General features: G+C 47.8%; 1 protein-coding gene across 1 annotated transcript; it reads left to right on the forward strand.

Moving 5' to 3' along the window:
• The first annotated feature begins 28380 nt into the window (after positions 1-28380).
• On the forward strand, positions 28381-30573 carry LOC123058066 (cytochrome P450 94C1). The gene has a single exon (XM_044480899.1). It carries the CDS (start codon positions 28449-28451, stop codon positions 30033-30035), a length of 1587 nt encoding a protein of 528 aa, XP_044336834.1. The 5' UTR covers positions 28381-28448; the 3' UTR covers positions 30036-30573.
• The last annotated feature ends 41516 nt before the right edge of the window (positions 30574-72089 follow it).

The raw sequence follows: 72089 nt of genomic DNA on the forward strand, positions 1-72089 counted from the left end.
TTGCCATCGTCATCATCAACCATCCTCCATCATTAATTTCATGATGCTCACCGCCGTGCGTGAGTAATCCCAACGTAGGCTTGCTGGACCATAATGGGTTGGATGAGATTTACCATGTAATCGAGTTAGTTTTGTTAGGATTTGATCCCTAGTATCCACTATGTTCTAAGATTGATATTGATATGACTTTTCTATGCTTAATATTTGTCAGTAGGGCTCGATTGCCATGATTTCAGATCTGAACCTATTATGTTTTTATGAATATATATTTGTGTTGTTGATCTTATCTTGTAAGTCAATAGTCACCTAGTACGTGTTGTGATCCGGCAACCCCGAAGTGACAATAGTCGGGACCACTCCCGGTGATGATCGTAGTTTGAGGAGTTCATGTATTCACTAAGTGCTAATGCTTTGTTCTGGTACTCTATTAAAAGGAGGCCCTAATATCTCTTAGTTTCCATTAGGACCCCGCTGCCACGGGAAGATAGGACAAAAGATGACATGCAAGTTTTTTTTCCATAAGCACGTATGATTATATTCGGAATACATGCCTACATTATATTGATGAATTGGAGCTAGTTCTGTGTCACCGTTATAACCGTTGCATGATGAATGCCATCCAACATAACTATACATCATTGATTCATTGCCTATGAGCTCGTTTCATATTGATCTTTGCTCCGTTACTTTTCCGTTACCAATGTTACGATTGCTACAAAACTGCTATTGTTACTTTTGCCACTGTTACCGTTACTTCCATACTACTTTGCTACTAAATATTTTGCTGCAGATATTAAGTCTTTCTGGTGTGGTTGAATTGACAGCTCAGCTGCTAATACTTGAGAATATTCTTTGCCTCCCCTTGTGTCGAATCAGTAAATTTGGGTTGAATACTCTATCCTCGAAAACTGTTGCGACTCCCTATACTTGTGGGTTATCAGGTCACTCATCGATCATGAGTTTTCGACCCATGCGGATGCCTCAAACGGGCCTCAAACACCCGTGCTGACTGACACCCCTCATATCCAGCCCGAATATGGGCCGGATATGGGGGCGCCCGAGCACGCCTGCCATGGTGTCCCAGCCAAAAACGCCTGGAAAGCCGTCGATCCGAAGCTCGTCTCCTCCGTCGGACCGGTGACGCCGCGTGGCGCGGCTCCGGCGGGCCGCGTAGTGCCTAGCACGGACCAGCGACACCAAAAACCTACCATGCATCCACATTTTCCCCCGCTTGTCCGTCGTCGCCGCCACTTTTCACTCCACCCATCCGTCTAGTATCCATGCCCCCACGCCGTCGGGTGAGGAGCGAGCCATTTCTGACGCCAGAGCGCAGGCTTGAGCTCCTTGATCAGATATGGGCTAGGCATGAAGCCCGGATCGCCACGGGGCTGCTTCCAGATGCAGTGAATTCGGAGGAGGAGTTGGAGGAGGAGCAGGTTGAGGAGGATGAGCCGGAGGAGTAGGATGTGGGCGACGCTGGCGACGCGGATCTGCAAGCGGACCAGCAGGCCGTCCTCGATTCCCTCTGGTGGGAGTCGCCTGCGGAGTCGCCAGCTGGAGATGGAGGCGCAGCGGGCCGAGGAGGAGGCAGAGATGTTAGCCTACATGGATGAGGTCAAGTAGGAGGAGAATGAGTCGGAGCCCTCCTACCCGCCTGTTCAGCCGGCGCCCGGCATCGTCGTCGTGGACATCCCCGACAACGAAGAGTAGTTAGGGTAATGCGTAGAATTATTATTTTTCATGCTTTGTATGAATTTAGGCGTTGAAACATAAGGAAGGCAAATGCAGAGTGACTAATTTGATGCATAACCAATCACTATCCGCAGGGGCAGAATTGGGCCTGAGGCAACTGGGGCTATAGCCCCAGGCGTAGGCCAACTAGTACCTATACATCCAGTTAATTTTTTTCGATTTTTGTACGCCTAAAAGACCCAGTCCCAGGCATGTGAACGCAGCCAAGGCCTCAGCCCATATAATAGCCCAACTAGCTATACGTAGCTTTCCATAGCCAGCTCACAATTAGCCTTGCCTCAAAAAAAAGTTCACAATTAGCCCCCAATGACATGATCGCTCCAATTTGTCCAGATAAATCGCCCATCGCCCAACCACATCGTTTCTTCTTCTGGCTCGTCTGATCCAGGAAAAAGATCTCGCTCACATGTGCCACCAATTCCCTTCGAGGCCTCGATTGCTCTATTAGACAAAAAAACGTCCGTGTTAACGTATAATGTGCTGCCTAGTCTCTTCCATCAGATCGGTTTTTTAATTGCATTGGCTAGAGCATGCACTTCTACATGGTATCGAAGCCAAGAGGTCTTGAGTTCAAAACCCGACTGACGCAATTAAATTGCAGTCCATTTTCGGTCCACGTCTAGGCCTGAGGAAGCCACACGTGAGGGGGAGTGTTGACGTATAATTTGCTGCCTAGTCTCTTCCATCAGATCGGTTTTTTGGTTGCATTGGCTGGAGCATGCACCTTGTACAGTTCTCTTCCATCAGGTCGGTCTTTTGGTTGCATTGGCTGGAGCATGCACCTTGTACAATCCATACTTACGCCCAGTCGGCTCGCGCTCGGAGCCTCGGAACCGACTGCATGTCTGATCGATTAGGCTTGTGATCTCTTGTGCCCTCTACTCTTTTTCCATATTTTGTTTTTGATCAACCGAAATTCAAGGAATTGGTGATGCTAAATCTTAATATTTTAGTAAATTTTATATCATTGTTATTTGTTAACAGGAAAAAACATACAAATCCAAGATGAAGAAGACCCAGACAATTAATATTGTTTTTTCAAGCCTTTTGCAAAAAAAAATTCAAGCAACATCGAAACAGCCTGCATCAAACAATACACATGAATGAATCGCCTAAAGAAAGAGTAGGATTCGAAAAAAATACGAGGAAATGAAATGGTCTACTACCTTGTACACTTGGTGATAATTTTTTTTTTTGCAATTCATATGAACAATTGATTTAGTACATGTCCAGTGTCTTGATTTTAAATACCCGATTTAATGTTTACAGTTCCTGGTTCTTCTATTATTGCTGGTGAAGAAATGATGGTCTCAAATAAAGCAAGTCTTCACTAATATGGTACCGGGGTTTGAAATAATGCACTCTGTTACCTATTTCTTATATCGGATTTCCTCCCACGGTAAAACTGAACTTATATTTCAATGTAATGTGAATTTGTAGTGTACCTCTAACATGCGTTTGTGTGTGGTATTTAACATTATTTGTAGTCCTCACAAAAAGTTTTTGCAGTAATTCAGTTTTAGTTCTAGGCTTTAAGAAATCCTGGTTCCGCCTCTGACTGTTTGTAGACGCATCCGATCGCATTCGCGGACGTTTGAAAGGGTCAAATTTGCAAAGTCCGATTGTAAATACTCTTATATATAGCTAAAACGTGTGCACGCCCGGGGCATCAAGGAATGAGCCACGCGCAGCACGCCCGGCCACCGTCGACTGCACATCCTCAACGGATCGAGCTAACTTTCTCGAACCGTACGTATCCGCGGCCCGCACGCACGAGGTCTGTCCGTCTGTCCGCTCTTGAAGGCCGGCCGGCGGTGTCGCATGTGTTCCGTAGGTTGAGAAAACTCTGTGCGAAATCATGTGATGTTTCTTTCCCTGTGAAACTACAGTAGTTCATGGCCACGTACGTTCGGGGCTTTGGCCGACCGCGTCTCGTCGTCGTTGCGGCTCATGTCAGATCCCCATTATGTCTTGTCTGGCATCCGGTCTACGGCACAAGGTTGGTTGCTGCGACTTTACCGGTTTCGTTATCTCGGCTCTCAGGAGCCATATCGCGTGATTCGCGACCCGATGTTGGACCCAGAGCCTCGCTCGTTTGCTTGTGAACAGCGAGCTGCACCGAGGAAAGCGCTTGTAAGTTTCAGAGCAGCCCATGGTTTCGATGCAGTGGGTTGGACGACGTGTCTGAATGTCTGATTTTGTTATCTACGGACTGCAGCTCCGGCCTGTCTTTTACCAACTCTCTTGTAATGATACGTACAGTACTACTACAAGTTGTCTCCGCAGATTTGATGTACTCCTTCCGTTCCATATTACTCGTGGCTGATTTAGTATTAATTACTACTCCCTTCGTCACATAATGAAGAACTTTTTGTGAGAGCACTGCGATAAGTACGTAGCCTCCAGACCGTTGATACTACAAGAGAAGTGGGATATGACATGGGCAACCGGAGTACAAGGACGTACTACTAAGCATAATTTACCGCTACCCGACCCGTGACAGTTGAGTGTCCGTAGGTACTACGGCAACGTGACATTTTACATGCTCTTCCGTTTAAGGTTGTCTCTTTGCCTGACACGAATCACGGGCCAAACAGCTATGTTTAATTAGGACAACACCCTCCCCGAATGCTCAAATCAGCCCGTGGATCTCGACCATCTTTCATGTCTCACGACTGACTCACGAGTCTCGGAAAGAATGGCAGATAGCACGGCAATTTGTTTTGTTGCTCCCTCAAAAAATTTATTTGACTGCCCAAACTGCAATCAGAATGCTGAAGAGATAGCTCTTCACCTGCTTTGGGACTGTAATTTTGCACAGGATTGTCGGAAACACTCTAATTCTTCATAAGGCAAGAGGCACTTCAGTATACGAGGAAACACTACTAGCGACAGAACAACTTCCACAATAATTTGCTAGAGAAATAGTTATTCTTGGAGGTCGGAATATTTGGAATCAGAGAAATGGAAGGTCTTCATAGGGCTGCCACGTTCAATCCATTCTTGGCGTTTTCACCTCAAGCAAGATCCCAAGCTCCTACAACACAAGCTAAAGGTGAAGCACTTCCAAAGCTTCAAACAGTGGCTAGATAACATGTTTTAAATCAGTCTTAATGTTTCCAAGAGCAGGAATTCGCCAAGTTTCCCTTGTATATAGGGATCTTTCGATCCCCTTGTAACTTACTTTTATTTTCTTTTAATGAAAATTTACCGTAGAACAATTATATAGTTTTTGGTTTAAAAAAATTGTTGTTGCCCACCCTACGCATTTCAGCTTGTGATCGAAAAGGGTAGAGCCATCCATGAAACCTTTTGATTGGCCAGGCTTGTCATCGTTCCTCGGTTGACATGCTGATTTCTGGTTCATCTGCATGTGGAGGTCCTCTGTCGAGTTTGGAGATAGAGCATGAGGCTCGGCTATAGATTCAGGATCGTCAACCTTCAGTTGTTAGGTCTAGGAACAACGGTATCGAGAAACGAAGGGAAACGATGTTTACCCTGTTGAAGAGGTAAAACCCTACACCCTGCTTTGATTTTATTGATGTGATGGAGTACAGAGTACGAGATGATCTAGCTCAAGATCGTATGATTGTGTTCTAAACCCTGAGTCTGATAATCGTGACTCTAAAGACTAAACCCCTTGGCTTATATATGCACCGGGGTACCTAGGTTACACACTTGGTCGGTTGTCTATGCCGGCTACAGAGCAATCCTAGAAGTACATGCCAAACCTCCTGAGGATTCCATCTTGAGTACGCTTTGGTTCATAGCGTCGATATTCCTCCTTTAGTGATTGGCGGGCCATAAGCCCGACCCATGGACAACGGGCCTTATAGGCTAGTACCTCTTAGTCCCGGACACCGTCAATCATAGCGTTGATCCACAAAAATAGATTTATCTCCAAGTAATAGAACGTCTCCTTTTCTCTTAGAGACAATAATCAAATCGGTATTTTTTTTTTGTTCGAAAGATATACAGTAACACAGATCCTCTGTTCCTCTCAGAGAAGAAACGACGTCATTTTTAGTTTTTGGTGGCAGTATACTTTTGTACTAACATTTTTAACGAAAAAAACTTCTGTATTAACAGTGTCCCGGACCCCGGTGTCCAGTGTCCTCCCTGGCGACAAATCTCTATGCGCGACGTCCTGAAAACTCCAGCAAGGGCCGGCCCGAAACAACTGACGTCTCAGCTGCTCGCAGCCTCTTCTCACGGGCAGCTCGTTCTCGCCGGCTACGGCGAACCGGGATTACGACGGACGCGATAGCCTTGTGGTCGGACCACCGGTCATCGCGGCGCCGTACCATATATGCCCGGACCCCGGAGTCCACTGTTCCGCGGTCAACCGCATCGATCGAAGATGGTCCAGCTCCACCGGTCCGTGCATGCAATTGCAGTGCAATGGACCGAGGCAAGCAACAGCGAGGCGCCACCTTGTTCGTGGTACGTTCGGGGCGCCGATGAATCGGCCACGCGCTGCACACGCCGCGGCGATAGATAGATACTCCCTCCGTTCCAAATTTGAATTAAAACCACGACAAGTAATTTAGAACGGAGGGAGTAGATAGATAGATTCTCCACGGTTCGAGCTAACGCGAACCGTACGTATCTGCGGTCCGCTCGAACGAGGTATGTCTGTCCGATCTTGAAGGCCGGCGGTGTCGCATGTGTTCCGTAGGTTGAGAATTCTGTGCAAAATCATATGCTTTCCCTGTGAAACTACAGTGGTGCATGTCCGCGGCCGGGGGCCACACCACACGTAGCACCCGGCGTCGTTGTCGTTGAGGGCTTGCGGCTCATGTCAGATCCCATCATGTCTGGCGTCCGGTTTAGGGCACAAGGTTGCTGAGGCATTACCGGTTTCGACAATCTCAGGAAACATATCGCGTGATTCGCGACGCGATATTGGATCTAGAGCTTCGTCCACGAGCAGAACAGCGAGATGCACCGAAGGAAAGCGCTTGCCCGTACCTGAACGTGGTGCGAACTGTGTGTTTACGTTCTGGGGGAAGCGTTGCTTGTACGTAGTAATTTTCAGAGCAGCCCATGGTTTTGATGCACTGGGTTGGACGACATGTCTGAATGTCTGGTTTTATCATCTACTCGTTGCAGCTCCGGCCTGTCTTTTGCCAACTCTCTTGTACGAGACGTACAAGTTGTATCCATAGATTCGATGTAGGAGTAGTTCCCAATTAATTACTAGTTTCTGGACAGCACTGAGATAAGTACGTACTGATAGCTCCATGGGATCAAGTAGGGTAGGATTTCCGGTAAACCTATTTTCTCCAGCGGTTGATGAACTCGAGCCGGTGGCCATCGTGGAGAGGGTGATGGTGGCGATGGCAGAGAGAGGTCAGGTGGATACGGCGGCGATTTATGGGCAGTTGCGGCGATGGAGCTTCCCATCGCTTCAGTGCCTCCCTCTGGATCGGATAGGGTTAGGAGTGGGGAACAGTGGCGGTGACGAACCTCGTACCCCGTGCCCCTGGTACCCACCTCCTCTTTATAGTACTGCGCGATAGGGGGCCACCAGCCTTGCTTGGGCTGGACGCCCCCGATCAGGGCGTGGGTCAAGGGCCCAATGAGCCGTTGGGCCCATTGGTGGAGAGATCAACCTAACATTCTCCCCCTTGATCTCATCATATACTTTTAACTTTTATACTTTGAAATGACTCTTTTCAAAGTACTCGTTCCATCACAGATTTGCATGTAGAGCATGTCTCATCATCACGGTTCATTCCCGATAGAATCAACACCTACAACACACTCCTCTGTTTTGAAACAGATTCTTTAACCTTGGGCCCTTTTATTGTCCGGAAATGTTAGACTATACCATAAAACCCATATCAACTGTGTGTTCTCCGAACACACTGGGCGGTAAGCCTTTAATAAGCAGATCTGCAAATACTTGTCTGTTGCTTTCATGCTCCAAGCATTTCAACATAATTCCAGACTTTCTCCTTAACAACGTATAACTTTGTGTCAATGTGTTTGGCATCAACACTTGACTCGTTGTCATAGGAGTGAAAGACTTAAAATAGTTATCGCTGTTGTCAACCATTATCAACTCCGGGTACAGGTCTCCTTAACCATTTTGCCTGTCCCTCAGCCTCATATCAAGCTATAAAATATCTTTGCATCACATTGATGATAATTGTTTCATTCTTTGGAGCTTTTCCACACAAAAACCTCCAAGTATGAAAGTTAGCGACAATTGTGGATTTCGCTATACATTTCACAAGTCATGTCTTTGTACTAACAATCTTTTGAGAGCACTTATTTCTTTCAGCATGAGGCTGATATCTTTGACTCCATTTCAGTGATCTATATATGGACTAGACATTGCCAAAACAACCCGGATACGTGGACTGTCTCAGGGTAATGTATTGAGCTTCCAACAGCTAAAGCATACGACACCATATCCATTTTCAATCTTTCCTCATCAACTTTTGGAACACCATAGTTTCCAGTTCTATTACCCTTGACTATAAGAACAGGCGTAGGTTTTCTCGTATGCATACTTTAGAGACCTTTCTAAGCATGTCCATGCGACATTACTAATACCCCTTTTATTCTTTTTTTGGTGAATCTCGATAATTATAACGAGAGACACTCTACTGAGAATATTCTTTTGAACTTTGAGAACAAAAACTTCTTTTCTTCTCCTGCATTAGATTGACATGACCACTAGCAAGTAGGACGTCATCCACATGCACAGGATTATGAAATGAATTTCCCATTCTATAACTTTATACAAACACAATTGTCCTCACATTTCTTTAACCCAAAACAACATTTGATTGCTTTAGTCCATAAAAGTCTTCTTCAGGCAGTATCCCCTGTGTTCTTTATTTTCATCTGATGTAACTCAGATCATAATATCTTTCATCTGATGTAACTCAGATCATGATGTGCTACCAACACTCATTGTAATTATTTAGTGCAAAATGCGCAAAAACCTTTCGATTTAAGTCGTGTTTTACACCTTTACGTATTTCCTTTAGAGTCAGATTGTGCTTGTAGACTCTTTACACCCTACTGTTTTGGCTCCATTGGAAATTACTCATCAGTCCCAAACATCGTCGGGATTCACTAATTTCATTTCATCTCACATAGTCTCTTATCATTTAGATAAGCAGACACTTCTCAAAACTCGATTGAGCACTTTAAATGAGGTGGGATCAACCTCCATTTGAATTTCACTAACATAAACTTTATACTAATCAGAAGTATCTGATTTTCTCATTCCTTGAGACCATCTGTGTCTCAGGTACTGGCACTTCTTTCATATGGGGTTGTTGTTGTTCTGTCATTGCCAAGAGGCACATTAATTGTATAGTCTTTCATTTCCAAGAGGCAATGGATTTTACGGGGACCTTTGTCACAAGATCCATGTTTACTCATTCCTCCTTTATAGGGCTAATAACAGGTGTTGTATAGGTCATACAACATGCTTCCCCAGATTACTCCATCTTCACTAAAAATGGCGTATCTTTAAACTTTATTATTTGGGTTTATTCTGTTAAAACTTTCTTCTTTATGGCACTTTAAGCACTGTCTTAGTATTCCTTAGTCTGTTTTCGGAACTGTAAAAGATCCAAGAATACAACTATTTCTTTTCTTTTGGAGTATTAATATGACCGTCGTACTCCCCCAGACGATCACATTCTTCATTAATGGATATCTCATATTTCTTTCTCCCCCTCGAAATGTGGCAAGAACTTTTCTGCCACAATTTCGAAAAACCATTCACAACTCTTGTGAATCGAGGAAACTTTGAGTATCTACTTCATTTACCTTATTACTTCGTATGTAATGAAGTTGTCTGTTAACTGGTATGGGAGTACTTTTTCCTTATTCCTCATTCCATTTCAGAAACTAAAAAAAGTTCTTTATCATTAGTACTTTTGCAAGTCACACTTGCATATCGTTCTTATCTTTAGGTTTGTCTGTAATTTTTATTCTCTTTGGATTTATTGAGTGCTTAATGACCGTTACACATAAGGTGTACGGTCGATATTAGGAAAGCATAATAGCTACTCCATACTTTTCTCCCAGAGTGGGACACATTAAACGCACATGAGTCATCGTATCTTTCTCCTGTCATACAGGATAAGTCCTTTGCCTAAATTCTCCTGCCATACAGGATTTTTGACATAATATTATGTCAACTTTACCCAGTTACGCGGGTATTTTCCCAGACTTTCCCCGCCATGCGGGTTTTATCATAATCCTCTTTTTCCCGCTATGCGGGCAATTCCCTGTAAGGAACATAAATGCTAGAATTGGCTCTTTTGACTGCATACGCAATCATCAAATTCAGAAATAAATCCGAACGCTCTTTGACACACATGTTTAATCTGACGTTGGTTAAACATGCATGTTGCTTGTCTCATCTCAAATCATGTTGATTGAAAAAACTTCTTCATATAGAATACATGAAAGCCATTCGTCAACCAAGACTCTCAATGATCTATCTGTTTTCTTTTCTTGGATTAATATCCAAGAATTCTTTTCTTTTGAAGCCATTCTTTAGAGAGAACATACTCCCTCACGTTATGACCTTTCTTGGTCATCTTTCGGGTCACAAGTACCCAGCCATTCGCTTTCACGAATGAAAGCATGGTAAACTTTTAGTCTGAGAAAACTTAGCCTAAATTCAACAATAATGAGCATAAAAATAACCCTATGTTGGTCTGGTTAAAAAACACATTAAACTTTGAAAAACTCTCTTTTATATTCTAAATCACCGTTGGGCAGAATTAGAATAAAACATCATCCTTCTACATTAATTCCATATCACCGTTGGGCAGAAATGGAAATAATGCATATAACTCGTAAATAATGTGATGATAAAATTTCTATTAAGCGACTTTGCTAAGAAAATAATCATCATTATCAACTTTATTGCAGCGGTAAACTTTTAATATACATTTCTCAATCTTTATCAAATGCTCTGAAAATTGGTCACTTTGATACAAAAATTACCAGAGATTTGAACTTTTAACTATAAGACTCATTGAATTATAATATTGTCATCATCAACGTTGGTCAGAAAATAACAATAGCATAATTAAACTTTAATCAAATATCTTTCTACTGTCATAGCAGAATCTATCTGAATATGATTTCACTCACAAGTGAAAAAACTTCTCTCAAAAAATTGTTCATCCAATTAAATTTTCTCCTAGGTTCCAATTTAATTGGAGGATAATACTTTTTCTTTCTTTGTAAAAGAGTACTATTAATTATTTACGCAGCGGAAAAACATGAAAAAAAACTTGAGCTTTTACTTTATATAATACATGAACTTTTCTTTTTCTGAAAATTTTCTATTTTCATTTTCAGAACTTTTTCTGTTTACTTTTCTATATTATAAAACAAAATTTTCGTCGGAAAAAATTTGTATAGAAACACTATTGTAAATATGCCCAAAAAACTGGACAAAAAATAAACAAGGAAAAAACAGCAGCGCAGTCCAGCGTGCAGCTGCGGCCTCGGTCCGGCCCAGCGCGCGGCTGTGGCTGCGGCCTCCCTCTCCTTCGGCCCAGTGGCCCAGTGCGGGGCTAGGGTTTCGATCTCCGCCGTCCATCGCGATCCGACGGACGACCGCGGGTCTCGCTAGAACAAAACGCCTCGATCGACCCCCCCCCCCCGAACGAAACCCTAGCCATTTCTGTTCGATCCTCCTCGTCTCTCGTCGCGGTCTCGCTGACGGCGAGGCAAGGGGCTGTGCCCCGGCCGACTGCCCCGGCTGCCGCCCGCGGCGGCGGAAGCCACCGCGCCGCGCCTCCCTTTGCTGCGGCAGAGAGAGAGAGGGTCGGGCTTGCATGTTTGTTTTCTTCCCTTCGAGCTGGCCTCTATGATGCAGCGGGGTCGGGGCTCCGCCATCCGCCGGCGGCGACAGCGCGCCACCACACCGCGCGAGCACCCTTTTCCCCTTCCCCTTCTTTTCTTTTTATTTCCTTCTTCTCTCTATCCACCGAATCCAATGAGAGAGAGAGATCAGCGACACCAACAGAGCCCTGCTCTGCTCCTTTGTGCGACACAGCGGCGCCTCCCCCGTCCCCCTTGCCGGTGCGCGTGAGCTCCCGAAGGAGAGCGCGCCGCCGTCAAGCGGTTCAGTGGTGGTGCCCTTTGCCCCTTGCGGGGTAGTGTTCTTTGTCCCGGATCCTCGGCGTGCCGATGCGATTCGGCATCGAGAGGAACGGCGCGGCCGGAGCGGCGGCACAACTTTTCTTTGAGATTTCTTTGCCCTCTTTTTGCTGTTAGGGTTCTTTGGGGAGGGGAACTTTTTTTTTCTTTGTGATCTCTTTCAACCGAAAAAATCCTATACCCAACCTATCTGATACCATTGATAGATCCATGGGATCGAGTTAGGGTAGGATTTCCGGTAAACCTACCTTCTCCAGCGGTTGATGAACTCGAGCCGGAGGCCATCGTGGAGAGGGTGATGGTGGCGATGGCAGAGATAGCTGAGGTGGATACGGCGGCGATGTATGGGCAGTGGCGGCGGAGGAGCTTCCCATCGCTTCAGTGCCTCCCTCTGGATCGGATAGGGTTAGGAGTGGGGAACAGTGGCGGTGACAAACCTCGTACCCTGTGCCCCTGGTCCCCACCTCCTCTTTATAGCACTGAGCCATAGGGGCCCACCAGCCTTGCTTGGGCTGGACGCCCCCGATCAGGGCGTGGGTCAAGGGCCTAATGAGTCGTTGGGCCCATTGGTGGAGAGATTAACCTAACATTTATTGATAGCTCCATGGGATCGAGTAGGGTAGGATTTCCGATAAACCTACCTTCTCCAGCGGTTGATGGACTCGAGCCGGAGGCCATCGTGGAGAGGGTGATGATGGTGATGGCAGAGAGAGGTGAGGTGGATACGGCGGCGATGTATGGGCAGTTGCGGCGGTGGAGCTTCCCATCGCTTCAGTGCCTCCCTCTGGATCAGATAGGGTTAGGAGTGGGGAACCTCGTACCCTATGCCCCTCGTTCCCACCTCCTCTTTATAGCACTGCGTGATAGGGGCCCACCAGCCTTGCTTGGGCTGGACGCCCCCGATCAGGGCGTGGGTTAAGGGCCCAATTAACTCTTTTCAAAGTACTCGTTCCATCACAGATTTGCATGTAGAGCATGTCTCATCATCACGGTTCATTCCCGATAGAATCAACACCTACAACACACTCCTCTGTTTTGAAACAGATTCTTTAATCTTGGGCCCTTTTATTGTCCGGAAATGTTAGATTGGGCCCTTTTATTGTCCGAAAATGTTAGACTATACCATAAAACCCATGTCGACTGTGTGTTCTCCGAACACACTGGGCGGTAAGCCTTTAATAAGCAGATCTGCAAATACTTGTTTGTTGCTTTCATGCTCGAAGCATTTCAACATAATTCCGGACTTTCTCCTTAACAATGTATAACTTTGTGTCAATGTGTTTGGCAGCAACACTTGACTCGTTGTCATAGGAGCGAAAGACTTAAAATAGTTATCGCTGTTGTCAACCATTATCAACTCCGGGTACAGGTCTCCTTAACCATTTTGCCTGTCCCTCGGCCTCATATCAAGCTATAAAATATCTTTGCATCACATTGATGATAATTGTTTCATTCTTTGGAGCTTTTCCACACAAAAACCTCCGAGTATGAGAGTTAGTGACAATTGTGGATTTCGCTATACATTTCACAAGTCATGTCTTTGTACTAACAATTTTTTGAGAGCACTTATTTCTTTCAGCATGAGGCCGATATCTTTGACTCCATTTCAGTGATCTATATATGGACTAGACATTGCCAAAACAACCCGGATACGTGGACTGTCTCAGGGTAATGTATTGAGCTTCCAACAACTAAAGCATACGGTACCATATCCATTTTCTTTCTTTTCTCATCAACTTTTGGAACACCATAGTTTCCAGTTCTATTACCCTTGATTATAAGAACAGACGTAGGTTTTCTTGCATGCATACTTTAGAGACCTTTCTAAGCATGTCCATGCGACATTACTAATACCCCTTTTATTCTTTTTTTGGTGAATCTCGATAATTATAACGAGAGACACTCTACTGAGAACATTCTTTTAAACTTTGAAAACAAAAACTTCTTTTCTTCTCCTGCAGTAGATTGACATGACCACTAGCAAGTAGGACGTCATCCACATGCACAGGATTATGAAATGAATTTCTCATTCTATAACTTTATACAAACACAATTGTCCTCACATTTCTTTAACCCAAAACAACATTTGATTGCTTTAGTCCATAAAAGACTTCTTCAGGCAGTATCCCTTGTGTTCTTTACTTTCATCTGATGTAACTCAAATCATAATATCTTTCATCTGATGTAACTCATATCATGATGTGCTATCAACACTCATTGTAATCTATTTAGTGCAAAACGCACAAAAACCTTTCAATTTAAGTCGTGTTTTACATCTTTACGTATTTCCTTTAGAGTCAGATTGTGCTTGTAGACTCTTTACGTAGCACCCGGCGTCGTCGTCGTTGAGGGCTTGCGGCTCATGTCAGACTGTGTGTTTACGAACTGTGTGTTTACGTTCTGGGAGAAGCGTTGCTTGTACGTAGTAATTTTCAGAGCAGCCCATGGTTTTGATGCACTGGGTTGGACGACATGTCTGAATGTCTGGTTTTATCATCTACTCGTTGCAGCTCCGGCCTGTCTTTTGCCAACTCTCTTGTACGAGACGTACAAGTTGTATCCATAGATTCGATGTAGGAGTAGTTCCCAATTAATTACTAGTTTCTGGACAGCACTGAGATAAGTACGTACCCCTCGAGACTGTTTTTTTTCTGATAAACTTCTACCCGACCCGTGAGCCGTGACAGTTGAGTGTCCGTACGTGCAACGGCAACATGACATTACCTGCTCCTCCGTTTAAGGTTGTCTCTTTGCCTGACACGAATCACCGTACTCCCTTCAATCTCAAATCACAGATACCAAGATAAAATTTAATAACGGCTTTGGAAGCCAATTTTTTTGTTTGTTAATCGGGATTATTAATACACTCGCATGGATGCAAGAAAGGAATGAGAAGGAAATAGCATGATGTCATTATGACTACATACATGCAAGTACTATTATTAAACAAATCGATAACATAATAAAACATCATTATATTTTTGCCTTAATTACTGTTAGTGGCCTTGTATAGATGTAAAATAGTTTTTTCACAATGGCCTTGTATATAAGGGAATACAAATCCGTCCTCCGAGTAGAGGGAGTATGTTAGTTAGGACAACAGACAACACCCTCCCCGAATGCTCAAATCAGCCCATGGATCTCGATCATCTTTCATGTCTCACGACTCGCGAGTCTTGGGCTCTCGGCAGATAGCACGGCAATTTCTTTTGTTGTTCCCTCAAAAAAAATGACTTCCCAAACTGCAATCGAAATGCTGAAGAGACATCTCTTCGCCTGCTTTGGGACTATAATTTTACACAGGATTGTTGGAACACTCTAATTCCCCGTAAGGCAAGAGGCACTTCAGTATACGAGGAAACGCTACTAGCGACAAAACAACTTTCACGACAATTAGCCACAGAAATAGTTATTCTTTGATGTTGGAATATTTAGAATCAGAGAAATGGGAAGGTCTTGAGAGGGTCTGCCATGTTCAATCCATTCTTGGCGTTTTCACCTCAAGCTAAAGGCGAAGCACTTCCAAAGCTTCAAATAGCCGCTAGATAAATGTTTTAAATCGGTCTTAATGTTTCCAAGAGTAGAACTTGATTAAGTTTCCCTTGTATATAGGGATCTTTTGATCCCCTTGTAACTTACTTTTATTTTATTTTAATAAAATTTTACCGTGGAACAATTGTTCTACGGTTTTCTGTTCAAAAGAATATATGTGGTGTTGCCCAACCTACGCATTTCAGCTTGTGATCGAAAAGGTTAGAGCCATCCATGCAATCTTATGATTGGCCAGGCTTGGCATCCTTCCTCGGTTGGCGTGCTGATTTCTGGTTCATCTGCATGTGGAGGTCCTCGGTCGAGTTTGGAGATAGAGCGTGAGGCTCGGCTATAGATTCGAGATCATCAACCTTCAGCTATAGGTCTAGGAACAATGGTAACAAGGAACGAATGCAGACGATGTTTACCCAGGTTCAGGCCCTCTTGAAAAGGTAAAACCCTACATCCTGCTTTGACTTTATTGATGTGATGGAGTACACAGTACAAGATGATCTACCTCAAGATCGTATGATTGTGTTCCAAACCCTAAGGCTGGTAATCGTGACTCTAAAGACTAAACCCCTCCGCTTATATATGCATCGGGTTATACAGACATGGTCGGTTGTCTATGTGCCGGCTACAGAGCAATCCTTGAAGTACATGCCAAGCCTTTGGAGGTTTTCGTCTTGAGTACGCTTCGGTTCATAGCGTTGGTAGTCCTTCCTTTAGTGACCGGCAGGCCATAAGCCTTGCCCATAGATGGCGGGCCATATAATTTAGCACCCCTTAGCCCCGGACACCGTTAGTCAGAGCGTTGATCTAGAAAAATAGATTTATCTTCAAGTAACACAACATCTCCTTTTGTCTTAGAGACAATAGTCAAATCGAAATTTTTTTGTTCGAAAGATATACAGTAACACAGATCCTCTGTTCCTCTCAGAGAAGAAACGACGTCATTTTTAGTTTTTGGTGGCAGTATACTTTTGTACTAGCATTTTTATAACAAAAAAAGCTTTTGTACTCGCGGTGCCTCGGTGTCCAGTGTCTTCCTTGGCGACAAATCTCCGGGGCTGTTTGGTTTCTAGCCACATACTGCCACACTTCGTCACACATCATCTTAGGAAAGTTTGATCAAGTTAGGTGAGTGTTTGGTTGGTTCAGCCACACCTAAGACAAGAATATTTTTTTATGAGCAGTAAACCCCACATGACATAGATACAAAAAGTGTGATCAGATTCTCTTAGGCAAGCTAAAATGTGACTAACAATTTAAACAACTCAAGTTAAACAAATGTGACAAGTGTGACAAAAATAGTCACAATCCAAACTACCCCTCCGTGCGGCCTCTTGTGACGATCAGCTCCTTCTCGCCGGCTACGATGAACCGGGATCACGACGCACGCAATAGGCTCGAGGTCGGACCACCGATCATCGCGGCGCCGTACTGCATATGCCCGGACCCCGGAGTCCACTGTTCCCGGCAGTGGCGAATCTAGCATGAAAATGAAGGGTAGGCTCAAACATCAAGTTCTAAGGCTAATTAGCAATTGCATTGTGATTCTTGCATGTAAAGCACACAAATATAATTGCTAAGTGGTATGGTTAGCTGAAATAATGTTTGTGGAGGGTAAGCTTAAGCCTGATGAAGCCCACCTAGTAGACTCGCCACTGGTTCCCGGGTCAACCGCATGGATTGCGTCGCCGACTCGCCGTACCGCCTCGGGGCTTGGCGGCACCGATCACATCTCCGACCAGATCGATCCAAGATGGTCCAGCTCCAGCCGGTCCGTGCATGCAATTGCAATGCAACGGACCGAAGCAAGCAACAGCGAGGCGCCACCTTGTTCGCAGTACGTACGTTCGGGGCGCTGAGGAATCGGCCACGCGCTGCACGCCGCGGCGATAGATCATAGATCGATCCGCAACGGTTGGAAGCTAACGCGAACCGTACGTATCTCTTGAAGGCCGGTGGTGGTGTCGCATGTGCTCGGTAGGTTGAGAAAACTCTGTGCGAAATCACACGATGCTTTCCCTGTGAAACTACAGTAGTTCACGTCCGCGGCCGGGGGCCGCACCACACGTAGCACGTACGCTCGGGGCTATGGCTACGGGCGACCGCGCGTACTCGGCGTCGTCGTCGTCGTTGCGGCTCGTGTCAGATCAAAAATGCTAGACTTACGGAAATCCTACTACGGACAGGATTGCATGGCTGAATCTCATTGATTTTCTCCCCCATAAAGTTAGCTGTGGGACCCAAATTGTGATGAATCCTACGGCTCCAGCTCATCTCAGTAAGTACTTCCCGTAGAAACTGCCCGTAGCTGTAGCAAAGTTCGTGTCAGATCCCCGTTATGTCTGGCGTCCGGTTTAGGGCACAAGGTTGGTTGCTGCGACTTACACCGGTTTCGATGGATATCAGGGACCAGATCGGGTGATTCGCGACGCAGTATTGGTTCTAGAGCCTCGCTCGTTCGCTCGTGAGGCTGGTCACAGTGGGGAGGAACTTAAGAGTAACATCACACACTCCAATAGAACTTTGCTTACGTGGCACATATTTAATAAAGAGAGAGGTACTAGCTAAGTTACCGGAACATCACACACTCCAAGAAACAATGAGTCTATAACCTAATAAATACATCGTTGCATGACACTACATAGATGTTCCTACCCACTATGAAGGTAGTAACATAGTCTAGGGAAGTGTGTAAGTTACTAGCTTATGTTCTTGCCCATTGTGACCAGCCTGAACAGCGAGCTGCACCGAGGGAAGCGCTTGCACGTATCTGAACGTGGCGCCAACCGTTGTAATTTTCAGAGCAGCCCGTGGTTTTGATGCACTCGGTTGAACGACATGTCTGAATGTCTGATTTTATTATCCACTGGTTGCTGCTCCGGCCTGTCTTTTATACGTACGTACGACTACAAGTTGTCTCGACAGATTCGATGTAGGAGTAGTCCCCAATTAACCAGTTTCTCCAGAGCACTGCGATAAGTACGTACCCCTCGAGACTGACTGTTGATACAAGAGAAGTGGAATGTGACACGGGCAGCCGGAGTTTACTGCTGCCCGACCCGTGACAGTTGAGTGTCCGTACGTACCACGATTACCTGCACCTCCGTTTAAGGTTGTCGCTTTGCCTAACACGAATCACGGGCCAACAAAAATATGTTGCTTAGGACAACACCCTTCTCGAATGCTCAAATCAACCCGTGGATCTGGATCATCTTTCATGTCTCGCGTCCGTTATTCCCTTCTTGGAAAGAAGGGCATATAGATAGCACGGCAATTTGTTTTGTTGTTGCCCACCCTGCGCATTTCAACTGTTCGTTCGTTGCTCAATACTACCTCCGTCCTAATTTATTGATCCGCTTTGCATTGTGTGCCAAATTTTAACTTTAAATTTAGCTAACAAAATGATAGTGCATATCATAAAAATAATAAAATAAAAATATGTTCAAATATGAATCAAATGATATAATATTTTGTTGGTTAAATCTTTAGTCAAAACTTGACGTAGAATACAAAGGGACTAATAAACAAGATGGAGGTGGTAGTAGTAATATTCAGGGGGTGTTTGTTTCTAGGGATTTTTTTGTGTAGGGACTAGAAAAAGTTCCTCTTAGAGACTTTTTTACCAAACGGGGGGAATTTTTTAGGGACTAAACTAGCCATTTGAGACTAAATGAAGAAGACTCTCAAGTAGAGTCTTTTTTGGGACTTTTTGAGACTTTTCCAACAATGCCCCTCCATGCATTTAATGGCCCGCCATCCCATGGTGTTGTTTGATTGCTATTTTTTTATATACTAGGGGCAATATGGTCATTTAATAACCTTTAGAAAGGGACTAGGGACTTTTTAGTCTCTGCAAACAAACAGGGAGAGACTTTTTAGGGACTAGAGACTTTTTAGTTGGGACTAGAAAAAGTCCTAGGACTTATGAGGCCCTTCTCAGTGCTCCACCGTGGGCGGGTGCTAAGCATGCCACATAAGCAAAAAAATGACATGGCACAACATTTAAGGAGGGAAGAGAGTACTTTGGTGACTCCAGGAAGAACCAATGCCAAGCGCGAGAACCTAGGCAAACCACTTAAACGAAACAATTTGGCCAATGCATGAAAGACTTTAGGTGCTAACTCATTAAATAAAGTGTGTTTAGCAACAACAAGTTAAGCACCTATGCATTGAGGAGTTAAGTTGCTAAGGTATTTAATGCACTTAGCATCTCATCTAAGCACCTTTGCATTGGAAGAGGTCTGAACCAAACAGGTCCTCAGCTTGCGATCGGAAAGGGTAAAGCCGTCCAAGCAACCTATCGCAATCAGGCGGTACATATCCAGAGTGATCTATTGCTAATCTCTGATTGGCGCCCCCTGTGTGGTAATAACGGACCGACGGGTCATTACGCAGGGGTCACGCACAAGAAAGGGAAAACGAACGCATGTCGTGCCGCGCAGCCAGCGGATATGGTCTGGATGGAGTGGCCAGCGCATCCCGCCTGCAATCCAGTGGATCCGCCGTCGAGTGGGACGGTCGTGTCAGGGCCAGACTCCGGACAGCAACGTTCGATAGCTGCAACCAGCAAGACGATGTCGACCGTGTCGCCGTCCGGTGGTGGAGCAAGCTGATTGCTGGATCTCCATGGTGAATGAGGATGAGGGAAATGTTTTGTTGGATCCGTTTTTCCTCCTGGGAGAGGGAAATGTGATGCCTCCCCGTCCCGTCCGACACGGACACGGTCTTTCTTCCCTTTATTTGCCTGCTATGGTGCGTGTCGCTTGTGTCATGCCCACGGGGTGCTGAATCGATGGGTGCCGACCAACACCGCCAGCACGCAGAACACCTCATATTTCTCTATTGATGACAAGTGGAATTCATACTAGAATGGAGCAAAACATTTGGCCCCGTTCCGGAAAAGATGCAGGGGAAAATGAAATCCCAGTCACACTACTCCATGATTGCTAAGTTAGAGCACCGTCCCGTCGTGCACATAAAAGAAAGAAGAAGCGGCTAGCTGGGTTTTGGCCGAATTTTGGTATCCGACCCAAACCAATCAATACAGGGGAAATGAAATTCGAGGCGCTATTATTTACGGAAACAAAAACAATACTCCATTCGTTTCAAAATAAATGACTCAACTTTATATTAATTTTAAGTCATTTAGTTTGGAAGGGAGGGAGTACATGTGAACCAAATCAACCAATACAGGAAAAAGGGGACTGAAAAGAGGAGCAGTGTTGTTTCACTCATATTGAGACGGTAGTGGCCAGTGGACCAATGATGAGGGTGCATACCCACCTGTCTGCCAAAAGACTTCGGAATCTCGTTCTCTCGCAACAAATTTGACTACTTGAGAGAAGGGGGGAACTGATAGGACATTCGCCGAGCTTGCATACTTATCAACGGCGTCTTCTAGATCTTTCAGAGCGACAAGTATTTCCAGACGGAGGCGGTACATAACAAGGTGTCTGTAGGGCCTTGCATGTGGGGCTAGGGAGAGATATTTTTTTCCCGTATCATGAGAGCCTCTTTCATTCAAAGGATTATTATAGGAATCTTGATTCAGGTCTCTTGAAAAGGATGTTTTCTTGTGACGTGGTGGAACAAATTATATGTCGAGTAAGATTTATTTTATGAGGGACAAGTAAATTTAATTGGACACGCCATTTTTAATTATGTGTTTTTCGTATTCCTGCATCTTCATAATCCTGTGAAATAAAGAAGGCCCTAGAAAAAAAAGGTAAAGGTTGTGGCCAAAATAATAATTAAAATTATGTTTTTTTTGCAAATTTAAAACTTATGTTCTTCCATAAACTAGTAAAGAAAACACTATACATGACATGTGGATAGTCGGACCAAGATAACTAAAACATGCAAATAATACATTTTATTGACAATTTCAAGTGCATGCATTTTTTGTTATATTCTTATATGTCTTAATATTTTGACTATAGCTGGCATCGGAAAAAACTTAAAATAGATGTAATTGTGCACACTTTAAGAGAACGCTAGTGTTTTTAAAAAGGAAATTATTACATTTACCATTTAAAATATTTCATAATATGAATTCCCATAAAGTTTTAGTGATGTGTACATACAAAAAGTGACTGCCACCTGTACATATCAGTGACCATGTCAAGGCCTAAAACACAATCTATTTACAAACCAAGGGTATTAGATTGAATATATGACAATCACAAGAAATTATTAGTATGAATGCACCAATCGGTGTACAAAAATTGCTCAAGAATATTACTTTTCAATATCATGCCTAGATCAAAGGCAAATACATCCACGTGTTTTTCTGTTAAGTAGGACTACTACATATCATGTATCAAAAATATCAGCAAGGACGGGAAAAAATCGCATGGACGCATGAAATATTTAGAGTAAATTCGAAAACAACAATTAAAATTAAAATTCTATAAGTAGAAGTAATTAAAGGATGGTAGAAAGGTATCAGCAACCCTTAGGTGGACACTTACAAAATGAGATTAATGATTCTAGACGACCCAAATCAAAAGTATCTCATCCAAGTCTTGCTTTTCAAATAGTTTAGGACCTGAAACTTCGATGAATTTGTAAGAAAAATGATGAAAATATTCCAATTTTTCAAACGTGTTCTTACAATAAAGAATCTTTCTACGAACTGGAGGCAAGAAAATTAAAGAAGCGTGGAGCACCCTACAGTTTCTGACTAGGATCCGCACGCACGCACATGGGTGGTTGCGCGATCTTTCCACGCTTGTACTACTACAGTTATTAACGGAGGCCATGCTCCATTGCTCGCTCGACACTTGTGCCGGCGCCACGTTTTTCCCACACGTGCCGCGGACTTTTCCGCACAGTGCTCCCCCCCACAACTGTCGGACTGATCCGGCCGGTGCTGGTAAAAGTTGATGAACCCGGTACTCCGATGCCCGCACAGCGCACCGAATCATACCATGCCATGCCAGCCGGTCGATGCCGACGTTGACCCGTCAGCCCGGCCGGGCATTGGTTCGGCAATTCGGCACGTTGCGCCGGCCGGCGCTGCGGGGCTGCGGGCGATCGATGGACACAATCATGGCGCGCTCACGTCGCGCGCTGGTCCATCCCCGCCGGGGGCCCTGGCCGCCGGGCGCACGTCGATCGGGTGCGCTGTGCCGGTGCCATCGCCGGCCGTGGACACGGACGGACGGATGCACGGACCACCGCGGTGTCGCGGACGCGGTCGTCGGTGGCTACGTGCGTACGCGCGGCATGGAGGGCTCCTCGGTCGGCCGGCCCGTCGTGCGGGCAACGTGCGCGTGTGCGGGTGTGCGGGAGGGCGTGTGGGCCGCGCCCGGCGGTGGCGAGGGGATGGAACGGGGATAGAGGAGCCAGGGTGGCAGGCTTTGGCCTCGGGCTGTCTCGCCGCGATCCGCTCCGCTCGGCGAGACGGTGACGGTGATGGATGGGCGGGCGAGCTGATTGATCGGGGGCCTTTTCATGCAGGTGGCGTTACGTCCGTCCCGGCTACATGCTGGATGGATGGACGGATGGAACTTACTTTACTTGCAGCAGCGCGGTCGGCTTTGATTCGATAGTCCTTCGCGGCACGAGAATCACACCGTGTGAGCAGGAGGAAGCTACGCGGCAGGAAGCTTCCCGCCAAGAGGAGTGCATCAAAATATCATGTCATAACCTGTGTCTCGTACCACTTGTGACTTGTCAGCGCCTCTTTCCCATCCGGAGATGAGAAACCGCGCAGCTAGTTGTAGGTGCATTCCGTCGTGCGCTTTTCTCACATGGGAATATTTTCGTCAAGACATGCAATAAATCATATAGGTTGAGCTTCTGAAGAAGTTATAAGAAATGTGATCATCTGTGAACCTACATACATACACAGATAATCAGGCGTAAAAACACATACAAATTATTCGGGTTCCGTTTATATGCGCTTCTTGTGTGATTCTCACTTGCATATACAATTGGGGTAGTCTGTTATGTAAAAAAGGGAAATTTTGCTTCGCCCTCTCTACTGCCAGCGCGATGAAACGCTCGAGCACCTCTTGCTTAGATGTGTTTTCGCCCGAGAGGTATCGCCTGAGGTGCTAAGGTGGATCGGAATTCACCAGATTGTCCCCTCCACGGTTCCATCGATGACTCAACCATGCAGTGGTGGACCTCTCTACAACACATTGTCCCCTGAAGTTACAGAAGGGCATGAACTCGGTGATCCTATGCACTCCACGCTTCATATGGCTTGAGAGAAACAGAAAGGTGTTCAAAAACGCCCCCTCCTCCTTTGGAGTGGTGTTCGAGAAAATCAAGAACCATTGTCATGAGTGGCGGAAGGGTAACACTAGTCTAAAACGAGTAGCACCATAGTTCTTCCCGTGGACCTGTTTGAGATGGAGCCTTTCCATGGCGCTTAGAGACAATCTTTGTAAATGAACCTTGCTTTCTATCTTAATATATAAGCACATGGCTCTCGAGTGTTCTTATTTTATTTTTTAAAAATTAAACAAATAAATGACCACACGATCTCTAGATTCGGTTTCAATAATCAATGTTCACTAAAGTACTCCTCACATCGATACCCACGTTGGTGCTTAATCTCTTCTCAGTCATTTTCTTTTGAATATCTCCCCTAGGATATTTATAATAAACTAATTTTCTATGGAGCATGGATAGTAAGATAAATACTTTTATTGGCTATAACTTTTTTTACATGGTTCCAATCGTGTATCTGTCCATCTAATATAACATGTCTTACATTAGATTAGTATAGTTTAACTAATATTGACATATGGACTTATAAATAATTTTCTAGCCATATTTCTTAAGTGCAATTATAATGATTAGATGCGCAGATCTCCCGGTTATGATTTGTTTTAGTTGTAATTATGCAGTGTTTAGGTACGGTTATATAGACCCAATGATTATTATCTGTTTATGTATAATTATGAAGATCTAGTGTATTTGGTTTGTTTATAGACAATGATATATCTAACCAGTACAATCTATTTGTGTATGATTATGTGCACAACAATTGTTATTTACTAATAAAAGATGGTCTACCAAGTGAACGATCAAGTGTTTTGCTCTTTTTAGAATGTGTATAACATTTCTGAATAATTTTATCTTTCATATCATGCTTTGATATATAATATATATGAAACTACCGGTAATAGTTTCATCAATCCATATATTTAAATTGTGGAATTTCTTCTGTAAAAAACAAAAAAAGCTCCATTTTTATGACAAGTGTATTTGTTTACGAGAGAACTCGTATATTTTTCTCATATTATATAGACACTTATCTGTGCATTGATAAATTTGTGTTTTTAACATGTCAGGTTTCCAAACCAAAAAACCACATGCATGCTTCAATGATTTATTATGGGCACTACACAAGATTTTTTTTAGGGAGAAGCCGCATGCAAGTTCAGAGCACCGACGCCATATGTGGAGTTTCCACTATTTAGGAGAAAGAAAATTTATTTCACACATGTTTTTGCCATGTGCTAGATTTACATTGAATTCTGATTTAGGAAAGACACTCACCTTTGTCATTATTTTTTTCATTCCCCCCATGCCTGGAGACGGTGTCAGTCCACATGTGCGTACAATTTCTTATTTATGTACAACAACTTGATTCTCACAATTTTGAATTGTTCATCTGTCCGCCACTAACTATGGTGTAGGAGATCCAGCCGGTATGGAGTCATGATCACACTTCCATGGCCGATGAAGCTGAACTTATTTTTTGGCCGGCGAGGCCGAACACTTCTTATTTCATCCTACATTTTCAGCTCACGGCATATAAGGCCAGAAAAATACATATTGTTGGCCGGCCTGCATTTTGACACATTGCTGTTTGCATTATCTATGTGCATTTGGAGAACATAGTATATAGACTTCAAGATTGACCATCAACAAAATTTAATATGATGTTTTCGGCGAGGCTCATTCTATATGTAATTAACGAGATTGTATTATGGACTCTAGAAACTCGTACCGCAAAATTGCAAATTTCAGTCAGACTCAATGCCAATGTGATGCATTGATGCGGAACATATTCACTATTATTCTCGGAAAGAATGGGTTAATATAGTTTTTTCTATTTTGTGTTTTCATTTACTTACATTGTATACAAGCATATACTAACACATCGATATATTTTATGTATCACACTAATAGCAAAGTCCTTAGACCGTTGTGTGTGTGTGCACGCGCATGTTTTCATAAGACTACATAAAATCTGGAAAACACGTATTTTTTATAGTACTCTGAATTGTGGACAATTACGTTTAAAGAAAACCTCAAGGGGAGATACCTCAATAATTCTAATAATAAAATTTAGTTAACTAAAGTTATGATTTTTTAAAAAATTCTTTCTTCTTAAAAATCTTGAATTTTGGAAAATCTTTTTTTTGCTATTTCCTACATTGTTTGGATGATGTTGAGGTGGCGTGGAAGGCACATAAGCACCACATCGCCTTAACCATTTTTGGAATTATCAAAATCACTTTCGAATGATCGGAGGAGGGTATTCTATCTGTTTACTGGAATCACGCGAGCTCGGATAAATACAATGTTTTGGGGCAACCTAGGCTTTGAGACATTCATATTTTGTATTATGCACATTTATAGAATAGGGTACATAGACTTCAAGATAACCACTTAGGTTTCCATGAAACTCATTATTGTATATATTTAAGTAGGGGTGGAAATGGATCGGATGTTGATCGGATAGTGCTCTTACCACTTCCATTTTCATATTTTCAAAACGAATACGAATCCGAATACGGATGTTATCGGATACGGATGCGGCTCGGATATTATTCGAATACGGATATGTATTGGATATTTTCTTGATTCGGAACGGATACGAATAATATCAACATATTGCTTAAGTAAATTAGTCGATAGCTATGTGACCTAAAATAATCAACTTGTGACATACAATAAGTCAATGATAAATAGGTTTATGAATAAATACTATTGTAATGCATAATAATTTATAAGTTTAATCACATAAAGAGTAAAATTTGACCACTTATTTGGCTTTTATGTTGGATAATTGGAATATTGGGCCTAGAATTTTAAAAATTACCCCCCATAATCTTATTCGGATACGGATATATCCACTTCCATATCCATATTTGTGTCAAAATCTCCTACCATATTTTATTTTTTATTTGTGTAATAAATTCGGATACGGATAATTTCCATTTCCATTTTGGTTCGGATGCGGATTTTTCGGATACGAATAGGCATTTTCTCGAATACGAATATCGGATATTTCGTATTATCCGCTACCACTTTCCACCCCTATATTTAAGTAAGGAGATTGTCTTATGAGACTCCAGGAACTTGAAACCACACAGTCGCAGATTTGGACATAATGGTGCAATGTGATGCATTCACCTAGACAAATATAGTTCACTATAGTTCTCGAAAAAAATAACAAATATAGAGTTATTTGATTTATGTTTTGGTTCTTTATTATTCTCTATACAAAAGTATATTGGCACGCCTGTATATTTTATCTGTCACACACTATTAGCAAAATCACTTTCCTACATTGTTTGGATGATGTTGAGGTGGCGTGGAAGGCACATAAGCACCACATCGCCTTAACCATTTTTGGAATTATCAAAATCACTTTCGAATGATCTGAGGAGGGTATTCTATCTGTTTACTGGAATCACGCGAGCTCGGATAAATACAATGTTTTGGGGCAACCTAGGCTTTGAGACATTCATATTTTGTATTATGCACATTTATAGAATAGGGTACATAGACTTCAAGATAACCACTTAGGTTTCCATGAAATTCATTATTGTATATATTTAAGTAAGGAGATTGTCCTATGAGACTCCAGGAACTTGAAACCACACAGTCGCAGATTTGGACATAATGGTGCAATGTGATGCATTCACCTAGACAAATATAGTTCACTATAGTTCTCGAAAAAAATAACAAATATAGAGTTATTTGATTTATGTTTTGGTTCTTTATTATTCTCTATACAAAAGTATATTGGCACGCCTGTATATTTTATCTGTCACACACTATTAGCAAAATCCGTAGACCAATTTTTTCTTCATAAAACCACATGAACTTTTAGAAACACGTATGATGTGAAAGTACTCTGGATTGTTTATAGGAGTACATCTAACAAAAATTTCAATGGAAGAACAATTATTATATCCCTTAGTATATATGAAATCGAATTTATTTAACCAAAGTTCTGATATTTTGAAATTCATGTTGTCTTGGAAGACTTCAATTTTAGAATATCCATTTTTGGGTTATTTTTCCGCATTGGTTGGATGATGATGAGGTTGTGTGGAAGACAAGTAAGCACCACATCACCTAAACCATATTCAATTTTGTTTTTCTTCCTCTAAAATGAAGGCCTTGACCTCCAAAACGGATTTGCTATTTCTCTGTGCCTAAAATTTCTTCTCCCGTCAGTCACCTTTTCTCTTCTTCCTTCCTTCTCCTTCCTTCCCTCTTGACCAGATCTTGTCGGAGAAGAACTAGTCCCACCATCTATCTTAGTTTGAAGTAATGGCCCCATTATCTATCTTAGGGGTGGGAGCTAGGGGGTTGTCGGAGGTTTTCATGGGTGGTGCCGGGCTTAGAGGGATGGTCGGGGCTGCGACCAGCAACGACGGTGGGAGGAGGTCGAGGGGAGGACGGGGCGGTGAAGCGGTGCGCGGTAGCGCCAACCGGCCGCGGGTGGTGGAGGCCGGCGGTTAGGGCGGGGTAGGCTTGGGGGTCAGGAGGGGAAAGAAGGAATGGAGGTTGAAGATGAAGTGAATCTGTTTTGAACCGTTGGATTATGATCTAGCAGTTCCTGTATAAGTGACTGATGGATGGATGAAAATATTTCAGGTACGTGACGTACAGTCGGTCCGGTATATAAAACGCCGCGGGCGCAGCCACAACGCCAAACGCGCACGCACACGCACACACTACCATAAAAGCAGAGCCGAGCGCACGCGCGCGAAAGGAGCTCGGGAAAGCCCCGATCGATGTTCTTCCTCATGGTCGCGGGCGCGGGCGCGGGTTCGACCACGTGTCACGTCGCGGCGCACGCCCTGGCGAGCCCGGTGGCCGCCATCTTCTTCGCCTCGGCCGTGTGCACGCTGGCCCTCGCCGTGCTCCTGGGCTCCATGCGGCTGCGGCCGCCGTGGTGGTGCGCGTGCGCGGTGTGCGAGGCCTACCTGACGGCGTCGTGGACGGGCGAGTTCGACAACCTCTGCGACTGGTTCGCCCACCTGCTGCGCCGCGAGCCCGGGCGGACCGTGCACGTGCACGTCCTCGGCAACGTGCTCACCGCCAACCCGGCCACCGTCGAGCACATGCTCCGCGGCCGGTTCGACAACTACCCCAAGGGCGCGCCCTTCTCCGCCATCCTCGCCGACTTCCTCGGCCGCGGCATATTCAACGTCGACGGCGACTCCTGGCTCTTCCAGCGCAAGCTCGCCGCCGCCGAGCTCGCGTCCCCGGCGATCCGCGCCTTCACGGCCAGCGTCGTTGCCTCCGAGCTGAGGTGCCGCCTCATTCCTCTGCTCCACTCTGCTTCCGCTGAACAGGGTGGCGAGGAGAAGCTGCTCGACCTGCAGGACGTGTTCCGCCGCTTCGCTTTCGACTGCATATGCAAGATCTCCTTCGGCCTCGACCCCGGCTGCCTCGAGCTGTCCCTGCCTATGTCGGCGTTCGCCGACGCTTTCGACACGGCGTCGATGCTCTCGGCGCGGCGAGCGACGGCGCCCATGCACGTGGTCTGGAAGCTTAAGCGGTTGCTCAACATAGGGGATGAGCGGGAGCTCCGCGACGCGATCGGCCTCGTCGACGATCTTGCCGCCGAGGTCATCCGGCAGCGCCGCAAGCTCGGCTCCGCTACTGCCTCGGGCGACGACCTCCTGTCGCGCTTCATGGGCTCCATCAACGACGACAAGTACCTCCGCGACATCGTCGTGAGCTTCCTGCTGGCCGGGCGCGACACCGTCGCCTCTGCTCTCACCGCCTTCTTCCTGCTCCTCTCCGACCACCCCCACGTCGCCGACGCGATCCGGGACGAGGTCTCCCGCGTCACCGCCGGAGGGAGAGACGTCGACGACCACCCCGCGATCGCCTCCTCCGAGAATCTCAAGGACATGCACTACGTGCACGCGGCCCTGTACGAGTGCATGCGGCTGTTCCCGCCGGTGCAGTTCGACTCCAAGTTCGCGGCCGGGGAGGACACGCTCCCGGACGGCACGCCCGTGGCCAAGGGCACCCGGGTGACCTACCACGCGTACGCCATGGGGCGGATGGAGTCCGTGTGGGGGCCCGACTGCGCCGAGTTCCGGCCGGAGAGGTGGCTCCGGGACAGCCAGTTCGTGCCGGAGAGCCCGTACCGGTACCCGGTGTTCCAGGGCGGCGTGCGCGTCTGCATTGGCAAGGAGCTGGCCATCATGGAGATGAAGGCCGCCATCGTGGCCGTGGTCCAGGGCTTCGACATCGAGACGGTGGGGCGGAGCTCGCGGCGGCCCAAGTTCGCGCCGGGGCTCACCGCCACGTTCGCCGGGGGGGTGCCGGTCAAAGTGCGCCGGCGAGCACGTGCGCGCGGCTAGGTTTATACAGTAACTTTTTTTTTACTTAGTCAAAACGTTGCCGTCAGCCGCACGGGATGGATGGATCTATTCGTTTCATCTTTGCTTTGCGACCGCACATCGGATGTGATCGGGCGCACGCAAACTTGTTGTAATCCACTCCTGCTCGAGAGTCAATGGCAGCACCCAGCTTGGTGAGTGCGCTGGAAGGAATGAGTACCATCGTAAGAGCGGATTAGGCTAAAGCTAAGTGACCTTTCCTCGGGTGCGACTTGGGCCAACGGTGCAGCCGCCGGAGATCTTTCCAAGTTCAACGCACAAGTTCGTGCCCCAACCTCCGATGCCATTATTGATGACAGATTTCCCATCCGATGCAAAGTTAGAGAACAGATGTTCTTCAGCGTGGATTTTCTAGTTATGGACAGCATCGATTCAATTATTGAGAGGTGGTCGGCCATTGATTGAATGAATTGCAGTGTACTATTGTTGTTCGATTATGCAGAGGAAGAGAATTGTGCGTTGCCAGAGGATAAACAATGTGTGTGATTGAGATGATAAACTTTTGGGATTTGCTAATCCTCATCTAGATGAGAACTAACAAAGTCTCATCTAACTCTTACATTATTGGATTAATCTTATTAAATAAAAAAGACATGCCTCGGTAATTCAATCTATTTTAGGGTTAGGGTAAACTCTCCCCTTCTTGAGTTCGGTTTTCGATCCTCCTTGAGTTCGTCCATCTGGATGTAGTTGACGGAGCTCCGGTGTAGATTCATGTCATCTTTCTGGAGCAGTGAGGTTAGAGTTTCTCGTCGTGTGGCGACGTTTAGTGTCAGGTGCTTCAGATTTATTCGAGGGTTCAACGACGATGACTGCGGCTCCAGGACGCTCGTCCTAGGGGCATGTCCACAAACACTTTCCATCTGTCATCGACAAGGTCAACCCGGCTCCGATAGAGGAACGGCGACAGCGACGCATCGGCGGCTCGTTCTGGCAGCATTAATGGTTCTTCGGTGGTCTCGGAATATCGATGTAGTTTTATTATAGTTAAGATGCTTTGTACCTATGATATATGATAGTAGATGTTGATCTTTTTAAATGAAAGATGAGAATTAGCAAATCCAGGAAAAGAAAATTGAGAAACTCATTTCAGCACAAGGATAAGTACGTGCTACTACGATGAGACTCGAGTGGAAGGGGGGGGCAATGCACATGTGCCGGGGGCCTCGTGCGACTGCAACTGTTGGATCGGATCCTACCTTTCCAAGTGCCATGCACGAGACCGTTCTTCCGGACGCCTTGCCAACGAATCGCTGCTGTGCGATGGCCACGCATGTGCTGCAGTCGTCTGCCAATCCATTCATTTATCATCCCCCGGCCCGCCCAACGTTTCGCTTCTCATGCAGACAGACACGGGCGAGGTGGGGAGCACGTTTTGTTTGGTAGGGAAGGGGAGGGTATACAGTCGTGGGAGTACTACTGTAGTTCATATTCGTCACATGTGTTCGGTATCACATTCGCGTACGTACGACCGTCCAGCTGCGGTTGTCCCTGCCAATCAATGCTCAAAATTAGGTGGAAATGGGTGTTTTTTATGTAAAAGAATGGTTATTCCCTCCCTTAACCTTTTACTTGTCTCATTTTTACCACTTTTTTTTATAGAAAAAACACGCAAGAGCATTCCGTGCCTCCTGTATTAAGACAGAAGGGAATATTTTTTTTAAGAAAAGACATAAGGGAATATACACTACAAAGTTTATGTAGCTCCGATCACATGTGATCCGCCACAATCCATCCTTGCAACCGTTCACAAGCCTCTAGATCTCGCTAGTTTCCACATCGCAAATTCGAAGTACGCGAGATACAAAATTAAAATATTTTTTGATTGCCATCATTGTCTGCCCTACCAAATTTCTCGAAATGGCCAAAACATTGGTCCTTGTTTGGTCGATTTCCAATTCTTTTATGACAATGCTCCTTTAGCAACTCTAGTTTATTTTCTCTAGCCAAATTTGGTTGACTCACGGTAAAGCAAAACGCCGACCTAATAATTTTGCTTATACTCAAATTTTTGGTAGGATAAACTCGGGCAAGAATAAAAAAAATCTTACGTCTTCGACCATGTCAATGCTGCTTTCTTGCTACGAAGTGCCACCATCTACCCGACACACTTTCTTTCCCTTTTTCCTCCCCACCGACTCTCGGGACTAACAAAGCTTCTCTTCCCACATCTAGTGTGGCGTCCAACAACCTTCAGGAGCAGATGCATGACCACCTTCATGCGTATGTTGTGTAGCACCTTTCCGTCACGGGGCTAGGGTTTTGCCATCTAGTTGCGGCACGAGCATCGTCGTGGTTTCCGCACATGTCACCTATGGCTTACATGTCAAAAAGGCGCGATCAAGTTCGCCAAAGACATTGTCACACCTTCTCATGGTTGCGAGATGATATAGGGTAGTTGCTCATTGTTTATCTTTAGTTCCAAGTTGAAAATTGGTGTATGTACTATTCAATATGAATATCGAGTTGATATTGGTTGAGAAATCGGTTCTGTAGGTAGAATGTTGGATTTTATGAGTAAAAATATGATTATATTGTGTTGAAGTTTTATCTAGGCGGGTTAAGTTGACTTCTTTTATGGGTAGAATGTCAATTTATATTAGGTTGGAGGTTGGAATTCCATTTCACATGAGATGAAAGTAGCAAATGCTCTGTTTGAAGTTGATTTTTTTCTAGCTTGAAAGTTGCTTATGTTTTGGTTCAAAGTTGTTTTTAATATATAATTTTGTTTTCCCCCTCTGGCTTTATCAACAGTGACGTCACCGCGAAAGAAGTTTGTGTGCGTCCGCGTTTTAAGGGTTGCTGCGGTGTAAGAGCATGTCTAGTAGAACCCTCAAACCCTCAAACCCTCACTAGCGTTTTAAGGGTCTAAAAATGGTCTTTTTGTGCACTTTTACGGGTTAAAAAATAGGGGCAAAGATTAGAACCCTCAAACCCAACCCTTATAACGGAATATTCCCCATGAACGACGTTGTCATTGCGGGCATACTGTCGAGCACCTCGTGCACGACGGGCGGAGGGCGGCGCGGGGGCGGAGGGCGGGGCGGCGCGGGCGGAGGGCAGTGGCCGGGGGGTGGGAGGCGGAGGCGGAGGGCGCGGGGCGGGAGGCGGAGGGCGCGGGAGTGGGCACGGGCCGTAGGGCGGTGGCGGCGGGTCGAGGCGGAGGGCGCGAGAGCGGGCACGGGCCGTAGGGCGGTGGCGGCGGGTCGAGGCGGAGGGCGCGAGAGCGGGCACGGGCCGTAGGGCGGTGGCGGCGGGTCGAGGCGGAGGGCGCGAAGGCGGAGGGGCGTGGGAGGAGGAGAGGCCGGGGGGCGGGAGGCGGAGGCGGCGGGCGGGCGCGCGGGAGTAGAAGCCGGCGGGGCGGCGGGACGAATGGCGACCGAGGGAGTCCTGGATTAGGGGGTGTTCGGATAGCCGGACTATACCTTTAGCCGGACTCCTAGACTATGAAGATACAAGATTGAAGACTCCGTCCCGTGTCCGGAAGGGACTTTTCTTGGTGTGGAAGGCAAGCTAGGCGACACGGATGTTCAGATCTCCTACCATTGTAACCGACTCTATGTAACCCTAACCCTCTCCGGTGTCTATATAAACCGGAGGGTTTTAGTCCGTAGGACAACATACACATCAACAATCATACCATAGGCTAGCTTCTAGGGTTTAGCCTCTCTGATCTCGTGGTAGATCAACTCTTGTAATACCCATATCATCAATATTAATTAAGCAGGACATAGGGTTTTACCTCCATCGAGAGGGTCCAAACATGGGTAAAACTTCGTGTCCCCTGCCTCCTGTTACCATCCGGCCTAGACGCATAGTTCGGGACCCCCTACCCGAGATTCGCCGGTTTTGACACCGACATTGGTGCTTTCATTGAGAGTTCCTCTGTGCCGTCGCCGTCAGGCCCGATGGCTCCTATGATCATCAATGGCGATGCAGTCCAGGGTGAGACCTTCCTCCCCAGACAGATCTTCGTCTTTGGCGGCTTCGCACTGCGGGCTGATTCACTTGGCCATCTAGAGCAGATTGAAAGCTACGCCCCTGGCCGTCAGGTCAGGTTCGGAAGTTTAAACTACACGGCCGACATCCGCGGGGACTTGATCTTCGACGGATTCAAACCACTGCCGAGCGCGCCGCACTGTCACGACGAGCATGATCTAGCTCTGCCGCCGAACAGTGCCCTGGAGGCCGCACCCGCATCGGCTCCGACCCCTAGTTCGGAGCCGACCGCGCCGATCGAGGATAGGCGGTTGGACGCCACCTCGGGGGCTGCGATCCTAACGGCGGTTGAGCCGAACACCAGCCCCGTACTCTGCAAGACTCGTGACTCCATGGAGCCGGATTCTTCTCCGAACTCCGAACCCTCCGCGCCCCTGCCGAGCGAATCCGACTGGGCGTCGATCATGGAGTTCACGGCCGCGGACGTCTTTCAGCACTCGCCTTTCGGTGATATCCTGAAATCACTGAAGTCTCTCTCTTTGTCAGGAGAGCCCTGGCCGGACTACGGTCAGCTAGGTTGGGGTACGGACGATGAAGAAATTCAAAGCCCACCCACCACCCACTTGGTAGCCACTGTCGACGATTTAACCGACATGCTCGACTTCGACTCCGAAGACATCGACGGTATGGACGCCGATGAAGGAGATGATGAAGAACCAGTGCCTACTAGGCCCTGGAAATCCACCTCGTCATATGACATATACATGATGGACACCCCAAAAGAGGGAGATGGCGATGGAACAGCAGAGGATGACCCCTCCAAGAAACAGCAAAAGCGCCAGTGTCAGCGGCGCCGCTCAAAATCCTGCCAACACAAAAACGGCGATTCCAGCACGGGAGATAATAATACCCCAGAAAGTGCCTAAGAACATCCCCCCAAGAAAGATTTAGCACATGAGGATGGAGAAGCCAGCCCTCATGAGAGAGCGGCTGACAGAGAGGTCGAGGACGATAATTATATGCCTCCCTCCGAAGACGAGGCAAGCCTCGATGACGACGAATTCGTCATGCCAGAGGATCCCGTCGAACAAGAGCGTTTTCAACGCAGGCTTATGGCCATGGCAAGAAGCCTCAAGAAACAACAACAATAACTTAAAGCTGATCAAAATCTGCTAGTCGACAGATGGACTGAAGTCCTTGCGGCCGAAGAGCATAAACTCGAACGCCCCTCCAAGAGCTACCCAAAGCGCAGGTTGCTACCCCGATTAGAGGAGGAAGCACTCAACGCGGCCGACAGGCCACCTCGTGGCCGCGACAGAGAGGCCTCTTGGCCCTCGACCCAAGCCGCACCCCGTACCAAGGCACGGGAATATGCGCCGGACTTACGAAATACGTTGGAGGACAAGGCAAGGCAAACAAGATCGATCTATGGATCGCGTGGGCGCCCCACGGATCGAGACGGTAACCGTCATGCCGGCCACAAATTCGGTAAAAGCAAACATAGTAGACAAAGCTCATTGGAGCTACGTCATGATATAGCCCAGTACAGAGGCGCCGCACACCCACTGTGCTTCACAGACGAAATAATGGATCATCAAATCCCCGAGGGTTTCAAACCCGTAAACATCGAATCATATGATGGCACAACAGATCCCGCAGTATGGATCGAGGACTACCTCCTTCATATCCACATGGCCCGCGGTGATGATTTCCACGCCATCAAATACCTCCCACTCAAACTTAAAGGACCAGCCCAGCAGTGGCTTAATAGCTTCCAACGGGGTCAATCAGTTGTTGGGAGGACCTGGAAGCCGCATTCCTCGACAATTTCCAGGGCACTTATGTGCGACCCCCAGACGCTGACGACCTAAGCCACGTCATTCAGCAGCCAGACGAATCGGCCAGGCAATTCTGGACATGGTTCCTAACAAAGAAAAATCAAATACTCGACTGTCCGGACGCAGAGGCCTTAGCAGCCTTCAAGCATAATATCCATGACGAGTGGCTTGCCCGGCACCTAGGACAGGAGAAGCCGAAATCTATGGCAGCACTCACGGCACTCATGACTCGCTTTTTCACGGGAGAAGACAGCTGGCTTGCTCGTAGCAACAATATGACCAAGAACCCTGGTCGTTCGGACACCAGGGACATTAGTGGCTGGTCGTGTCGCAACCAGCAGAAGTGCCGCATTAATGGCGACAATGCTAAGGATACGACAGTTAATGCCGGATTCAGAGGCTTTAAATCCGGTCGGCGGAAAAAGTCATTCAAAAGGAATCCTAGGGGCCCGTCCAGCTTGGACCAAATACTCGATCGCTTGTGCCAAATACATGGCACCCCCGAAAAACCGGCCAATCACACCAACAGGGACTGTTGGGTGTTCAAGCAGGCAGACATGTTAAGCGCCGACAATGAAGACAAGGGGTTGCATAGCGATGACGATGAGGAGCCCCGGCCGCCGAACAACAATGGACAGAAGGGTTTTCCCCCACAAGTGCGGATGGTGAACATGATATACGCCACCCACGTCCCCAAAAGGGAGCGGAAGCGCGCGTTAAGGGACGTATACGCGGTAGAGCCAGTCGCCCCAAAGTTCAACCCATGGTCCTCCTGCCCGATCACCTTTGATCGAAGAGACCATCCCACTAGCATCCGTCATGGCGGATTCGCCGCATTGGTTCTCGACCCAATTATTGACGGATTTCATCTCACTAAAGTCCTTATGGACGGCGGCAGCAGCCTGAACCTGCTTTACCAGGATACAGTGCGGAAAGTGGGCATAGATCCCTCGAGGATTAAGCCCACCAAAACGACCTTTAAAGGCGTAATACCAGGTGTAGAGGCCAGCTGTACATGCTCAGTCACACTTGAAGTGGTCTTCGGATCTCCGGATAATTTCCGAAGCGAGGAGTTAATCTTCGACATAGTCCCGTTCCGCAGTGGCTATCGTGCACTGCTCGGGCGAACCGCATTCGCCAAGTTCAATGCGGTCCCGCACTACGCATACCTTAAGCTCAAGATGCCAGGTCAAGGAGTAATTACGGTCAATGGAAACACCGACCGCTCCCTCCGAACGGAGGAGCACACGGCGGCCCTCACAGCGGAAGTACAAAGCAGCCTCTCTAGGCAGTTCTCTAGTCCGGCCATTAAACGTCCGGACACCGTCAAGCACGCCCGGAGTAACCTGCAACAAGACCGCCTGGCACGTTCCGAGCAGGCGTAGCAATGCGGCCCCAACCCCAACCCCTGCAAAAAGGCGACGGCAGTACTTCGCGTACATAACTACGCTCTAGAAGTACCATGGGCATAGGGGGAGAGGCACCATCACAGCACGCCCAAGACACAGCTTAAACCGCACCAGGGGCTGCCGAATTTTTTTCTACTTTTCTCTTACTTTCAGGACTCTACTCTTCGGAAGGCCTGTTCGGCAGTTCAATTGCCGCACAAATGATGCAAGAACCAGGGAAGCAGACAAGCCATGCCGCATTACGGAAATCCCAGGTGGTCTCTATCACGAGCAGTATACCTGTTCCGCATACTATTCCGCAGCTTGCCCCTGGAGCAGACATGTTAAATAGTCCAACTTTTCATTTATCGCATTACTTGTATCGTTCCGCATTGATCGCAACTATTTTTAACAAACAATGCATAGCTTTTGTCTATTTTTGCATTACCTTTTTTATAAATAATTGTTCCTTAATGACATGTTGCACCCGTACAATCTGGTACGGCCAAAATACGCCAGGGGCTTTAGTATCCCTCAATATGGTGTGAGAAGTCCGAACACTTTCACAAGTGCGGCACCCCGAACTTATAGCATTATATGCATCGGCTCCGAATCATGTCTTGGGTCAATAGTTGGGTTTGCCCGGCTCCTATGTTTTGGTGCCTTACGTTCCGCTATATAGGCTAAGGTAGCACTAGGAGAACCACTGCGATTGAGCCCCAGTTGAGCTGGGCCGAGCACCTCAGTGGAGAAAGCTAAAACTGACTGTCATGATGAAGCGAGAGCTGGTCGCTGTTCGAGAGGTTTTTTCGAGTCCCTAAAGACTTATGCCGCTTCGGGCGAGGAGTCGGCTCTGTCCGGCCAAGGCGTGGATAGCGCCCCGAAATCGGTCTTCCGAATACTAGGGGCTTCGCCGAAATTTAAAATTATAGAATTCTATGGCTAAGTGAGAGTGTTCACGCGTTATAGTCCGATTGCCTCATTCGCTGGGCTGAGCGCCTCCCTCGAAGGACCCAAACATGGGAAAAAGAGTGCTCAGGTTTATCCCCGAACACCCCAGCACTAGCGGCATGGGGGCAGAAGCCGACGACTCGCCATCTCTCAGAATTGATAAACAGCCGCACAGAAGGTAATATTTTAAATTCATACAGCATTGCTAAGCGCATATGAACAAGTTTCCAGCACACAGGACAAAAACGAGCGAGTTTTTACTCAAAAATTACATCCCTAGTACATTCATCCGCCACAAGGTGGGCACCCTTCAGAACATCCTTATAGTAATTTTTGGGCTTGCGATGCTCTTTCCCCGGCGGCGGCCCGTCCTTCACAAGCTTCTCAGCATCCAGCTTGCCCCAGTGCACCTTAGCATGGGCAAGGGCCCTACGGGCACCTTCGATGCATACGGAGCGCTTGATAACCTCGAGCCTTGGACATGCCTCCACCAGCCGCCGCACCAGCCCGAAATAGCTCCCAGGCAGGGCCTCTCCAGGCCACAGCCGAACTAGGAGGCCCTTCATGGCCTGTTTGGCCGCCTTGTGGAGCTCAACTAGTTGCTTCAGCTGTTCGCTCAGGGGCACGGGGTGTCCGGCCTCAGCATACTGAGACCAGAACACCTTCTCCATCGAGCTGCCCTCCTCGGCTCGATAGAATGCGGCGGCATCGGATACACTCTGGGGAAGATCTGCAAATGCACCTGGAGAGCTCCGAATTCGGGTAAGTATCAAGTAACTCACATTTATATGTTTACTTTGCATAAAAAATGCCTTACCCGCCGCTATCTTCTTCACCTCATCCAACTCCTGGAGGGTCTTCTGGGACTCGGTCTTGGTAGACTTGGTATTTTCTATAGCTGCCACGAGCTCGGACGCTCGCGTCTTCGAGTCAAGCTCCAAACTCTCATGTTTCTTCATGAGAACCTGGAGCTCTTGCCGCACCTTGCCAACCTCAGCCTCATACCTCTCCCGCTCGGTGCGCTCCGCGGCCGCACTCTTCTCGGCCTCGAGCAGCGCTTGCTTAAGGGTCGCCATCTCAGACGTGGCCCCTACAATAGCCATGTCAATCCTATCATTTTTTGCAATTGCACCTTTTTATATACATATTCAAACAGGGTATTTCTTACCTTCCTTCTCCTCGAGCTGCTTCTTGGCACGCCCGAGCTCTTGCTCGGACTTCTCGAGGCTCTGCTTCAGCACATCCACTTCCGCAGTTAGTGCGGCGGACGCTAGCAGAGAAGCCTGCATGCGCATATTGACTCCTTTTGTTAGACTCCTGCGAATTCTTTGATCCTCAATTCGGCTTTTCTTCCTGAACGCCCAACAGAGCATCAGGGGCTACTTTTTATGCGGTAATATTATTTAAACACTCTTTACTTACCTCAAAGCCTATTAAAAGGCTAGTACAAGCTTCAGTCAGTCCGCTCTTGGCGGACTGAACCTTCTGGACCACCGCACTCATAATAGTGCGGTGTCCCTCGTCGACGGAGGCACCTTCGAGCACCTCCAATAGATTATCCGACGCCCCCGGTTGGACGGGGGTCACCGGCACGGTGGGCTTGCTCCTCTTGGAAGGAGGTCGCCCGCCGGACTCTGGAACCTTTGAAGGTTCCGGAGTGGCGTCTGGCCTTGAGCCGGACTTGGAGCCCTAGGGGGTCTCATCCCCTTCACTCCTGGAGTCCGGGAGGTCGCCTTGCGGCGCCTCCAGGACCACCTCTTCCCGGCTTGGAACCTGTTGGGACAACACTTCAGTGTCGTCCGTAGGGCGGGGGGATGAAGTCGTCGGAAGCGAATTCACATCCGACGAGTCTAGTGAGCCGCTCGACGAGGCGTCGAGCCGATCTTTGGGTGGGCTGCATAAGCATATTCGACATAAGGGAAAGCTGTGCAATAGACGAGTACTATGGATTACTCTGGTATTCAGATACTTACGATTTCGCCAGGGGCTTGGCCCTTGGCTACCACTCTTCTTCGCCATTGTCGGCGTCGGGGGAATAGTCCGGAGGAAGGGTTTTCCCCTTCTTGGATCCCCCGGCCTCCTCAGAGAGGGCGGCCTTCCTTTTCTTCTCTCCTCCTGCTGGTGGGGGAGAGGTTTCTTCTTCTTCCTCCTCGTCTTCATGAGAAGAAGGCGCTTTGGGACCGTCGGATGATGAATCCGACACCTCCTGGCGCCGGGCACTCTTTCGAGTCCCCGTGGCCCTTTTCGTGGCCTTCTTCTCCGGCACCACATAGGGCACCGGAACCAGCAGCTTCGCCAAGCGAGCGTCCGCTGGGCCTTCAGGCAAAGGAGCCGGACAGTTGACCTGTCCGGACGTCACCTCCCAATCCTGTCGAAGATAAGGGAGCTTAGATCCCGCATAAAGTCAAACTATGAAAAACTGATACCTTGTAAAAAGACAAAAACAGCTTACCGCCAGAGCACGGTGCTGAGTACTGAATCCGCGATCCTCGGCGGCGGATGCGGGAGCCTCGGCGCCCTTGAAAAGAATCCTCCAGGCGTCTTCGTACGTCGTGTCGAAGAGCCTGTTAAGAGTTTGATGCTGCGCCGGGTCGAACTCCCAAAGGTTGAAGGCCCGTCGTTGACACGGGAGGATCAGGCGGATGAGCATAACCTGGACTACGTTGACAAGCTTGAGCTTCTTGTCCACCAGGGTTTGGATGCATGTTTGGAGTCCGGTCAGCTCTCCTTTATTACCCCAAGATAGGCCTATCTCCTTCGAGGAGGTGAGCTGCGTAGGGGGGCGGATCGGAACTCAGGGGGTGTGACCCATTCGGTGTCGCGTGGCTCGGTGACATAAAACCACCATGATTGCCACCCCTTCAGGGTCTCCACAAAGGAGCCCTCGAGCCACAGAACATTGGCCATCTTGCCAACCATGGCACCGCCGCACTCCGCCTGGCTTCCGTGCACCACCTTCGGCTTGACGTTGAAAGTCTTAAGCCATAGTCCGAAATGGGGGCGGATGCGGAGGAAGGCCTCGCACACGACGATAAACGCTGAGATGTTGAGGACGAAGTTCGGGGCCAGATCGTGGAAATCCAGGCTGTAGTAGAACATGAGCCCCCGGACAAATGGATGCAGAGGGAAGCCCAGTCTGCGAAGGAAATGGGGGAGAAATACCACCCTCTCATGGGGCCTAGGAGTGGGGATGAGCTGCCCCTTTTCGGGGAGCCGGTGCGCGATGTCGCTGGCTAGATATCCGGCCTTCCTCAGCTTTTTTATGTGTCCCTCCGTGACGGAGGAGACCATCCACTGGCCTCCCGCTCCGGACATGGCTGGAGAAGGTCGAGGTGGTAGTGCGGACTTGGGCGCTGGAGCTCGAGTGCGCAAGAATGGATAGGCAGAGGAGGAAGAAGGCGTGGGTGAAAAGGTGGATCCTTATCCCCTTATATGGGTGGACGCAATTATGTGTCCCCACCAGCCTGGTAAAACTTGCTTATCTCCAAGCGCCGTAATCAAAGGCGCGGTTGGGTTACCCACACCCGTATTGATGAGAATCCTGAAATAAGGGGACACAATCTCTGCTTCAACAAGATGTGCCAAGGAAACCGCCTCGCACAACGCGCTGAGGTGGGATAATTAAATAGATAAAGGCTTGGCCGTGGCGTGTCGCACCATGGAATACGTAGCAGATTAGATTTGTGTTAATATTATTATTCTCTCTATGGCAATATGTGGAAACTTATTTTGCAGAGCCGGACACTATCTTTCTGTTCAAGATCTTTTATGAAGTACTTGGAGGAGGAACCCGCCTTGCAATGCCGAAGACAATTTGCGCGCCGGACCCGTCGTCATTGAAGCCTAGTTCAGGGGCTACTGAGGGAGTCCTGGATTAGGGGGTGTTCGGATAGCCGGACTATACCTTCAGCCGGACTCCTGGACTATGAAGATACAAGATTGAAGACTCCGTCCCGTGTCCGGAAGGGACTTTCCTTGGCGTGGAAGGCAAGCTAGGCGACACGGATGTTCAGATCTCCTACCATTGTAACCGACTCTATGTAACCCTAACCCTCACCGGTGTCTATATAAACCGGAGGGTTTTAGTCCGTAGGACAACATACACATCAACAATCATACCATAGGCTAGCTTCTAGGGTTTAGCCTCTCTGATCTCGTGGTAGATCAACTCTTGTAATACCCATATCATCAATATTAATCAAGTAGGACGTAGGGTTTTACCTCCATCGAGAGGGCCCAAACCTGGGTAAAACTTCGTGTCCCCTGCCTCCTGTTACCATCCGGCCTAGACACACAGTTCGGGATCCCCTACCCGATATTCGCCGGTTTTGACACCGATAGCGACGGTCGTGGGAGGGGCAAGCGCGGCCGCGACCGGGAGGAGGTGGAGGAGAGGCCGGCGGCTGGGGGCGGGGCGGGCGCTGGCGCGCGGGAGGTTGACGGGGCGGCCGGTGGCGGCGGGGGCAACTAGCAGCAGCGGACGCGGGCGTGGGCGCGAGAGTTGGGAGGATTCTTCCCTCCCGCGCGAGGATAACCGTCAAATGAGGGTTGGGGTAGGTTTTGTTGGAAATATGCCCTAGAGGCAATAATAAAATGGTTATTATTATATTTCTTTGTTCATGATAATTGTCTATTGTTCATGCTATAATTGTGTTATCCGGAAATCGTAATACATGTGTGAATACATAGACCACAACACGTCCCTAGTGAGCCTCTAGTTGACTAGCTCGTTGATCAAAAGATAGTCATGGTTTCCTGACTATGGACATTGGATGTCATTGATAACGGGATCACATCATTAGGAGAATGATGTGATGGACAAGACCCAATCCTAAGCATAGCTCAAAGATCGTGTAGTTCGTTTGCTATAGCTTTTCCGAATGTCAAGTATCATTTCCTTAGACCATGAGATTGTGCAACTCCCGGATACCGTAGGAGTTCTTTGGGTGTGACAAACGTCACAACGTAACTGGGTGACTATAAAGGTACATTACAGGTATCTCCGAAAGTGTCTGTTGGGTTGGCACGAATCAAGACTGGGATTTGTCACTCCGTATGACGGAGAGGTATCTCTGGGCCCACTCGGTAATACATCATCATAATGAGCTTAATGTGCCCAAGTGGTTGATCACGGGATCATGCATTACGGTACGAGTAAAGTGACTTGCCGTTAACGAGATTGAACGAGGTATTGGGATACCGACGATCGAGTCTTGGGCAAGTAACGTACCGATTGACAAAGGGAATTGTATACAGGATTGATTGAATCCTCGACATCGTGGTTCATCCGATGAGATCATCAAGGAGCGTGTGGGAGCCAACATGGGTATCTAGATCCCGCTGTTGGTTATTGATCGGAGAGTCGTCTCGGTCATGTCTGCATGTCTCCCGAACCCGTAGGGTCTACACACTTAAGGTTCGGTGACGCTAGGGTTGTTGAGATATTAGTATACGGTAACCCAAAAGTTGTTCGGAGTCCCGGATGAGATCTCGGACGTCACGAGGAGTTCCGGAATGGTCCGGAGGTGAAGATTTATATATAGGAAGTCAAGTTTCGGCCATCGGGAAGGTTTTCGGGGTAATCGGTATTGTACTGGGACCACCGGAAGGGTCCCGGGGTCCTCCGGGTGGGGGCACCTATCCCGGAGGGCCCCATGGGCTGAAGTGGGAGGGGAACCAGCCCCAGATGGGCTGGTGCCCCCCCATGGGCCTCCCCTGCGCCTAGGGTTGGAAACCCTAGGGGTGGGGGCGCCCCACTTGGCTTGGGGGGCACTCCACCCCCTTGGCCGCCCCCCCCTTGGAGATGGCATCTCCTAGGGCCGGTGCCCCCTAGGGGTCCTATAAATAGTGGGGGGGAGGGAGGGCAGCCGCACCCTAACCCATGGCGCCTCCCTCTCCCTCCCGTGACACCTCTCCCTCTCCCTGAGCTTGGCGAAGCCCTGCCGAGATCACCGTTGCTTCCACCACCACGCCGTTGTGCTGCTGGATCTTCGTCAACCTCTCCTTTCCCCTTCCTAGATCAAGTTGGAGGAGACGTCTTCCCAACCTTATGTGTGTTGAACGCGGAGATGCCGTCCGTCCGGCGCTAGGTCATCGGTGATTTGGATCACGACAAGTACGACTCCATCAACCCCGTTCTCTTGAACGCTTCCGCACGTGATCTACAAGGGTATGTAGATGCACTCCTCTATCCCTCATTGCTAGATGACTCCATAGATTGATCTTGGTGATGCGTAGAAAATTTTAAAATTCTGCTACGTTCCCGAATAGTGGCATCATGAGCTAGGTCTATGCGTAGTTTCTATGCACGAGTAGAACACAAAGCAGTTGTGGGCATGGATATTGTCAATTTGCTTGGCGTTACTAGTCTTATCTTGATACGGCAGCATCGTGGGATGAAGTGGCCCGGACCGACCTTACACGTACGCTTACGTGAGACTGGTTCCACCGATTGACATGCACTAGTTGCATAAGGTGGCTGGCGGGTGTCTGTCTCTCCCAGTTTAGTCGGATCGGATTCGATGAAAAGGGTCCTTATGAAGGGTAAATAGAAATTGGCATATCACGTTGTGGTTTTGGCATAGGTAAGAAACGTTCTTGCTAGAAACCTATAGCAGCCACGTAAAAACTTACAACAACAATTAGAGGACGTCTAACTTGTTTTTGCAGCAAGTGTCGTGTGATGTGATATGGCCAAAAGGATGTGATGAATGATATATGTGATGTATGAGATTGATCATGTTCTTGTAATAGGAATCACGACTTGCATGTCGATGAGTATGACAACCGGCAAGAGCCATAGGAGTTGTCTTAATTTATTTATGACCTGCGTGTCAACATAAACATCATGTAATTACTTTACTTTATTGCTAAAGCGTTAGCCATAGTAGTAGAAGTAACAGATGACGAGACAACTTCAAGAAGACACGATGATGGAGATCATGATGATGGAGATCATGGTGTCATGCCGGTGACAACGATGATCATGAAGCCCCGAAGATGGGGATCAAAAGGAGCAAATGATATTGGCCATATCATGTCACTATTTGATTGCATGTGATGTTTATCATGTTTTGCATCTTATTTGCTTAGAACGACAATAGCTTAAATAAGATGATCCCTCGTAATAATTTCAAGAAAGTGTTCCCCCTAACTGTGCACCATTGCGAAGGTTCGTTGTTTCGAAGCACCACGTGATGATCGGGTGTGATAGATTCTAATGTTCGAATACAACGGCTGTAAGCCAGATTTACACACGCAATACACTTAGGTTGACTTGACGAGCCTAGCACATACAGACATGGCCTCGGAACACGGAAGACCGAAAGGTCGAGCATGAGTCGTATAGATGATACGATCAACATGAAGATGTTCACCGATGTTGACTAGTTCGTCTCACGTGATGATCGGACATGACCTAGTTGACTCGGATCATGTTTCACTTAGATGACTAGAGGGATGTCTATCTGAGTGGGAGTTCATTGAAAAATTTGATTAGATGAACTTAATTATCATGAACTTAGTCTAAAATCTTTACACTATGTCTTGTAGATCAAATGACCCATGCTAATGTTGCCCTCAACTTCAATGCATTCCTAGAGAAAACCAAGCTGAAAGATGATGGCAGCAACTATACGGAATGGGTCCGGAACCTGAGGATCATCCTCATAGCTGCCAAGAAAGATTATGTCCTAGAAGCACCGCTAGGTGATGCACCCATCCCAGAGAACCAAGACGTTATGAACGCTTGGCAGTCACGTGCTGATGATTACTCCCTCGTTCAGTGCGGCATGCTTTACAACTTAGAACCGGGGCTCCAAAAGCGTTTTGAGAGACACGGAGCATATGAGATGTTCGAAGAGCTGAAAATGGTTTTCCAAGCTCATGCCCGGATCGAGAGATATGAAGTCTTTGACAAGTTCTTCAATTGTAAGATGGAGGAAAATAGTTCTGTCAGTGAGCACATACTCAAAATGTCTGGGTTGCATAACCGCTTGACTCAGCTGGGAGTTAATCTCCCGGATGACGCGGTCATTGACAGAATCCTTCAGTCGCTTCCATCGAGCTACAAGAGCTTTGTGATGAACTTCAATATGCAGGGGATGGAAAAGACCATTCCTGAGGTATATTCAATGCTGAAATCAGCGGAGGTGGAAATCAAAAAGGAACATCAAGTGTTGATGGTGAATAAAACCACTAAGTTCAAGAAAGGCAAGGGTAAAAAGAACTTCAAGAAGGACGGCAAGGGAGTTGCCGCGCCCGGTAAGCAAGCTGCCGGGAAGAAGTCAAAGAATGGACCCAAGCCTGAGACTGAGTGTTTTTATTGCAAGTGAAGTGGTCACTGGAAGCGAAACTGCCCCAAATACTTAGCAGACAATAAGGCCGGCAACACTAAAGGTATATGTGATATACATGTAATTGATGTGTACCTTACCAGTACTCGTAGTAGCTCCTGGGTATTTGATACCGGTGCGGTTTCTCACATTTGTAACTCAAAGCAGGAGCTGCGGAATAGGCGGAGACTGGCGAAGGACGAGGTGACGATGCGCGTCGGGAATGGTTCCAAGGTCGATGTGATCGCCGTCGGCACGCTGCCTCTACATTTACCTACGGGATTAGTTTTAAACCTCAATAATTATTATTTAGTGCTAGCTTTGAGCATGAACATTGTATCAGGATCTCGTTTAATTCGAGATGGCTACTCATTTTAATCTGAGAATAATGGTTGTTCTATTTATATGAGAGATATGTTTTATGGTCATGCTCCGCTGGTGAATGGTTTATTCTTAATGAATCTCGAGCGTAATGTTACACATATTCATAGTGTGAATACCAAAAGATGTAAGGTTGATAATGATAGTCCCACATACTTGTGGCACTGCCGCCTTGGTCACATAGGTGTCAAACGCATGAAGAAGCTCCATGCAGATGGACTTTTGGAGTCTCTTGATTACGAATCATTTGACACGTAAGAACCATGCCTCATGGGTAAAATGACCAAGACTCAATTCTCAGGAACAATGGAGCGAGCAACCAACTTATTGGAAATCATACATACTGATGTGTGCGGTCCAATGAGTGTTGAGGCTCGCGGTGGCTATCATTATGTTCTCACCCTCACTGATGACTTGAGTAGATATGGGTACGTCTACTTAATGAAACACAAGTCTGAGACCTTTGAAAAGTTCAAGGAATTTCAGAGTGAGGTTGAGAATCAACGTGACAAGAAAATCAAGTTCTTGCGATCAGATCGTGGGGGAGAATACTTGAGTCACGAATTTGGCACACACTTAAGGAAATGTGGAATAGTTTCACAACTCACGCCGCCTGGAACACCTCAGTGTAATGGTGTGTCCGAACGTCGTAATCACACTCTATTGGATATGGTGCGATCTATGATGTCTCTTACTGATTTACCGCTGTCATTTTGGGGCTATGCTTTAGAGACTGCCGCATTCACTTTAAATAGGGCTCCATCGAAATCCGGTGAGACGACACCGTATGAATTATGGTTTGGGAAGAAACCTAAGCTGTCATTTCTAAAAGTTGGGGATGCGATGCTTATGTCAATAAACTTCAACCTGAAAAGCTCGAACCCAAGTCAGAAAAATGCGTCTTCATAGGATACCCTAAAGAAACTATTGGGTATACCTTCTACCTCAGATCCGAAGGCAAGATCTTTGTTGCCAAGAATGGATCCTTTCTAGAGAAAGAGTTTCTCTCAAAAGAAATAAGTGGGAGGAAAGTAGAACTCGATGAAGTATTACCTCTTGAACCGGTAAGTGGCGCAGCTCAAGAAAATGTTCCTGAGGTGCCTGCACCGACTAGAGAGGAAGTTAATGATGATGATCATGAAACTTCAGATCAAGTTGCTACTGAACTTCGTAGGTCCACAAGGACACGTTCCGCACCAGAGTGGTAAGGCAACCCTGTCTTGGAAATCATGTTGTTAGACAACGGTGAACCTTCGAACTATGAAGAAGCGATGGCGGGCCCAGATTCCGACAAATGGCTGGAAGCCATGAAATCCGAGATAGGATCCATGTATGAAAATGAAGTATGGACTTTGACTGACTTGCCCGATGATCGGCGAGCCATAGAAAATAAATGGATCTTTAAGAAGAAGACAGACGCGGATGGTAATGTTGTTGGAAATATGCCCTAGAGGCAATAATAAATTGGTTATTATTATATTTCCTTGTTCATGATAATCGTTTATTATCCATGCTAGAATTGTATTGATAGGAAACTCAGATACATGTGTGGATACATAGACAACACCATGTCCCTAGTAAGCCTCTAGTTGACTAGCTCGTTGATCAATGGATGGTTACGGTTTCCTGGCCATGGACATTGGATGTCGTTGATAACGGGATCACATCATTAGGAGAATGATGTGATGGACAAGACCCAATCCTAAGCCTAGCACAAAGATCGTGTAGTTCGTATGCTAAAGCTTTTCTAATGTCAAGTATCATTTCCTTAGACCATGAGATTGTGCAACTCCTGGATACCGTAGGAGTGCTTTGGGTGTGCCAAACGTCACAACGTAACTGGGTCGCTATAAAGGTACACTACGGGTATCTTCGAAAGTGTCTGTTGGGTTGGCACGAATCGAGACTGGGATTTGTCACTCCGTGTAAACGGAGAGGTATCTCTGGGCCCACTCGGTAGGACATCATCATAATGTGCACAATGTGACCAAGGAGTTGATCACGGGAAGATGTGTTACGGAACGAGTAAAGAGACTTGCCGGTAACGAGATTGAACAAGGTATCGGGATACCGACGATCGAATCTCGGGCAAGTATCGTACCGATAGACAAAGGGAATTGTATACGAGATTGATTGAATCCTTGACATCGTGGTTCATCCGATGAGATCATCGTGGAGCATGTGGGAACCAACATGGGTATCCAGATCCCGCTGTTGGTTATTGACCGGAGAGTTGTCGCGGCCATGTCTGCATGACTCCCGAACCCGTAGGGTCTACACACTTAAAGTTCGATGACGCTAGGGTTATAAGGAAAGTATGTACGCGGTTACTAAATGTTGTTCGGAGTCTCGGATGAGATCCCGGACGTCACGAGGAGTTCCGGAATGGTCCGGAGGTAAATATTGATATATAGGAAGTATGGTTTTGGCCACCGAAAGTGTTCCGGGCATCACCGATAGTGTACCGGGACCACCGGAGGGGTCCGGGGGTCCACCGGGAGGGGCCACGGGCCCCGGAGGCATACATGGGCCAATAGTGGGAAGGGACCAGCCCCTAGGTGGGCTGGGGCGCCTCCCACCAAGGCCCAAGGCGCCTCCAAGAGGGGAAGAGGGCAACCCCTAGGGCAGATGGGCCCTAAGGCCCACCCTAGGTGCGCCTCCCCCTCTCCCCCTTGTGGCCGCCACCCTAGATGGGATCTAGGGTTGCCGCACCCCTTGGGGTGGGAACCCTAGGTGGGGGCGCAGCCCTCCCTCGCCCCCTATATATAGTGGAGGCAAAGGGGCAGCCCAACACATGATTCGATATCCCTGTTGGCGCAACCCTACCCCTCTCCCTCCTCGTCTCTCGTAGTGCTTGGCGAAGCCCTGCTGGAGTCCCGCGCTCCTCCACCATCACCACGCTGTCGTGCTGCTGCTGGACGGAGTCTTCCCCAACCTCTCCTTCTCCCCTTGTTGGATCAAGGCGTAGGAGACGTCACCGGGCTGCACGTGTGTTGAACGCGGAGGCGCCGTTGTTTGGCGCTTAGATCGGAATCAACCGCGATCTGAATCGCTGCGAGTACGACTCCTTCATCCGCGTTCTTGCAACGCTTCCGCTTAGCGATCTACAAGGGTATGTAGATGCACTCCCCTTCCCCTCGTTGCTAGATTACTCCATAGATTGATCTTGGTGATGCGTAGAAAATTTTAAATTTCTGCTACGATCCCCAACAAATGTGACCATCTATAAAGCTCGGTTTGTCGCTAAGGGTTATCGACAAGTTCAAGGGGTTGACTACGATGAGACTTCCTTACCCGTAGCGAAGCTGAAGTCCGTCCGAATCATGTTAGCAATTGCCGCATTCTATGATTATGAGATATGGCAAATGGATGTCAAAACGGCATTCCTTAATGGTTTCCTTAAGGAAGAATTGTATATGATGCAGCCGGAAGGTTTTGTCGATCCTAAGAATGCTGACAAGGTGTGCAAGCTCCAACGCTCGATTTATGGGCTGGTGCAAGCATCTCGGAGTTGGAACATTCGTTTTGATGAGATGATCAAAGCGTTTGGGTTTACGCAGACTTATGGAGAAGCCTGTATTTACAAGAAAGTGAGTGGGAGCTCTGTAGCATTTCTCATATTGTATGTGGATGACATACTGTTGATGGGAAATGATATAGAATTCTTGGAAAGCATAAAGGCCTACTTGAACAAGTGTTTTTCAATGAAGGATCTTGGAGAAGCTGCTTATATATTAGGCATCAAGATCTATAGAGATAGATCGAGACGCCTCATTGGTCTTTCATAGAGTACGTACCTTGACAAGATATTGAAGAAGTTCAAAATGGATCAGTCAAAGAAGGGGTTCTTGCCTGTATTGCAAGGTACGAGATTGAGCACGGCTCAATGCCCGACCACGACAGAAGATAGAGAAAAGATGAGTGTTGTCCCCGATGCCTCGGCCATAGGGTCTATCATGTATACTATGCTGTGTATCATACCTGATGTAAACCTTGCCGTAAGTTTGGTAGGAAGGTACCAAAGTAATCTCGGCATGGAACATTGGACAGTGGTCAAGAATATCCTAAAGTACCTGAAGAGGACTAAGGATATGTTTCTCGTTTATGGAGGTGACAAAGAGCTCGTCGTAAAGGGTTACGTCGATGCTAGCTTCGACATAGATCTGGATGACTCTAAGTCACAAACCGGATACGTGTATATTTTGAATGGTGGGGCAGTAAGCTGGTGCAGTTGCAAGCAAAGCGTTGTGGCGGGATCTACATGTGAAGCGGAGTACATGGCAGCCTCGGAGGCAACACAAGAGGCAATCTGGGTGAAGGAGTTCATTACCGACCTAGGAGTCATACCTAATGCGTCGGGCCCGATGACTCTCTTCTGTGACAACACTGGAGCTATTGCCCTGGCCAAGGAGCCCAGGTTTCACAGGAAGACCAGGCATATCAAGCGTCGCTTCAACTCCATTCGTGAAAGTGTTCAAAATGGAGACATAGATATTTGTAAAGTACATACAGACCTGAATGCGGCAGATCCGTTGACTAAACCTCTCCCTAGAGCAAAACATGATCAACACCAGAACTGCATGGGTGTTCGATTCATCACAATGTAACTAGACTATTGACTCTAGTGCAAGTGGGAGACTATTGGAAATATGCCCTAGAGGCAATAATAAAATGGTTATTATTATATTTCTTCGTTCATGATAATTGTCTATTGTTCATGCTATAATTGTGTTATCCGGAAATCATAATACATGTGCGAATACATAGACCACAACACGTCCCTAGTGAGCCTATAGTTGACTAGCTCGTTGATCAAAAGATAGTCATGGTTTCCTGACTATGGACATTGGATGTCATTGATAACGGGATCACATCATTAGGAGAATGATGTGATGGACACGACCCAATCCTAAGCATAGCTCAAAGATCGTGTAGTTCGTTTGCTATAGCTTTTCCGAGTGTCAAGTATCATTTCCTTAGACCATGAGATTGTGCAACTCCCGGATACCGTAGGAGTGCTTTGGGTGTGCCAAACGTCACAACGTAACTGGGTGACTATAAAGGTACATTACAGGTATCTCCGAAAGTGTCTGTTGGGTTGGCACGAATCGAGACTGGGATTTGTCACTCCGTATGACGGAGAGGTATCTCTAGGCCCACTCGGTAATGCATCATCATAATGAGCTCAATGTGACCAAGTGGTTGATCACGGGATCATGCATTACGGTACGAGTAAAGTGACTTGCCGGTAACGAGATTGAACGAGGTATTGGGATACCGACGATCGAGTCTCGGGAAAGTAACGTACCGATTGACAAAGGGAATTGTATACGGGATTGATTGAATCCTCGACATCGTGGTTCATCCGATGAGATCATCGAGGAGCATGTGGGAGCCAACATGGGTATCCAGATCCCGTTGTTGGTTATTGATCGGAGAGTCGTCTCGGTCATGTCTGCGTGTCTCCCGAACCCGTAGGGTCTACACACTTAAGGTTCCGTGACGCTAGGGTTGTTGAGATATTAGTATACGGTAACCCGAAAGTTGTTCGGAGTCCCGGATGAGATCCCGGACGTCACGAGGAGTTCCGGAATGGTCCGGAGGTGAAGATTTATATATAGGAAGTCAAGTTTCGGCCATCGAGAAGGTTTTCGGGGTAATCGGTATTGTACCGGGACCACCGGAAGGGTCCCGGGGGTCCACCGGGTGGGGCCACCTATCCCGGAGGGCCCCATGGGCTGAAATGGGAGGGGAACCAGCCCCAGATGGGCTGGTGCGCCCCCCCCATGGGCCTCCCCTGCGCCTAGGGTTGGAAACCCTAGGGGTGGGGACGCCCCACTTGGCTTGGGGGGCACTCCACCCCCTTGGCCGCCGCTCCCCCTTGGAGATGGCATCTCCTAGGGCCGCCCCCCTAGGGGTCCTATAAATAGTAGGGGGGAGGGAGGGCAGCCGCACCCTAACCCCTGGCGTCTCCCTCTCCCTCCCGTGACACCTCTCCCTCTTCATGAGCTTGGCGAAGCCCTGCCGAGATCACCGTTGCTTCCACCACCACGCCGTCGTGCTGCTAGATCTTCATCAACCTCTCCTTTCCCCTTGCTGGATCAAGTTGGAGGAGACATCTTCCCAACCGTACGTGTGTTGAACGCGGAGGTGCCGTCCGTTCGGCGCTAGGTCATCGGTGATTTGGATCACGACGAGTACGACTCCATCAACTCCGTTCTCTTGAACGCTTCCGCGCGCGATCTACAAGGGTATGTAGATGCACTCCTCTCTCCCTCGTTGCTAGATGACTCAATAGATTGATCTTGGTGATGCGTAGAAAATTTTAAAATTCTGCTATGTTCCCCAACAGGTTTTGCTTCCCAACCCTTATTTTTCAAGGTTGGGAGAGGGATTGAGAATTGGACCCTTAAAAAAATTTGAGGGTTTGAGAGTGAAGGGGTTCTAGTCTACGCGAGTTTTTACTCGCAAACTGTAAAAAAGCAGTTATTTATAAGGGTTTGGGGGTTTGAGGGCTCTGCTAGAGATGCTCTAATGATTGGTGAAGAAACTCACCCATGCACGACAAAGAGAAGACCTATGCATAACTTATGGTTAATTACAAGTATAGTTTTAAAAAGCGGACCGAAATGACGATCGGACTAAAAATAACCAAAACTAGTTATCCTTGTGTTTTTTAAAGTGCAGCAGACCACTCGAGCAATCAAACTGGTTGAACCAGCCGGTTTTTTGAAAAACCAATGAACCGGGCGGTTCATAGAAAACCGGTCCGTTCGATGTAGTTTCCAAAAAATCCCCTCAATCAACTCGTTTTCATGCAACAAGCTGGGGATAGAATCAGAAAAGGAAGAAACCCCCTCTTTTAGTAGGGGTCCAGCCATTTTCCGAACATTTCTCTCGATTTTATATATGGACAAACCCTATCGGGCGTCGGCGCCCCCTCCGGCGCAACCCTTGTTTGGCACCATGGCGTGGCGACGCCTCTTCCCCCTCGCCGCTCCGCGAGGCAGCACCAGGCCACCAACCCACGCCGCCACTCCCGCGCCCCGCCATCCGCAGCACCTCTATTCCCGTTGGGGAGAGGGGCTGCCGCCACCTGGTTAAACTGGTCCGTACAATTTTGATCTCCCTGCGCTCCAGTTAAATCGACCAGGCTTCCCTCCGGTTGCCTCCCTTCATTCTAGACTCCAGACCAGGAGCAGCCGAGTAGGATGACCAAGACTCTCGACGGTCACCTTCGATTACACATTTTTTTTATCTATTGTTTGGTGTATATATTGATAAAAAAATATGTATTTTTTATTGCTTAAAAGAGCGAATCAAACCGGTGGTCCGACCGGTAAAAGCCTGAACGGCCAGCCTCGCCGGTTTGGTTTTTTAAACTATGATTACAATTTACAAGTCCTTCGGAGGTAAAGTGGCCGGTTGCTCGACACGTAAGTGCTATCTATACAGAGTAATGAGCTCAGTCTGATAAGTATAAAAAACATTCTCTGTTTAATTATCTTTCTTTAGGGAATCTTTCATAGATCCGGCAGTTTTCTTTAGTATTCCCTCCAGGGCCAGATTGCTTCATTTGTTTACTCTGGCGGCGCTGTTGGACTAATGATAACGGAAACGGACAAGGCTACATACAGGTTGTACGCACGACCGCGAGATGCCATCTTCCACGAGCAATATAGAAGGTGATTAACAATGGCCAAGCACACGGTGCATGCTCCCCTTCACAAGATTCGCTCGCGCTGGGTTTCTTAAACCATTTCCGTTTCCGATGCAAGCCAGGCAGACACACGCCCGGGATAAACAAAAACAAGAGCAGCGGTACAGCGAAGCAACGGTGCCATGGACCATGGTGGTGCTGGTGTGATTTGCCACATGCCCGAAAAATCCTTTTCGGGGCGCGCCGGGCCGGTGGCGCGCGACGTGAGCCGGAGACGCGACCTCCGTGCGAGACACGACGGCTCGGCGCGTCGGGTCGGTCCGTCGCGTCCACACCAGAATCTGGGCCGGCAGGTCGGCAGGCAGGAGTAGACAGGCGAGCTCACTGCTCACGGGCGTGATATCCAGTGGCCACGTAGCGGCGGCGCCCACCTCGTGTTGCAGTTGCAGTTGCAGCGGCGGTGGTGGTGGGGCTCTCCGGCGGGCCGTCGCATGCGTGCGTCGTCGCGCACTGCGTAGCCCATGTGGGCGCGTAACGTAGCTCGTTGGGCGCACGCGCGCGCGGCGGACAGCGGCCAATAGCGGCGCCGCGGGCACGAGGCGCGGCCGGGAAACGACGCGCGGTGCCATCAGTGTGGCCTGGCCCGGGCCTCCTCACGCGCCGCTTTGGTCGTTGGCGGTCGTGGCGCCGTGCGGGCCGGGGGATCGACCGGGCCGACAGAAGCCGGAAGCCGTCGGTCTCCAGGGCAAAAGTACTGTCGCCATGGAGTGTTGCAACGTTGGCATCTCCAGTCGCGCCCCCAACAAACCCTTTCTAGATGATTTTGTCGTGCCGGCGCCAAAAAAACGGCCCAGTCGCGTCCTCAGAAGTCCGTTTTTCGTCGGCTCGGGCCAAAACTAGTGCCGGCGCACCCAGACCGAACCCGGCGCTCTGGGGGGCGCTTGGGAGCCGACACAAGCGAAAAAGGCATGTGGGTCCGCCCTAGCGGTGACCCGAGGGCTTTTTCCCGCCGTTTCTTGACGCTTTTCCCTCGCATCTCTCCCTCTCGCTCGTCTTCCTCCCGCCATTTCCTCCCTTTCTCCCGTCAAACCCCCTTCCGCTCGCCTTCCAGTCGCCGCCTTGCCGCCGAAGAAGTACGCCATGCCGCGCGCGGCGGCAACCGCGACTGGCACCGTGACCCAGCCGAAGCAGAGGAAGCCGAGGGCGCCGCCATCGAAGCCACCAGGCCTGTCGAACGCCGAGTGGAGGGTGGAAGTTCAGCGGCGCGATGCAGTCACCGCCGACCGGCGGAACAGGGCCATTGCTAAGAAGGCCCGCGACAACGCGGCGCGCGCGGCGGCGTCTTCCTCGGTCGACCAGGCGGGGATGATGAATCCACCCGTCGTCAGCCACGCCCAGTACGTGCCCTGGGGACAGCAAGACGTCGGATCTCCATGGGGTTCGTCGTCGCCCGGCTACGCCGACGGCGACGCGCACGGTGGGTTCAACCCAAACGTGACCTTCCCCCATGGCCACCCCCCGACGCGCACACCCTCGCCCGCCTTCGTCGGCATGCAATACCCTTCATACAACTACTCGCCGCCCGCCGACTACGCGTCCACACCGACGGCCCATCTCCGCCGTGGACCGCTGCCCTTCTCGCACCTCGGCGACACCGACGACATAGGAGCCGACATGGACGACATCATCACGACAGGATCGACCGCGGCCGCCGCGTCTTCCGGGTTCGCCACCCAGGACGAGGTAGTGGATCTCAGCGGCGACATGGAGGCCGAGCTCGGCTACGTCTACGGCGAGGACGCGCATGAAGCGCAGGAACCCGAGGAGGAGGAGGAGGACGAGGAGGAGGAGGAGGAGGAGGAGGAGCCGGCTCCTGTTCCGACGAAGGGGCGCTAGAAGAAGAAGAAGCGGGCGGCTAGGTCAGGCGAACCGCGCATCAAGTCGACGTCAAAGGAGGAGGAATGCCTCGCCGAAGCATGGAAAGTCATCTGCCTCGACCCGACCACCAGCGCGAACCAGAGCTTGGAGACGTACTGGGACCGCATCAAGGCCGAGTTCGACGAGCGGAAGCTCGTCGATCCGTACTTCATAGGCGTCTACATGCAGTGCGGCCCCAAGGCGATGGCGAACCATTGGGGCCGTATCCAGTTGGCGTGCAACAAATGGCATGGAATCGTCGAGGAGGTCGCGGCTCGCCCGGAGAGCGGCGCCAGCGTTGAGGATCAGGTACGCACGCCGCTCGCCCGCATCTCTTCGTCGTCTACGCCCGCCGCCCGCCAATTGTTTGTTCCTCCGCGCAGCTGCTGCGTATGTTCACCATGTATCGGCGCGACAACCAAGATGCCGACTTCAAACACCTCCACGTCTACAAGCGCATTGACAAGTGCGAGAAGTGGGCGAAAGTCCGACGTGCCCTCGACAAGGCCAAGGAGACATACAAGCCGGACGCGACGACTCCGGGCGCGTCAGAGGGGCGGCCGGACGGCCACAAATTGGCAAAGAAGGGGAAAAACGCCGACGCGGCAACCGCGCGAGTGCAGGAGTCCATCGAGCATTGCCTCGCCGACGCCCAGGCCCGGACCGTCCTACGTGAAGAGAAGACCGAGGCGCGGTGGTCGTCGCTGATGAAGAACAACGCCATCAAGCTCGACCTGCTCCGGACGAACGTCGCCGCGAAGAAGAGGAACACCGACATGGCTTTTCTGATGGGCGGGGCGGACATGCTCCAGAGCGACGACGAGCAGCTCAGGCCGTGGTACATGGCGGAGCGCGGCCTCATCCTGAACCAGATGCAGACGTCGACGCCGACGACGCCGACGACGCAAGCTCCCGCGCCCACGACCACACGGACGCCAAGCCCGAACGACGCTTCTACATCGCCGCCCAGCAGTGCCGAAGCCGCGCCCACACAGCCCAGCACCGAAGCAGCTCCGACATCGCCGAGCCCGTGCACGCCGACTCCGCCAACGCCTGGAGCCGACCCCGCCGAGTGAATCATTGCGCACGCGAACTTGCGGCGTGCTTGTTTTTTGTAACGCCAGACTACGTCCGATCGCCGGATTTGTGGCGTCTTTGAGAGCGGGAACGACATGTTTAAATTTCCCGCATCCTGAGGCCGACGCTTGGGGGCGTGACTGGGAGGTAGGTCGCCCTCAGATGCCGAACTAGCGCCGGCACGTCCTAGGCCGCTCTATTTAGGCGTCCTGGGGGGCCGAACGGCTGGAGATGCCCTAAACACTCCAATGCATCAAATTCTTGTCAATTCGGAGGCCTCGATCGGGCCCGTGCAAAAGAAGAACTTTCAAACTGGGGTGCCGTCTGACCGGATTAGCCGAATGGAGAGGGAGGTTGGGTTGGGGTGGCCACTCCGGCGACCGGTCGGCGGCACATGATTAGATCGGAATGGTAGTGGTTTAAGTGGCAGCGTCTCTCTTTGGCTTGCCCGTGGGACGTGATCATAGCCTGATGTAATCATGGTTTGGCGAGCGTGCGTTCTGTACCGCGCCATCATGCGGTCTATTAGCTGGTTACGCTTTCTCTCTCAAACATGTGTTTCTATTCCGTTTTGTTAAGGTCGTCAAACCATGAGCCATTATACTTAAAATCAAAGTTTCTTTAAATGGGTATTTAACCAAAAACTAGCACAGTGCGTGTATGTGTCCCGGAAAACTACAAGCTCCCCCCTCTACCACTTTTGTGCTAAAGACAACCACTTGTTGGTAGTGACCGTTTTGACCGGTTTAACCCAATTATTATGACAGGGATGGCCCACTCGTATGCACCGATGTGGCACAACAGTCGACCTTGTTAGCTTTGACCGTTACACCGGCTGTTTTGACATGTGGGACCCGCCTATCAGATTCTATAAAAAAGGGGAAACGTTTAAAGCCGGCGCACCGGCTGAAAATTCCGCCGGTCTCTCCATCACGCTCGCTCTCTCACGTCTACCTCCAGCCTTCATGGACGCGGATCCCCTCCCCCCTCTCCTCCCGGGCTGCGACTGAGCCACCACGACCTCCATCGCTGGCGGCCAGGCACCCCTCGTCGGCCGGCATGGCTGCCTGCCGCCATGGCCAGATCCATCCCCTACCTCCAGCCTTCATGCGGGCGCATTCCCTCTCCTCTCCCCCTCCCCCTCCTCCCTCCTGGGCTGCGACTGGCCGACCACGACCTCCATCGCCGGCGTCCAGGCACTCCCTCGCCGGCCGCTATGGCTGGATGCACTCGCGTATACTAGTGTTGCAACCGTCACCTAGAACAGCGTCAACGGCTGTTGAAAAAAGCTTCAACCATAGACAGAAAAGTTTCAATGGAACTGCGCAACAAAGAGAAGCTGCAATCGTAGTTGGATTTTGTTACTACTAGCGAAGTTTTTTGCTACATCCATTAGGCGGAGCTGCGACCTCGCAACGATGACAACGACGGTTTTTGCTGCAACCGTAGTAGATTTTTGCTACTACCGCTGAAGTTTTTTGTTACATCCATGTAAGGCGGAGTTGCGACCTCGCGAAGACGGCGACGGTGTTTGATTTTTGTTGCATCCGTAGTTTTTTTTGCTACTACCGGTGAAGTTGTTTGCTACTTCCATTCACGACGTTGACTGACCGGTGGTCGTCGCCGACGCAATTCCGTGCAACGAGCGGCGAGGGGCGGCGATGGAGCTACAACCAGAGGGGAGCTATAGCCGTCGCCGGTGGAGCTGCAACCGCAGGCGCAGCTGTTGGATGGATTGAGGTAGTTTCTGACTACATCCATTCAATGGCGAGAACGGCCGGCGAGGGTGGGGTCCGACCATGAGGACGGCCGGTGAGGGTGGGGACCGACCACAAGGACGGCCAGCGACGAGGACGGCCACCGGTGGGGACTGCAGGCGCGCCGACGAGGATCCTGAGCAGGAGTTGCAGATCCAGCCCAAGGAAGAAGACATGGGCGAATAGTTTTTTTTGCCCAGATCCATTGGCCAAGCGGCTCACATCAAACGACTGGGGCGGGACCGGCCGAAACTTTCGGCCGGTGCACCGGCGCCTAGCGTTTGCCGTAAAAAATTGCCCCTAAATCTCTCACATCATGCCCACGACGAAGAAGGGCCGACCAACTCGAACCTGTCTGGGGTCGCACAATGGGAGGGCGAGCTGAGCGAGATATGGCCAGCCAGCTATGTCTGTCACGCCGCCGCACTTCTTTGCCCTCCTCCCACAGCTACAGCGTCACCCGACCCCACCGCCCCCCGCCCCTCGCACCTGTCGTCGGAGTCGTCGTTTGCGAGCGAGGGATGACGAGATGGTGCATGAGCTCGTCGTCGTTGGTGGTATCCATGTGCGTGTGTGTGCCTGTGGTGGTGCCCATCGGGGCGAAGCGAGGAAAAAAGGTTCGCGAGGTCAACATACAACTAGCACTAATGTATCCCCTCAAAAACAAAGAAGCTATGGCTAAAAATGTGCAACTCGTATTAACTAACATGTCTACAATGTTTTTTTAATAAACTCACCAAGCGATCATCCAGGCTAGCGATGAGGCAATCCTTGTTCGATAATGGGCTATTCCCGTTTTCTACTTTTCTGTGCCTATGAAAAATGGTGGTCTGGCTGTATGGGTTGGGCCGCTAGGGTCAAATTGCTTTAATCACTTAGGCCATGTTTTTTCTGGGCAACATGTGCAAGGTTTTGGGCCAAGATCATCGCAGTCAATTGACCCCAACCCAGTGAAGGAAATATGTCCTAGAGGCAATAATAAAGTTGTTATTTATATTTCCTTATATCATGATAAATGTTTATTATTCATGCTAGAATTGTATTAACCGAAAACTTAGTACATGTGTGAATACATAGACAAACAGAGTGTCACTAGGATGCCTCTATTTGACTAGCTCGTTAATCAAAGATGGTTAAATTTCATAGCCATGGATAAAGAGTTGTCATTTGATGAACGAGATCACATCATTAGAGAATGATGTGATTGACTTGACCCATCCGTTAGCTCAGCACTTTGATCGTTTAGTTTGTTGTCATTGCTTTCTCCATAACTTATACACGTCCCTATAACTATGAGATTATGCAACTCCCGAATACCGGAGGAACACTTAGTGTGCTATCAAACGTCACAACATAACTGGGTGACTATAAAGATGCTCTACAGGTGTCTCCGATGGTGTTTGTTGAGTCGGCATAGATCGAGATAGGATTTGTCACTCTGTGTATCGGAGAGGTATCTCTAGGCCCTCTCGGTAATGCACATCACTATAAGCCTTGCAAGCAATGTGACTAATGAGTTAGTTACGGGATGTTGCATTACGGAACAAGTAAAGAGACTTGCCGGTAACGAGATTGAACTAGGTATTGATATACCGACGATCGAATCTCGGGCAAATAACATACCGATGACAAAGGAAACAACGTATGTTGTTATGCGGTTTGACCGATAAATATATTCGTAGAATATGTAGGAACCAATATGAGCATCTAGGTTCCGCTATTGGTTATTGACCGGAGGCGAGTCTCGGTCATGTCTACATAGTTCTCGAACCCGTAGGGTCCGCACGCTTAACGTTCAGTGACGATCGGTATTATGAGTTTATGCGTTTTGATGTACCGAAGGTAGTTCGGAGTCCCATATATAATCACGGACATGGCAAGGAGTCTTGAAATGGTCGAGACATAAGGATCGATATATTGGAAGGCTATGTTTGGACACCGAAATGGTTCCGGGTGAGTTCGGGCATTTACCGGAGTACCGGGGGGTTACCGGAAGCCCCCGGGGAGTGTATGGGCCTTAATGGGCCTTAGTGGGAGAGAGGAGGAGGCGGCCAAGGTGGAGGGCGCCCCCCAAGCCCAATCCGAATTGGGTGGGGGCGGCCCCCTTCCTTCCCTCTCTCCCCCTTCCTTCTCTCCTACTCCAACAAGGGAAAGGGGAAATCCTACTCCCACCGGGAGTAGGACTCCCCCTTGGGCGCGCCATAGAGGGCCGGCCCTCCCCCTCCTCCACTCCTATACGGGGGAGGGGGCACCCCATAGACACACAAGTTGATTGTTTAGCCATGTGCGGTGCCCCTCCACAGATTTCCACCTCGGTCATATCGTTGTAGTGCTTAGGCGAAGCCCTACGTCGGTAACTTCATCCTCACCGTCATCACGTTGTCGTGCTGACGAAGCTCTCCCTTGATACTCAGCTGGATCTAGAGTTCGTGGAACGTCACCGAGCTGAACGTGTGCAGATCGCGGAGGTGCCGTACCTTCGGTGCTAGGATCGGTCGGATCGTGAAGGCGTACGACTACATCAACCGTGTTGTCATAACGCTTCCGCTTAAGGTCTACGAGGGTACATGGACAACACTCTTCCCTTCTCGTTGCTATGCATAGCCTAGATGGATCTTGCGTGTGCGTAGGATTTTTTTTGAAATTACTGCGTTCCCCAATAGTGGCATCCGAGCCAGGTCTATGCGTAGATGTTATATGCATGAGTAGAACACAAAGGAGTTGTGGGCGTGGGAATATACATATTGCTTGCCTTCACTAGTTATTTCTTGATTCAGCGGCATTGCTGGATGAAGCGGCTCAGACCGACATTACGCGCACGCTTAGGCGAGACTGGTTCTACCGACGTGCTTCGCACATAGGTGGCTAGTGGGTGTCAGTTTCAGTTTCTCCAACTTTAGTTGAATCAGATTCAATGAACATGGTTCTTTCTAAAGATAAAAAAGTAATCACTATACCGCGTTGTGGTTTTTGATGCGTAGGTAAGAACGGTTCTTGCTTAGCCCGTAGCAGGCACGTAAAACTTGTAACAACAAAGTAGAAGACGTCTAACTTCTTTTTGCAGGGCTTGTTGTGATGTGATATGGTCAAGACATGATGCTAAATTTTATTGTATGTGATGATCATGTTTTGTAACATAGTTATCGGCAACTGGCAGGAGCCATATGGTTGTCGCTTTATTGTATGAAATGCAATCGCCATATAATTGCTTTACTTTATCACTAAGCGGTAGCGATAGTCGTAGAAGCAATAGTTGGCGAGACGACAACGATGCTTCGATGGAGATCAAGGTGTCAAGCCGGTGACTATGGTGATCATGACGGTGCTTTGGAGATGGATATCAAAGGCACAATATGATGATGGCCATATCATATCACTTATATTGATTGCATGTGATGTTTATCCTTTATGCATCTTATTTTGCTAGTTCGGAGGTAGCATTATAAGATGATCTCTCACTAAATTTCAAGGTATAAGTGTTCTTCCTAAGTATGCACCATTGCTACAGTTCGTCGTGCCGAGACACCACGTGATGACCGGGTGTGATAAGCTCTACGTTCACATACAATGGGTGCAAGCCAGTTTTGCACATGCGGAATACTCGGGTTAAACTTGACGAGCCTAGCATATGCAGATATGGCCTCGGAACACTGAGACCGAAAGGTCGAGCGTGAATCATATAGTAGATATGATCAACATAGTGATGTTCACCATTGAAAACTACTCCATCTCACGTGATGATCGAACATGGTTTAGTTGATATGGATCACGTGATCACTTAGATGATTAGAGGGATGTCTATCTAAGTGGGAGTTCTTAAGTAATATGATTAACTGAACTTTAATTTATCATGAACTTAGTACCTGATAGTATTTTGCATGTCTATGTTGTTGTAGATAGACGGCCCGTGTTGTTGTTCCATTGAATTTTAATGCGTTCCTAGAGAAAGCTAAGTTGAAAGATGATGGTAGCAACTACACGGACTGGGTCCGTAACTTGAGGATTATCCTCATTGCTGCACAGAAGAATTACATCCTGGAAGCACCGCTAGGTGACAAACCCGCTGTAGGAGCAACACGAGATGTTATGAACGTCTAGCATAGCAAAGCTGATGAGTACTCGATAGTTCAGTGAGCCATGCTTTACGGCTTAGAACCGGGACTTCAACGACGTTTTAAACGTCATGGAGCATATGATATATTCCAGGAGTTGAAGTGAATATTTCAAGCAAATGCCCGGATTGAGAGATATGAAGTCTCCAATAAGTTCTACAACTACAAAATGGAGGATAATAGTTCTGTTGGTGAACATATACTCAGAATGTTTGGGTACCACAACCACTTGACTCAGCTGGGAGTTAATCTTCCTGATGATAGTGTCATTGACAGAGTTCTTCAATAATTGCCACCAAGCTACAAGAGCTTCGCGATGAACTATAATATGCAAGGGATGGATAAGACAATTCCCGAGCTCTTCATAATGCTAAAGGCTGCGGAGGTAGAAATCAAGAAGGAGCATCAAGTGTTGATGGTCAACAAGACCACCAGTTTCAAGAAAAAGGGAAAGGGAAGAAGGGGAACTTCAAGAAGAATGGCAAGCAAGTTGCTTCTCCAGTGAAGAAGCCCAAGTCTGGACCTAAGCCTAAGACTGAGTGCTTCTACTACAAAGGGACTGGTCACTGGAAGCGGAACTGCCCCAAGTGTTTGGCAGAGAAGAAGGACGACAAAATGAAAGGTAAATTTGATATACATGTTATTGATGTGTACCTTAATAATGCTCGTAGTAGCGCCTGAGTATTTGATACTGGTTCTGTTGCTAATATTTGCAACTCGAAATAGGGGCTACGGATTAAGCGAAGATTGGCTAAGGACGAGGTGACGATGCGTGTGGGAAATGGTTCCAAAGTCGATGTGATCGTCGTCGTCACGCTACCTCTACATCTACCTTCGGGATTAGTTTTAGACCTAAATAATTGTTATTTGGTGCCAGCATTGAGCATGAACATTATATCTGGATCTTGTTTGATGCGAGACGGTTATTCATTTAAATTAGAGAATAATGGTTGTTCTATTTATATGAGTAATATCTTTTATGGTCATGCACCCTTGATGAGTGGTCTATTTATACTAAATCTTGATAGTAGTGATACACATGTTCATAGTATTGAAGCCAAAAGATATAAGTTTAATAATGATAGTGCAACTTATTTGTGGCACTACCGGTTAGGTCATATTGGTGTAAAGCGCATGATGAAACTCCATGCCGATGTGCTTTTGGAATCACTTTATTAAGAATCAATTGATGCTTGCGAACCATGCCTCATGGGAAAGATGACTAAGACTCCGTTCTCCGGAACAATGGAGCGAGCAACAGATTTGTTGGAAATAATACATAATGATGTATGCGGTCCGATGAGTGTTGATGCTCGCGGCGGGTATCGTTATTTTCTTACCTTCACAGATGATTTGAGTAGATATGGGTATATCTACTTGATGAAACATAAGTCCGAAACATTTGAAAAGTTCAAAGAATTTCAGAGTGAAGTGGAAAATCATCGTAACAAGAAAATAAAGTTTCTACGATCTAATCGTGGAGGAGAATATTTGAGTTACGAGTTTGGTCTTCATTTGAAACAATGCGGAATAGTTTCGCAACTCATGCCACCTGGAACACCACAGCGTAATGGTGTGTCCGAATGTCGTAACCGCACTTTATTAGATATGGTGCGATCTATGATGTCTCTTACTAATTTACCGCTACCGTTTTGGGGTTATGCTTTAGAGATGGCTGCATTCATGTTAAATAGAGCACTATCAAAATCCGTTGAGACGACACCCTATGAATTGTGGTTTTGCAAGAAACCCAAGTTGTCGTTTCTTAAAGTTTGGGGCTGTGATGCTTATGTGAAAAACTTCAACCTGATAAGCTCGAACCCAAATCGGAGAAATGTGTCTTCATAGGATACCCAAAGGAGACTGTTGGGTACACCTTCTATCACAGATCCGAAGGCAAGATATCCGTTGCTAAGAATGGATCCTTTCTAGAGAAGGAGTTTCTCTCAAAAGAAGTGAGTGGGAGGAAAGTAGAACTTGATGAGGTAACCGTACCTACTCCCTTATTGGAAAGTAGTTCATCACAGAAATCAGTTCCAGTGATTCCTACACCAGTAAGTGAGGAAGCTAATGATGATGATCATGAAACTTCTGATCAAGTTTCTACTGAACCTCATAGGTCTACCAGAGTAAGATCCGCACCAGAGTGGTACGGTAATCCTGTTCTGGAGGTCATGTTACTTGACCACGACGAGCCTACGAACTATGAGGAAGCGATGATGAGCCCCGATTCCGCATAATGGCTTGAGGCCATGAAATCTGAGATGGGATCCATGTATGAGAACAAAGTGTGGACTTTGGTTGACTTGCCCGATGATCGGCAAGCCATAGAGAATAAATGGTTCTTCAAGAAGAAGACTAACACTGACGGTAATGTTACTGTCTACAAAGCTCGACTTGTTGCAAAAGGTTTTCGACAAGTTCAAGGAGTTGACTACGATGATACCTTCTCACCCATAGCGATGCTTAAGTCCGTCCGAATCATGTTAGCAATTTCCGCATTTTATGATTATGAAATTTGGCAAATGGATGTCAAAACTGCATTCCTTAATGTATATCTTAAAGAAGAGTTGTATATGATGCAACCAGAAGGTTTTGTCGATCCAAAAGGTGCTAACAAAGTGTGCAAGCTCCAACGATCCATTTATGGACTGGTGCAAGCCTCTCGGAGTTAGAAGATATGCTTTGATAGTGTGATCAAAGCATATGGTTTTATACAGACTTTTGGAGAAGCCTGTATTTACAAGAAAGTGAGTGGGAGCTCTATAACATTTCTGATATTATATGTGGATGACATATTGCTGATCGGAAATGATACTGAATTTCTGAATAGCATAAAAGGATACTTGAATAAGAATTTTTCAATGAAAGACCTCGGTGAAGCTGCTTATATATTAGGCATCAAGATCTATAGAGATAGATCAAGACGTTTAATTGGACTTTCACAAAGCACATACCTTGATAAAGTTTTGAAGAAGTTCAAAATGGATCAAGCAAAGAAAGGGTTCTTGCCTATGTTACAAGGTGTGAAGTTGAGTCAGACTCAATGCCCGACCACTTCAGAAGATAGAGAGAAAATGAAAGTCATTCCCTATGCTTCAGCCATAGGTTCTATCATGTATGCAATGTTGTGTACCAGGCCTGATGTGTGCCTTGCTATCAGTTTAGTAGGGAGGTACTGTCGTGGAATTGTCACGGCAGATGTCCTCGTGAAATGACTTAGTCGCGGTGCCATCGCTACGGGTTAGCTTGAAGGGGTTAAACCGGACAAGGGGACACTGGAGTTTTATACTAGTTCGGCCCCTTCGATGAAGGTAAAAGCCTACGTCTAGTTTTGATTGGTATTGCTAGGGTTTCGAAGGCCAGGGAGTGAACCTGCTTTGTCTGGCTCTCGAGTTGTTGTTCTCTGTCCCTGAACCGCCGTCGGGTCACCCCTTTATATACTCAGGAGGACCCCGGCCGGTCTACAGAGTCCCGAGGCTGGCTCATACAAGTGTCCGCCTCGGTCTCCTCTTTCTTATCTTACAATGCAAGTTTATACAATCATGGAAGTTTACTATCATGGGCCCTAAATCGCCTGCGGGCTCTGGGCCTCTAAGCCTCATCCATAAAGCGCCATCTTCTGGGTTTCCTTGGGCTTCAGTATAGGTGAAGGTGAACCGGCCCCTCCTGGGCGGTTTACCCTTAGTGGTTATATCCTCAACATTAGGCCCCAGATTGATTTGAACTTGTTCATGTCAATCTTCAATCCTTGAATTTCTGACAATTCTCGTAAACCGCCATATTGTCTTCTCCTTGTGAACTTTGGTGAATCGCCATGACGTCATCTTCTGTTACCGCAGTAAATCATTGTGACGTCATCCCTGTATAAAAAGATTTATAAAGATTCCCTTCTCTTTAATTAATTCCCGAAGATCGAGGCGACAATTGCATCCTCTTTTGCCGCTTCCGACTCCTCGATTTTTGCGCCTGCTGTTTTATCCCACTTCCCTTATAAATAAGACCGAGGCGCCTTCCATTTCCCCCCTTTCCAATCCGCATCGTCTTCCTCCTTGCGACCCGAAGACCTCAAGCATCGCCGCCGTCGTCGTCGTTGATCTTCCAGTCCGCACCAACCAAGCCGCTGCATCACCCTGTTCGTACAAGATCTCTGAAGATACTCCGCCGCTGCGTGTCCCTGGTACATACTCCTTCCCGTTATTTGTTAAATCTGCATTAGGGTTTCGAAGCTTCTTCGGTGTTCGTCAGTGTTCATCAGTCCTTCCTCTGCTTTTCCTTTAGCATCGTACTGAATCTAGCTAAGCCTGATAGTTTCCCCTTGCGGCCGGATCTGTAGCTTTAATCTGCCGTACTACAGCATCTTACTGTTCCTGTATAAATCCTTATCTGAATCTTCTCTGTTCTGTTTAACACCATTGTAAAGCTCAGAAAAATTTGTCTTTTGAACAACGGTAGATCCAAAATTATATCACCATCTTATGAAACTTGTTTCCACAACACTTAACAAATTTTCAGTTTGGGTTCTGCCTCCAAAGGGCGGTTTATCCTTTAGTGTTGATAATCCGTCGTATGTCATTAGCCCTCTCTTAAACCGCCATCTAGTCTTTGAACAGCCATGCCTGGTTCACTTCATACGTATACCTTGAATTTCTGGTTTAACATTTGACAAACACATACGAACCACCAATCGTAAACCGTCCATTTTCCTTTTACAGACTTTGTAAGATGACGAAGCAATTTTCTGCTTGCAACTGGGTTCTGTCTCGGATCACAGAAATGCAAATCAATGAATATGTCACCACCGGCGCTTTAGCTTCAAAGAATCTCCTCCATTGGCGAGTTCCTGGCCTTGAGTGCCCCCCTGAGCCTCAATACGGAGAAGTGATTGTGTTCTTGCAACATTTAGCTCGAGGTTTCAGTCCTCCCGGATCAAAAATTTTCCGGGATGTTCTTGTCAGGTTCCAACTTCATCCTCAAGATATTGGACCAAATTCTGTGTCGAACATATGCAATTTCCAAGTATTCTGCGAGGTTTATCTGCAAGAAGAACCAACTGTCGACCTCTTTCAAGATCTCTTTCACTTAAACCACCGGACTGAATTTTCTGATGGACCCAATACTGAACTTGGCGGTGTGTCGATCCAAAAGAGGAAAGAGGTGGAATTTCCTCACGCCAAACTTCACAGCCATCCAAAAACCGGAACCAAACCTGGTTCTACTGTCAGAATACTGCCCCTACTGAAGAGAATCCTTTACCGGGCAACCGTCCGCACTGGCTCAGCAGTAATCATCCTTTACCTTAGAGATTGTCTGCCAAAGACCGACAAGCCTATGCACCTCAACTCGCCAAACTCTGGGCTCTCCTTGCCAACGGTTTAACTGGTGTTGATCTCGCCCGTTGTTGGATTTCATGGTGCATTCTTCCTTTAAGCCGCCGGCCCGGATTGATGTTTGAATATACCGGCAACACCAATGATCCACAACGGTTTAATGAAATAGAACTAACTGACGATGAAGACAGTGAAGGTGTAAAGAAAATACTTGACGAACCGCTCACAGCATGTACTCAAATTGGTCTGCGTCCTTTTTATGCCTCCAAGGTAAAGATTTTAACCTTGTACTTTTCCTGATCCTTCTCCGCTTTGACACTGCTATAATAACCCTTTTGTGCAATCTCATAGGCCAGTAGCTCCTTTTGGAAAAGGAAATCTCAAGACAAAGCGGCTAAGGCTCCTCGTGGTAAGACCAAGGTCATCAAGAGAGCTGCCAAAAAGAAAACTGCCGAGTCTTCGGAACCGCCAGAAGATGTCGGTGACTCGGCTGAAGAGGTAAAGTTTGACTCCCTTGACTTCTATTCATATATTTTACTGATAATGATTACTCCCAGGATGATGCGGAGGCCAGCCATGTAGATCATGTTGAGGTAATTTGTCTTTCTGACTCAGAACTTGTGCCGGTTCAACGATTTCGCCGTGTAGTTCGGAAAGTGAAATGCTCTCACCCTGTTGCTCATTTGGATCAAAAACTTTCTTTGAAGACACATCAAACCGAAGGGTGTTGCACAACCCGACACAGTGGTCAACAGGCCACTTCTTCCGGTTTACCTCATACACCAAACCGGAAACGTCGTCCAGAGGTTGCTTGTTCTCCTGAAAAACGTTATCTTTTGAAAGGTTTCTTCCGATGCCCTCTTAATTCATCTGATTCAAATTATCAGGCATCTTCTAATTCGTCTGGTGGTTCATCAACCACTCAGCTGCCTCCACTGAAAACCGTCCCTGGGTAAGCATGCAGTCCTCCCTTCTCTTTCATAACTCAGTTAATCATGCTAATCCTTGTTTTAATATTAGTGCTAAAGCTTGTCTGAGTAAGAAGGCCAAGACCAGTGCCCCTCCCGGTGAAGTTGAACCGGAGAAAGCTCCTAAGAATCCTGATAAAAATCTTGATAATCTCATGGATGATTCTGTCCCGCCAGAGCCAACTATCAACGCTGATCTGCCAGAAGCTGATCCGTCCATACATGAGGATACCTCAAGTCCACATGCTATACCTGCAAGTCCGGTTGCTGATCCACTGAGGTCAAGTGCTAATCCGCCAAGCCCAACCAAAGATGATGACGTTATTGTTACTGGCACTGCTTATACCGCTCCGGGCGATCCAGTTATCTTAGCAAAACATAACGCCAAGGATGAGTTTATTTCTATGGGCAAGAGGAAGATGGAAGCTGATTTGTCAAAATATGCTAATCTTTCTGCCCAGGATCTTCATTCCGGATTCTTGAACCGGCTTTATACAAGCCGAGATAATGAGGCTGACTTGGTAAATCTGATGAAGGAACGTTATGAGGTAAACATTTTCCTCCTTATCTTTGTATTTTCACTGCCTTGTATCCTGTAGCCCCCAAGGGCCGGTTTAGCTTGTAAAGACAAACCGGGACTTTTGAATTTCCAAACCGCACATTGTTGACTTTTAAGTTTTTTGAACAAATACACATTAGCCCCCAAGTGCCAGGATTGAAACTTGTATGAATCCTCGGGACTTTGAATAAGCAGTAAGAAAGAAGCAATCCGCATTTGCCCCCAAGTGCCAGGATTGAAACTTGTATGAATCCTCGGGACTTTGAATAAGCAGTAAGAAAGAAGCAATCTGCATTAGCCCCCAAGTGCCAAGTGTAGAACCAGTTGTATGCTTGGGACTTTTGATAAAATATTGAAATGCTCCTATGATTTTGGCAGGCTGACATAAACCATCAACGGATGCAGATTGCTGATCTTCAAGAGAGTATTAAATCTCATCAAGAAGAATCTTCTAAAGCCAAAGATGAACTTCGAGCTGTTTTAACTTTCATAGAATGACTGAAGGAAGAATTCAAGATGGACGTGCCAATTGGGACACTGAGAAGGGTACATTGCTGAAACGGGTTGAAGATGCCGAATCTGCTCTTAAACCGGTGGCAGAAGAGCTTTCGGGTTGAAGCGTCAAGTGAACGCCATGACCTCCGCAGTATTTGGTAAGTACTCCTAGCAAGGTATCTGAAATATCCATCTTGTAAGGTGCCGGTTGAAATATGAAATTCTTAAACTGTTGCAGGTAGCCGCATTACTCATCTGGGCTTAGATGTACGGATGAAGTTGAAAGCAACATATACTCTGCTTGAACAACTATACACCGATGCTCAACGGGTTATCTGCGCAGCATCCTATGACAATCCGGCCCCAACACTGATCAAGGACACTCTGGCAAGGCTAACCATGGTACCAGCACAGATAGAAGAGGTGAAGCGATCTGCTGCCAGGGACGGCGCTTTGTTGGCACCTACCCGAGCCAAAGCGTGGATAGCTGACTTGGATCCGGTTGACCTTGCCAAAGGCTTTCCAAGCACACAAGAAAACGGGGTAGATTTTGATGATGAAGCCCTTAAAAGAGTGACAAGGGAAATGCTTCCTCTGGCGAGTCAGTTGGCAGAAGATGCTAACTTGACTGTTCACCGGTCTTATTATGATGCCAACAACAAACGGGTCAACCCTGTCATCCCGGAGGCGCAAAATCTCATTCCGGGAATCCGTAAGCACACTTATGCCCCTGACATTGATCCGTCAGAACTTATCAGTGAAGAAGCTATCTTTCAGGCCTTAACCCAGATTAACTGGACCACCACAAACTTCCAGCCGCTAGGTGGGGAGGAGGAGGCTGAGCCGACGCCAGATGACCCATCAACTTCGCATCAACATGGTAATGCGACTTGATCTGGCAATCAGAGTGATGCTCCATAAACCTTGTTCCGCTGGAAACACCATATTTTGGGCCTTCAAGCGCCTTGTAATAGGCTAGTGAAAATACTTTGATCCGTTGCCATCGTGCACTGGGAGACACTTTGCGTTGATTCATCATGAGAATTTCAGTACTGGCTTATGTAGTTTTACAATATTATGCAATCCCTTTGTCTGCATTAGAAAAATCTGTCTAGGCGGTTTACCACCGGATGGGTCAAAATACCCAACACAACTTGGTAAGAAACTATGGTTGCAGCAATAATAAATCATACCTGTGATACAAAACATTGCTGTTGGTTTACCAATTGTGATTTGAAGAAGGGTGAAAGCCCAACTTCCACCATGCCAGACCGGTTTTGAAGGATGCTGGGTTACCATTAAGTGTATAC

This window comes from Triticum aestivum, chromosome 1A (genome assembly GCF_018294505.1).
Source record: "Triticum aestivum cultivar Chinese Spring chromosome 1A, IWGSC CS RefSeq v2.1, whole genome shotgun sequence".
NCBI classification, from domain to species: domain Eukaryota; kingdom Viridiplantae; phylum Streptophyta; class Magnoliopsida; order Poales; family Poaceae; genus Triticum; species Triticum aestivum.

What these genes read in the sequence shown, in the direction of transcription:
- LOC123058066 (XM_044480899.1), top strand. Translation starts at nt 28,449, where the DNA reads ATGTTCTTCCTCATGGTCGCGGGCGCGGGCGCGGGTTCGACCACGTGT.